Genomic DNA, 69650 nt, shown 5'->3' on the forward strand with positions numbered 1-69650 from the left:
CAGATTCAATCTATTCTAAAACCTGAAAAATAATCAAAACCCATCCATTAACTCACAACAGTTAAAAAAAAAAATAATCTGCAAATTAAGACCACATTAAGTGACATTGCTATGCAACACAAGTATTTTAGAGATAACTTATCTTCTGGAAGTCTAACACTCCATTATGGAAAATGAAATAAGAAGCATGAAAGTTATAATTGAGCAGTAGTCCCTCTGATACACTCACAGAACAGAGTACTAAAAAAAAAATCATATGAATCCAGGGAAATGATATATGGGTCAACTTAAAAAAAAAAAAAAAAAGCACAAAACCAAGCCCAAATCTCACTTTAAATACATATTCAAGCTTTTGCATCAGCAATCCCTTCTTCAGCAGGATAAGCACCCAGCATTTCCCAAACAATAAACACCTCTTTGAAGCCCAGACCCCCTCAAATGTATTCTCCTGCCTCATCTCAACTTCTGTTCCCACTCTTGCCTCCCCCATTATCACCTGCACCACAGAAAGCACAAGAACTCACATAAAATCCCAGGGGAAATGCCAAAGGTCTCTGTAAAGCTGCAAAGTGTCCTCTGCCTCTCCTCTTCAGCTCTTTGTAAGCTTCTGAAACTGATGGGAGAAGAGAGGTCTGGTTACACCATGGAAGGAGGGAAGATGTGAACTGAAATAACCAACCACCACCATCACCAGTGCCCCAAACCAGCCTGAATGGGGCAGCAGGTCACTAACTCCCTACACTGCCTCTCAGTGGCTGCATCAGTGCCTACAATATATCCAGACTGGAGTTTTTTGTTCAATATTCTCATTATCAGTAACAACCAATCACTCCTTGCCTCATTCTGGCTGGTTTAGAATTAAGGAGCATTTTAGAAAAGCCCAAATGTGCTCTGGGATCTGTTTTTGAAGGAATTCCCCACAAGTGTAGACATCCCACTCCAGGTTCAGCGTGACCCTCTTCTACTTCTAGAGTGCCTGTGTTGCCCTGGAGTGCCACATTTGCCCTGTCCTCTCCTCCCTGGGCTCTCCCTAGGTTCAGGCAGACATTAATCTCCCTACCACAGGGTTTGGGACAGCAGGAGAGGCTCTGGGACATCCCAGGACAGCTGAAGCCACCCAGGGCAGTGCTGCTGCTGCCTATAGCTCCACCTGTGTTAAGTTTCTTGATACAGCAGAGCACTGTATCAAAGACAGTCCTACCTGCTTTTAATATAAAAGGGAAAAAATATTATTTAAAATTAGCTCAGTGAATCTTGATTACTATTGTAAAGATTTTTTTAATAACATACACAACGCATTTACCTCCAAATCCTTTCTCCTGCCTATGCTGGATACTTACATTCACCAACCTCTAAGCCATTGCTTAATTATCACTATGAAGCCTTATTAATATGTGTGGATAAAGAGCTCTCTGGCAAGAATGCATTTTAATGAAGCTGCTGAAAGGCAACAAGCAGCCATTTCTAGAAGGTTATGCCAAGACTAACAACAGCAAAACTCGCTAAAGCAGCCCAGGGGCAAGACGAGGTATGAAAGCAGAACAAACACAAATTCATTTAAAGAATAAACTTAATCAGGAAGCATTTAGGCATTTTGGATGAGCAGCTACCACTTGGAATGGCTCTGTTGCAGAGAGGAATGGTGTCACCCAGAATGTCACCTCCAGGTGCTGTCCCACACCACAGGCTGCCGTGAGGACACTGAAAATGAGGCATTTTGGGGCCATCCTGTGTTTAATGGCGAGAGCAGCACCAGGGCGTTCATTTTCGAGGCTGCGGTGGGGTCTGTAACACCCTGCATTACCCCACAGCACCTGATTCCCACATCAAAGCACACATCACCACACCAACTCCTGGGGCAGCAGTTCGCCTCACCCCCTGGGTTATTTTTGTAACGTTTCCTATTCCAAGGCCAAGATCCCACTCGTGCCCTGCTATTCCAAGGACAAGATCCCACAGGGCTGGGCCCCCGGGGAGGGGATGAGGCGACCCAGGGCGGTGAGCGCCAGCACCGAGGGCAACCCAGACCCCTTTGGTACCGACCCGCTGGAGCTGCCCCTTCCCGGACAGAACTCACCCGGGACGGGTTTGCTGGACAGCCGAGTACGGGTGCGGAGCAGGAGGGGAGCAGAGGAGAGGCAGCGGTGCAGCCCGCGGAACTCCCGCTTCCCGCCCGCGGAAAGGCCGCTGAGGGCCCGCCCGGCCCCGCCTCCGCCTCCACCGCCTCCGCTGCTTCCCCGTCCCGCAGGGCCTCGGGGGGCACAGGGCGGGCTGACAGGCGGGACCCACTGAGGGAACGGCCCCGAACCCCGACGGGAACCGGGGGTGTCCCCTCAGCAGCCCGACCCGCGGCGGGAACACGGTTGTTCCCTCAGGACTGAGCTCTCCACAGGAGGAACCGGGTTTTTACCTGAGGAACCGGGTTTTTACCTCAGGACTGAGCTCTCCACAGGAGGAACCGGGTTTTTACCTGAGGAACCGGGTTTTTACCTCAGGACTGAGCTCTCCACAGGAGGAACGGAGCTTTTACCTCAGGAACCGGGTTTTTACCTCAGGAACCGGTTTTTGCCTCAGGAGTGAGTTCTCCCCAGGAGGAACCGGGGTATCCCCTCAGGACTGAGCCCTCTACAAGGACCGGGTTGTTCCCTCACCAGGCTCAGGTCTGCCCTCACGCCCCGTCCTGAGGTGCGGTGCCAGCTTCGCCTCGTCACTGGAGGCAATCAGAAGGGTTAATTTTTTCTTTCTTTTCTTTCTCTTCTTTCTTTTTTTTTTTTTTTTTTTCCTCAGTAAGTGCTGCTCCTTCTCCTCCCCGCCCTCAGGGCCATGGGGAACACGGCGACCCGGAGCTCCCTTGGCAGACTGCGCTCCAGCCCCTCGGCTCTGCCTCTCCGCAGGTTACAAACCTTCAGCCCCTGGTTGGAGGGAAGGTACCGGGGCTGGTGTCGCGGCCAGCGACCCACACACAGCCCGCAGGGACAGGTCAGGACACGCAGCCTCAGTCACCGAGCGAGATCCAGGCGGAGTGCCCGAGCTTTCCCCGTGCTGGATGGATGCATCCCGGCTGTGCACCGAGCCGTGTTTGAGGAGAATGTGAGGAACAGTCAGGATGTTGGTGCCAGGTAACGAAACGCTGCTCTTTGCCAGGTGATGTGGAAGTTACTTATGGGCACGTTTTAGGATTTTATTTTTTTTGTAACGTAAAAATACGAGTTGAAAAGTCCAGAGATGGAAAAACTTTGAAGAAACGTTAGGGTGGTTTTGCTGTTTTGAAGCCTGAACGTGTCTGTGCGCTGCTTTTTCCTCAGGCAGGGTGAATTCTGCAAGGATCAGCACTTAACAAATTTCAGTCCCCAAAAATTGTTGAGTACTCAGCTCTGGTGAGTCCTGTGTCCAGTTCTGGGCCCCTCAGCCCCTCAGGAAGGAGATTGAGGTGCTGGAGCAGGTCCAGAGAAGAGCAAGGAGGCTGTGAAGGGATCCAGCAGAATTGCTGTGAGGAAGGGCTGAGGGAGCTGGGGGTGTTGAGGCTGGAGAAGAGGAGGCTCAGGGGAGACCTCATCACTCTCTGCAACTCCCTGAAAGGAGGTTGGAGCCAGGGGGGGGTCGGGCTCTATCAGTCAGACAAGAGGCCATGGGCTTAAGCTCTGCCAGGGGAGGTTTAGGTTGGATATTGGGAAGAAATTCTTTCCAGAGAGGGTGATCAGGCATTGGAATGGGCTGCCCAGGGAAGTAGTGGATTCTCCATCCCTGGAGATATTTAAAAAGAGCCTGGATGTGGCACTGAGTGCCATGGGCTGGGAACCACAGGGGGAGTGGATCAAGGGTTGGACTTGAGGATCTCAGAGGTCCTTTCCAACCCAAGTGATTCTGTGATTCTGTGAAATGCCTTAGTCAGGCTCAGATTGTATTTAAAACAGTGCCATGTGACATTGCTTTGCATAAATTGCCAAGAAGGATTTTTTTCTAGACCTTCATTTGTTCCATGTTTGATTTTTGAATGCAAAGACATAAATGGTGAATCACACATTTCCAGAGCCCTCCTGACAGTGGGTGACAGTCACTGCAGTTAATTGTGATTCACTGATAAAGGCAGGAAAATGTATTTTGTGTGTTTGTCCTTAAAGATCAGGTGGCAAGAATTCCAAGGCCTTTGTTCAGGGGAATGGTACATGAGCTGGAAGCAGAGCTAACACACTGTGCCCTCCTGTGGTGACATTTACCATGTTATTAAAAATCCTTAGCTTTTTTCTTCTGAGGTTTTTCAGTCCCTGGAGTCTGCAGGAAGCCACAGTAAGATAGCAGAGTTGTGTGCAGAGTGCTGCACATCAAACAGTATTTTTTAGTTATAGGTGATGAATCTTGGTGAAAAAAAAAATATTTGAAATAAATGAAGAACTTGGCTAATTTAAGACCAAAATTACATTTGTTTCCAGTTTATTCAGATCTTCATCTGTATTTGGTCCTGCCCTGACAATAACATTGACAATAACTTCTTGGTGGCTGCAGAGACCCTGCAGTGTTTGATACTTCTAACATACATCCCCAGTGCTGTAGAATGTGCATTTCTTCCAGATTTAGTAGTTCCTTCTGCTCACCAGTTGCTGATTTTTGTCAGATAAACTTGTTGAGGGGAGCTGAGGGAGGAAAACTCTGGCTGGATTCTCCCCTGGAGCAGTTGGAACAAGGAGGTGAATGTCCAGGCTGAATCAGGACGAGCACATTCTGGTTGCCTTATCAATCAATAGCTGCCTGGTTGTAGGCTCAGGGTGTAGGGCAGAGACTCTCCAAGCCAGCCTTTGTCAGAACTCCCCTCAAGGGGTTGCTGACAGATAAGTGTGACCAGATCCTGTGAAATACTGAGTGCTTGGTGTGTAAGGGCAACACCCAGGGGAGGATATGGAATTAGTAATGTTTACTAGCTTGGAATATATAATAAAGATAGTTGGAGTATTTCACTCTTTTTTTTTTGTGGGGGGAGGCAATTTTTGAATAGTGAAAGTAAAATTCTTGCTATAAATAGCCTACCTTTGATTTTTAGTATGCTTTGTAAGAAACAATAATCCAAAAAAAAAAAAAAAAGGCAAATTAATTTCCATTCTCATCTCATATACATGAAAACTGTGCAGTGCCTCGAAGTAATGCGTTCAGTCCCTGAAAGATAACTTGTAAGCCAAGGTGTTCTTTCATTAATTAAAACTTTGTTGGTTTGTGGGGTTTTTTTTCACCTCAGGTATTCTGAGCTGCTAGAGACTGTCAGAAAAGGAGGGGGAGAGAACTCCATCCTGCATCACACCCAGAGGAACAAGAAGCTGTTTGTACGGCAGCGCCTGAGGCTGCTCCTGGATGAGGAGCCTTTTCTTGAGTTCTCCCCCCTGGCTGGCCTCAACCTGCCCTATGGGGATGTCCCTGCTGCTGGCTACCTCACTGGTAATGCCTGGCAGAGCTCGTGGGAGATGGGTTCATTTTCATCCCTCATATCTTTAGGGTTTAGGTGGGGTCTGAAGGTGGGAAAGGGTGGAGCTATGGTGCCCAAGGAAGGAGGGTTGTGAACCAACATGGGCCTTCATGTGATCTGAGAGATGCTGTTTGGGTGCAGTGCTGAGGAACTCTTTGTAGGTGTCCCCACCTGCTGCAGACCTTGCCAGGTAACCAGCCCTGCTCTCTGGAGCTGAGGTGTAAGGAAGAACGCTGCATGAAAAAGGCTTATGGAATATTTTAGTTTCTTAAGAGAAAGCAAAGGCTGCAGGGAGACCTTAGAGCACCTTCCAGTGCCTGAAGGGGCTCCAGAAAAGCTGGGGAGGGACTTGGGACAAGGGCCTGGAGGGATGGGATGAGGGGGAAGGGTTTGGAGCTGCAAGAGAGGAGCTGGGAGGGAGAAATTCTGTGCTGTGAGGGTGCTGAGCCCCTGGGTGCCCAGGTTGCCCCCAGAAGCTGTGGCTGCCCCATCCCTGGCAGTGTTGAAGGTTGGATGGGGCTTGGAGCAGCCTGGGCTGGTGGGAGGTGTCCCTGACCATGGCAGGGGGGGCACTGCAGGAGCCTTAAGGTATTTTTCAACCCAAACCAGTCTGTACTTCTATGATCATCCTTGTCTATTAGCAGCATGAAAGAGTTCAGCTTCTGCTGTGTTATTCTTCTGCAGTTTTTGCTGGGAAATCAGGAATACCACATGTGGTATATTAGGTAGTCTTGATGAGTGTCTGTGGTGCCTCTTGCAGGAGCTGGCAAAATCTGTGGGGTCTGGTGTGTCTTCATGGCAAATGATGCAACTGTGAAAGGAGGATCTCTTTATCCCATTGCATTGAAGAAACAATTAAGAGCTCAAGAAATAGCCCTGCAGAACAGGCTGCTGTCTGTCTTCCTGGTTGACAGTGGGGGAGCATTCCTACCACTGCAGGTAGTATCAGAACCACTTCAGAGGAGAAATCCCTGTGTTTGTCTTAACCATACTGATTTTTAGCAGTAAACCTCAGACTGACATTGGGTTTTCTTGTCTGGCTGCCTTGCATTGCCTGCTGTACTTAAATTGAGTTTTGTCCACCAACCAGCATGCAGAAGGTGGTTTGCAGGTTTGTCAGAGTGGTGATGACTTTGGCTGAGCTTGCATCTCACATCTAATCAAAGTGTAGAAACTTGAATATCAGGGGGGTGACCCAAAGTGCTGAGCAAACACAGGTGTGCTGAAATGCTTCAGTGTCTTTAATAAATTGGTACTTTGTGGTTGCTGTTTTGAACTGCAGAACCTATAAGACTGCTCTCTGTTTTATTGTAAAGTTCATGACAGTAATGCAGTAACCTCCATGGCCTTTAAAACTGTGGTTCTTTGAAATTCTTGCTGTAAAAGGAGAACATGTAGAGGTTGGTTTCCAATATAGAGAGGTCATGTTATCCCAGAGACTACAGCTGTTCCCTCTCCAGACTGAAAGCAAACACATGGGAAAGTTGTTATGTCACTTGAGGAATTGTATAGAAAACTAAGTAAGTGCCCTGGAGTCATTTCACAGATAAAGCCTGAACACGAGCTTCCCCTTCTCCCTGTTCACTGTCTCAGTTTCTGTAGAATAAATTGTTTTCCACAAAAAAATACAACAGCTACCTCTGCTTTTGGAACACGTGGGTATTTTTGCAGCATTGCACAAGGCATAAGGGGATTAAACACTGTAGCAAGTGCTTGAAGTGTTAGCGTTGACCTTCCCAGAGTCAGTCACCATGAGTCTGTGATTGAGTGGAGCAAAGAGCCTTGGCTTTGGTAATTAATATTGCAACTCACTTTGTCTTCTCTCTGTCATGTAGTCAGAGCTGTTTCCTGACAAGCTGCATGGTGGCAGGACGTTCTACAACGAAGCACTCATATCTGCCATGGGCATCCCTCAGGTATGGTGTCACCTGCAGCACGAGGAGGTGTAGCCTGTGGGAGGAGGAGAGCTGGGAAGGAGGTTCTCTTCTGGGAAAAAAAAAGAAAAAGGTTCTAGGAAGAACTCTGAAGCACACAAAGAGATTTCTAAAGCTCTTCTCTTCTATTTGTGGGAAAGGGAGGTGCAAAGAGTACCTCACAGAGTTGTGCAGCCTGAGGTTGGACTAGATGATCTCTGAAGTCCCTTCCAACCCGGCTAATTCTATGATTCTAAGGATATTCAAAGTGTTTGCTGACTGATGGTGATGGGATAGCATCAGATCACTCGGTTGTTTCAGAGTAAACACTCAACTCTCTCCAAAGCATCTTTGTTTTTCATGCTGGTGTTTCCCAAGCTGTGATTTAGTCTCTTGAGCATAACCGTGGTGACTTTGCCTTTCCACCCTCCCCTCCGGTGCCTCTGGGGTTGTTTTGTTCTCTGTGCCCTTCAGGTGGCAGTGGTGTGCGGCCCCTGCGTGGCTGGAGGTGCCTATTTGCCAATGATGGCAGAAGAAATTGTGATGGTAGATAAAATCGGGACACTGTTCCTTGCGGGCCCACCTCTGGTAAAAGCTGCTACAGGAGAATCTGTCTCTGCCGAGGACTTAGGAGGAGCTAAACTTCACTCTGAGTATGTGCAACAAGTCTTACAAATAGGGGAGAATTCCACATGCTTAGCTTTAAAGAAACTGTCGTTTTTTCTTAATGTGACTGGAGCTGCTCCAGTGACAGGGTACAATGTGGTCCTCGGGGACTGAAAAACATGCAGGAAGAGACCCGGTAGAAATGGTATATTAATTAGTCTAAAGTTTGGTGGCATGGAAGTATCTTTGGGCTAGATCTACCTCTCTGAAATGAAAAAGTTACATGGCAGTAATTTCAGCTTTATGTCATCCCACGGGCACTTCCCCTTCCACCCTGACAGAAAGCTGGTGTGGATAGAGGGCTCAGGAGCCAGCCAGCTGCAGAAGAGTGGCACTGGGGTGACAGTCATGTAATGAGTTATTTTAATGTTTATTTCCCTTCATTATGTTGCTTGCAACAACGTTTGAAAATCAGTTCAAAGGTCTGGTTTTAATGTCTGTAAACACAAAGGTCACAGGGAAGAACTCCTTACCCTCAGTTTATTTTGGGGTTGGATTGCACAGATATTCCAGCTGACTTGCTGCTCCCAGCTGCTTTGTGCAAGAACACAAATCCCACAGCATTCCCAAGGAGTCTGGAGACTCAGAGTACAGATTAACATTTTTTCCTTGAGTCTGGATTTTCTCTCAGAATTCAGATTTGATGAACTGCACACTCATCAATGTTGTGCTCTCTCCTAGAGTCAGTGGCTGTACTGACCATTTTGCACCTTCAGAAAAGGAAGCCTACGAGTGTGTCCGGAACATCATCTCAACATTAAACTATGATCCCCTGCCTGAGGAGCTCGGGGAGTTTGAGAGCCCTCTGTTCAGCCAGGATGAGCTCCTGGGACTGGCACCACGGGATTATAGGTGCACTCTCCCTGTGAAGCTGGTATGGTGACAGGAAGGGTATTTCTGCCTCCTTCCAGCCTGCTCTATCTGGTAGCTCCAGATGAAGAGGCAACAGGCTGTTCTCTCTCCTGAAATACCAGAGATACTCTGTGTTATTCCCTCAGCAGTCTGGCAAACTGTCTTGAGTCTGGAACAAAGCAGGATGGCAATAATTCTGTACAATTATAGACAATATTTAAGCTGCAAACCTGCTAGAGAGAAGATAATAACAGACTGTGCCAGCTGATTCCCATCTGTTTGAGATGCTGTTATGTCAGTATGTCTTGTACTGTGTTGGCTCCCTTGAGACTGTCCTGTTTTCCCCTCCCTCTGCCTTTCCCCCCTCCCAGATAATCATGTCTGGATCTTGTAACTTCAGGGCCTAATGAAAATACTGACTGAAAAGACAACACAGCTGAAATTAAACTTATTTGAGGCTGGGAGAGCTGCTGGTACATCAGCAGAGACACACTGAGCTGCCCATGCTCTTTTCATTGTGTTCTTCTAGAAGAGATTCGGTCTCTGAGGATGGGAATCCGGAATCTTTTCCAGGGGGTGGATTCCTGCAGTTCAGGGGATTTACTGCAGAAGTGTAGCTGTGCAGGCTGCTTTTAAACTGTGTAACAAGCACGAGCAATCTGCTGCTGTTTTCTGTGCACATAAACAGTAACTGAGGGTTTTACAGCATTTTGATGCACCTGGACAACTGTGCTCTGTAACACTGGAGTGATTTTAGAGCTGAACGTTGGCTCAGGTTACCTGGTTGGTAATAAAACATAAACACAAATTTGATACTCAGTAAATACTGAGTATTTAGCAGCGTGTGAGACCTAAAGGGGCCTCTGTGTTCATTTAAGCTGACATCTTGCACTCTGCATGTCCCTTTGCTGTTTGAACAGAGCCTGTACTTCAGCAGAACTCTCCTACTTCCACTGAAGTTTCTGTAGTAAAGCCTGTCTATTTCTTTGCAGATTCTGAGCCGTCTGGTGGATGGCAGCAGATTCCAGGAATTCAAAGCTAATTATGGCACAACATTAGTAACAGGATTTGGCCATGTGGAAGGGTAAGGAAATGTATGGACATAGCTGTCTGAGTAGCTTTCAGGTTTTCCAGGATCCCAATAATCAGTGTGTTTGTGAGGTTCTGAGCCAGTCACAAATCAGTCATGAAATACTCCTATAAAACCTCATCTGTCCCTGAGCTCCTCAGGGCTCAGGCCAAGAGCAGCAGAGTGATGACAAACCAAATGGTTCTCATGCCTCTGGGAAATGATTTTTTTTTGTTCTCAAATATTACTAATAGTTTGAATATTGAAGTCTCAGCAGATTCCTTAAGAAATAAGAAACAGCATCTTGAAAAATGTCCCAAACTGAGCTGCAAGCTCTCATCCCTCATAATATCTCATCATCTCATACCTGTACAATAGCACTCTGTGATTCAGACTGTGCAGATATTTTGTTTCCATCCTTCAGAACACCACGAGCTTGACAGTTGCTAGGGCTCAGAAGGGGAGATGTGGGTGTCTGTGTTCTGTAGGTACCTGGTGGGGATTGTGGCCAGCAATGGGGAGCTCTCTCAGGATGCCTCTCTCAAGGGCAGCCACTTCGTGCAGCTCTGCAGCCAGCGCAGCATCCCCATCCTCTTCTTCCAAAATACTGCTCCACCTGCAGCAGAGCCAACAAGCATCTCAAAGGTAGGGCAGTTCAGCTTCAGCATCCTTAACTCAGGTGTTGCCTAATTCTTGCTTTGTTTAAGATTACATTTTGGAAATTATGAATTGTTAGGGAAGTATTTTTTATTTACAGTGCTCTTAATGGTTTAAACAGAGGGGATTTCAATTAATTTGTTCTTAGGTCCTTCCATTCTGGTTTTAAGCAGGTGTCTGTGCCTCTTTAAAATGGTACTGTCCAGCTGGCATGTAAACTTGGGATTTATAGTGCTTTTAACATTGAAATAGAGCCTAGCAATCCTTCTGATCTCAGTGCACTCCAGGGGAAAATAGGTATTTCTCTTCCAGGGAAGTGAAGGCATTAAAGCACGTTTTGTCCTGAGCCAGAGAGAGCCTTGCAGCAAAACCCACATTAGATTCCCTGAGCAGAGACTGTTCCTGCACCCAGTTCCTCCCTGCTATCACCAGCACTTGAGACAAAGCCTGGCATAATTCCCCTGTATCTGAGAGGGCTGTGGCTGCTCAGAGCTGAAGGGTTGTGCAGACTGATGGGAACTCTGTGGCTGAGTTACAGTGCACAAGGGGTCTGCTGGCATGGAAGAAATTATCATACAGAAATGAAATATTTTAGAAACTCAAATTTGGTGGGAGCTGAGGGGATCTAGAAATAAAAATTAAAAGCTTTAAAATCTTCCCATTCCAGGCAAAGGCTGACTCCAACAGGCTGAAAGCCCAGGCCTCCATGATGGCTGCTGTGGCCTGTGCTGCTGTTCCCAAAATCACCATTGTCATCGGGGGCTGCTTTGGGGCTGACAGCTATGCCATGGTAAGGGGGGCACCAATGAGGGGGCTTGGGGACAGACTCTGCACTGGGACAGCATCCCACAGCTCTTCATTTTAAAACACAGTTGGCTGCTCTTACAGACACCTCAGTCTGTTATTTTAGCTACTCTGAAAATAAGAAATGCATCGTGAGATGTGGTGACTGAAACTTGGGTCTGCATCTTAAGAACCTGGAGAAGATTCTAAAACACAGAATATCTGAAAATGTCCTTTCCTGGAGCCCATCCTGCCTTTTCCTCAGCACGTGCTCTCTGGTTTCAGTCATCAGGGAGCACCTCTCCTTTAGTGGTGCTGCTCTGTGTCCTGTTCTCATTGCTAGTCAGGGCACTTGGGCTCTTTTCTTGCTCAGAATTAAATGTGTAGGTGCTTGGAGGAGCAATTAAATTATAAAACAGCAATATTGAAAGCAGTGGGGATTGTTGAAGGCAGTTGTGTCATCCTGCAGCTGTCTTTTTGGGATTAATTTCTGTGCATTTGTATTGTGTGCTTTGTTTTGGTTTTTCTTGTAGTGTGGCAGATCATTCAGTCCAAACTTCCTTTTCTTGTGGCCTAATGCAAGAGTTGCTCTTGTGGATTCAAGACATTTCTGCACAAACCCACAAGCTGGGGACAACAACTGCACAGGAGATGACTGGGAACTGAAACATCTGAGAGATAAGTAAGGACTAAGCTAAATCTAAACCCCTACTCTGGGATTTAATTAGCTAAATTATTCACCCTAGAGATCAGCACATCTCAGACAACTAAAGAAAACCTGAATCTACTGAGAAATATTTCAAATTTCTGTGTCTGCTCATAGGATCTTATGAAGGAAACACAAAGGTTTGACAAAATAACACAAACCACAGCCATAGAGCCCCAAAAGAGGGTATTCTGTGGTGTCTGAAAAGCTGGTGCTGAGTGTGGAGGCTGGGCTGTGCAGAGTGATGGAAATACAGTTGGGTGTTTGCTGGATTCTGATTAATTTCAACAGGAGTGCTGCAGATTCACTGGAGATTGAAATCTTTGCCTTTTTCAGCTGTGACCTGGTGGTTGTTACATTTCTGCGTTTGTTTAATCCTCTGTCTTCTCCAGGCTGGAGGAAGAAAGCAGTGCCTTCTACTCCTCTGCCAGACTCTGGGATGATGGCATCATTCTACCTCAAAATACCAGACAGGTGAGAGGTTTCCTTACCTGTTCCTCACAGCACATTTTGTCCTCAGATCACCAGAGGATCTCACAGCCATTGTGCATGCCTGAGTCAGCAGCTTTTAGCTGGCAGACATCCACTCAGAATGACAGAAAGTTAGATCCAGTAGATCATTTCTGCCAGCTGTGCTCCTCTATTTTTCCTTCCTACATTCTTTTTTAGAAATACTTAAAACATTCTTTGAACTTCTGAAGCTTGTTTACTTAAAAGACCACACATGGAGCCTCCTACCACTTAATCCATCTAAATACAGCACAGATTTATGCTAATGCATAGATATTAAATATTTTCTGTGGTGTTTATGGGAACTTTCATACTAGGAGAGCACTGGGAAGTATTTCCTGGCACTAGAGGCCAGAGGTTGCTCTCTCTCTAGGATCTACACCTGAATGGAAAATAAGTGAGAGTTGAAATGAGTCACTGTCACTTGGGTGCACTCCCCACTCCCTGTTTGCACTCCTGAGTGCACACCTGGTCAGGTTTTTGAAATTTTGTTCCAGAGACTCATTGCTGATCCTGTGTTTTGTTTCCATTAGGTGATTGCCCAGTGCTTGGAGATCACAGAGCAGCAGAAGTACCAGCAGGCCCTGCCTCCCTCACAATATCCTGTCATCAGGATGTGACTGCAGCCACTTTCAAACCATCAGCCTTCTCAAGGTAGCACCATGGACTAGAAATCTTTAATAGCACTGATTTTCTAATTCTTCAATATCAATAAAACTGTCAAAACCATCAGAGACAAACAAGAATCCTGGATTTTAAGTCTGTTAGCAGTAAGTCTGTATTTTGAGCAATAGCCTCCTTACTACATTAGCTGAAAGTGTATTTTGTGAAAAGGATGAAGCTGAGAGCCTGCAGCACACTGAGAAAGCACATTCAGCCCAGGCTCAAACAATTGGTTGGTTTGTTTGTTTGCTTTTCATACTGACATTTAAGTACTTGAACTTTGTCCCAGCAGGAAAGTTTAATTCTGTAAAACAACACCACAATCCCTTCCCAACCTCCCCCAACTTCTGTTGATGTCACTGGAGGGCTCTTCGCACCATCCATCTGGGAACTGCCCAGGGCTGCGTTTGAACAATGCCTGTTACAGTTACATGTTACAAAGAATTAAAGTGATTAAGTAGCCCTAGGAATGAAAAGTGATGCTGAAGGAGGCGAGGGGGTGGGAGAGCTCCTCAGAGGAAACTGCCCCTTCCTTGGTGCTGGGGACAGCAGTCACGCTCTCTTGAAGAGCCCGTGGAAGGTCACAGGGATGATCATCTCCACCTCAGCCCTGGCCACCTCGCTCATGTCTTTGGCATTGAGGATCAGGAGGTAGGCGGGCTTGGGCCCCGCCCCCGGGCTGATCACGATGCTCAGCACAACCCCTGGGAGGAGAAAAGCAAGAGGATTGTCCCCGTGCTGTCCCCTCCATGGGGCCGGGGGGCACCCTGAGGCACTCCCCAAACCCCTACTCGCTGGGCCGGGGAAGCAGGCTCAGGTTCTTCACTGATTTCTCAAGACTGCTTGCAGTTCTTTTTGGGCTCAGCTTGGGCTGATGGGCCAGTAGCTCTATGAAGTTTCTTTTTAAAACTCTTGAGAAGTGTTTTTAGTTGGAAAGGGAACTATGAAAAGTTATCTCAGGGGCCTACGAGAAACATCACATCCCAGAATCTCTAGGAAATCCAGCCATTAATTTTTCAATATTAAATGTTGAATTACTTTAGAATTGACTTTAAAATTCTGCTTCTGAGGTCCAGTGTGACCAGATAAACACCTCCAAGTCCTGGTATCATGGTGTGGACTGTCCCAGCCCCTGGGCTGCTGGGTCATTTCTGTCTCTGTGGGTCAGTGGCTGCAGGAGAGCGTGGGGACAGCCACCCCAAAGGGCTCAGACCCAGCCCTGGGGAGGGTGACAAAAGGGTGAGCACAGGCCTGGGTGGCTTCTGCAGGGGCTTAACTCTCAGGGAGACTTAAACATGTTCCTAAAATGCACAAAGTCTGCTTCAGTTAATGAAAGCTTTTGAGAACAAGGTTAAAATCTTTTCAGTGTGACATAAGCCCCTGCACAGCCCTTTCCTGACCTGGGAACAGGTAGTAGGAAATATTTTTGCTATGAAAGATGAAGCTTTCCCCATAAACCAGTGAAGAGTTTGCTCTTAAATTCATCAGACCCAAGACTTGTCCCAGCTCCACCTATCTCATCATGGGAGATGAGCAGTTTGGGGAATAAATGGGTACAGGGCTGGGGACACGTGGGGAAACGTGTGCAGTGCCTGACAGGAGCACAGCCACACATCCTGGAGTGGCAAAGCCCAAATTCACTCCACTCCCACCCAAGGAAAGTGGGTTAAGAACAGGAAACATGCTTGGGTTAACAGAGATACAGTTCTAACAAAGTTCTACCACCTGGAATTCTTTAAATACTGCAGTTCCTGATGGAAAAAAGGCCAGGAACTGACAACAACAGATTGTTTAAGCCTAAAGGTTTTTTTCCTCCTTTGTTTTCCATCAGTCTTCATGTTCCCACAGACAAACTTCTCCAATCAGGATGCCATTGACCAAAATAAAATACAAATAAAATCAGAATTACCATCATCTTCCTCCAGGGCATCTGGATGGGAAACAAAGATGGGCTCTGATGGATATGAATCTGGCTCCTGCCATACCCAGGTCTCCTTTGTTTTGACATTCAGCTTGCAAAGCTAAAGGGGGAAAAAAAAAATGCACCCACATCTCAGAAATATTCTTGCTTGTCCTTAAACTGCAAGCTCCTGGTTAAGATGTGCCTCACCCAGCACTGATACTGACCCTGTCTGGGACAAAGTGATTCAGCCCCAGCCCGTAGGTGTAGGTGTAAGGTTTCCCACAGTATTTCTTGTAGTTGATTTGTGGAAATTCAAATGCTACAATTAAAAACAAACAGAAATATGTGAAGATAAGTGTAGGGCAGAGTGTGGGGGTGTTGGTGTTGGTGCCTTTGGGAGCCTGCTCTTACCATGGCGTGGCCCTGAGAAGATGACCTCTGGCTCCAGCCAGATGGTCTCATCGCTGCGCAGCGTTGCTGTGGCTGTCGTGTAGGGCAGGGTGACCAAGTTCTTACCTGTGTCAGCCTGGGACAAGAAAAACACCCCAAAGAAAAAAGGAGGAGCAGATTTCTGGTTGGAGAGAGCTGTTGCAAACTGTGTTAAGCAGTGAAGGCCGTGCTGAGCAGCAGAGCCTCCCCAGGCTGCAGGGTTGCAGGAATGCTCAGCAACGGCTGCTCCTTCCCCTTCCTGAGGGGATAAGAGAGCAGCAAGATGCCAAAATTCACCTGCACACACCTTCCCCCTGCTCAGAAACACAGGCACAACCTTTTGCAACATGTGGGAAATAAAATAGAAACCCAGACTGGGTTGGGTTGGAAAGGACCTTAAGGCTCAACCAGTGCCACCCCTGCCATGGTCAGGGACACCTCCCCCAGCCCAGTCTGCTCCAAACCCCATCCAACCTTCAACACTGCCAGGGATGGGGCAGCCACAGCTTCTGGGGGCAACCTGGGCACCCAGGGGCTCAGCACCACACTCACACCAAAGAATTTCTTCCTCATATCCATCCCTCTTCCAGTTTAATTCCAGTTTAGAATAACGCTATTCAATTAAATAAACCCAAAAGTTCCTCCAAAGAGTCGTACTTTCAGTTCCCCTCCTATTAAAAGGTTTTAATCTGAATTAAATGGGGTGAGGCAGAGCACCAGCAATGCTGGGCTGTGTGCCCTGAGGGGAGCAGGGCAAGCACTGTTGTCCCCAAGCCCCACTGGTGGCCATGCTGGTGGCCACACTGGTACCTTGTCAATGTTGAGGGGCAGGACGTATCTGCGGGCTTCGGGCTGTGGGGCTTTCTCTGCCTGGCGCTTCACTTCATCCCAGTTTGCTCTCAGGTTGGCTAAGTAGAGGTAATTGTAAACAAACTCAAACCTGCAGAAAGATGAGGAGCACAGCTGAAGGTGTCATTTGTTTGGAGGGGGTCAAATGCTGTTTTTTTCCCCTAAAATAACAGGCTACTTGGCCAACACAGGGCTGGGCCTCACTCTTCTCTCTGTCTGTGCCAAAAGTAGTGTTCAAACCTCAACCAGATCCTCCTCATCATGGCCCAGAAGCCCAAATAACTTCAGCCCTTGGGCATTATTGGAGACAAAGGCCAGTTAAAGACAAGAATAGTCAAATTTCTCTTGGAAAATGAGTTTCCTACAGGCTCTCTGCACCTCTGTGGGGTCTACAAGTGTGAGTACTTAGATGGGCTGGAAGGAGTTGGTGTGAGTGCCAGAGGTGATTCCCACAGGCAAGGGCAACATGTGCCTGGTGCTGGGGCTCTGCTGTCCCCACCAGCTCATGCCAGGGTTAGGCCAGTGCCACAGGGACCCTTGGCCACCTGTGGGGTGGGCACCACAAGACTCACCCCTTCCAGGTGCAGAGATCAACAATCAGAAATCCATTGTCTTCATAGGTGTTGATGTGATGGAAGAGGTTGAAGGCCGAGGTGCGGTACTTGATGTTGAGGAGCCTTCCTTTCTTCTTCTCTGCCACGTGAAGCCAGACCTGAGAAGACACCAGAGAAATGAAGGTGAACTCAATAAAATGTAACCCCCAAGTCCAGTGCTGGCTGCCCAGTCCAGCCCAGTTTGGCACCAGTGCTGGCTGCTTACCCCCATGGTTTCGTTGGACTCGAAGCAGTCCATGTAGTTGGCTCCCCACAGGCTCCAGGAGGAGAGGAACTTGAGGAGGTTGATTTTCACTGGCTGCTCAACAAACACGATGTAGTTTGCTGTCAGCCCAAAGCTGTTTGGAAAGGAATGGGATCATGTCAAGATTGGACAAAACTCACCTAGGGGTTTGTTATAAGCACTGAATGCAGCTTGACACTTCAGGTGTACAGAACATGAACATCCTGATGGGGGCAAATCCCCTCATTTTAGCTGCTGATTACATGAAAGAACAAGCCCTGCATGCCACTTCTTTAGAACAAGCAGCAATGGCCATGCTGCAACGTGTTCCCCACCTCTGTGGGCTGGCAGGAATGAAAAGGGACTTTGTCCATTGGCCCTCAGAGTGGCCATTTTGGTGGCTGAGGCCTCATCCCTGGAGATGTTCAAGGTGAGGCCTGAGGAGGCTCTGAGCACCCTGATCTGGGTGAGGGTGTCCCTGACACTACAGGGGGTTGGACTGGGTGAGCTTTAGAAGTTCCTCCCAACCCAAATCATTCTCTGATTCAAATCATTCTGATTCTGAGCCATGTTTTGAGGCCACCCAGCCCAGGAGACATCACCTGTGAACGTAGGAGGGCTTGAACCTGTCACTGCAGGGGAACTGCACCACCACCTCCGACTTGTTGATTGGGTCATCCTTGTCTGGAAGGGGCAGAGGGAGGGTTAGGGAGGGGCTCACTCACAATTTTCAGTTTTAAATTGCAAGAGGGAAGATTTAGACTAGCTAATAGGGAGACATTTTTACCATAAGGGTAGTGAGGCCCTGGCCCAGGCTGCCCAGAGAGCTGGGAGGTGCCCCCCATCCCTGGAAACAATCCAGGTCAGGTTGGATGGGGCCCTGAGCAACCCGATCCAGTTGAAGATGTCCCTGCTCACTGCAGGGGTTTGGACTGAATGGAGCTTTGAAGGTCCCTTCCACCCTCAACCATTTGATGATAGATTCTATATTTACTCATATTTGGAACATTAACACAAGGGAAGTTGATATTAATTGCTTTAAAGGTCACGTGGTACCTTAAAGAAGGAAATAAAAATCTAAAGATTTTTGTAGGAAGTAACTCGATGACAAAACTCATTTGAAGGATAAAAAAGGAAGAAGTTATAGGACAATGTTTTCTCAGTTGCCTGAGGTGGGATGAACTGACCTGCCTGAAGTGGAGGAATCCGGATGATGTTATAGGCAAGAGAAAAATTTTTCCCAAAGCAATTGCCAATGTTGTAAACTGTCCCATCGTTTTCAATGTGGGGATGAGCTGTTGCCCCATTGACAGACACATATTTACAGAGATCCACCTGGAGAAGATACAAAAAGTCAGGAGTTTTCTTGGCAGGAGAGGGGAAGCCACCAACTCTGCAGGGCTTTGTTTCTGCATCACCTCCCTGACCAACTCCAACTCTTGCTGTGTTGGAAGAGGCTGTTTTTAAACACTTCCCTTTCAGCTTTAATCCTCCACACATGCAGAAGCACAAAGACTCACCTGCTTAATTGTCTCTAGTGTTTCTGGGTTAATTTTGGTGATGAAGTTGGTCTCAGTACAGGCATAGTAATCTTCACCCACGGGGTAGACATTGACAAGGGCATTATCAGTGACCTCCACACCTTTGAAGTATGAGAAAAACCTGAGCAGAGAAGATGGACAGGGAGTCAGGGGGTTTGTGGAAGTACCACAGGACATCACTGCAACACCTACAAGCCCAAGGTACCTGGAAAAGATGTTCTTGCATGGGTCTGGGTAGGCGTAGGTGCCAAATTCTGTTATCACAATCCTCTTCTCTGTCATGTTCCTCACGTAAGCATCAGTCCTGACAAACCTGGGGAGGGTGAGGAGGCACACTGCAGGTGTAGCCAGGAAAAAAGCAGCAGGCTTTGCAATTAAAAATACAGTGTTTTGTAATCAGTACAAAAAGTTGTGTTTCTGCTGACAAGAAGTTTGCTATTTTCAGCTGGTTTGAGTGATCCCACCATTAGAGCTCTTCCAGTAACTACAGGGATTTGGAATAATGGGCACCTCCCATGTGCTGGGCAGCAGAATCCAGACCCAGGGCTCTCAGTTGCTTTGTTAATTAATTTTCTTTTCTTGGCAGCTTGCCACATACCTTCGGTGATAGGTAACGTGCCCCTCCTTGAAGTCAAACTTGTGGAGAAGTGCTTGGCCATCAAAGAGGTGATAGAAGGGCTCTGAACCCACCTCAAACAAACCAGGACCACATCTTAGGAGGCTTCCTCGTAGCCAGGTGGGAATCCTGCCTGCAGGAGATGTGGAATTGGTTGGTAGGTGCCCAGTCCATGGTCAGTCAGAGTAAGAAATTGTGTCAACAGAAAGAACAAAGCTGCAAACTATTTTTTTTTAAATTATCAGACTTGGGTTTTTAACAGTCATGAGCTCTTTGAATTATCTTTTTTCCTTCACCTACAGACCAACCAGACAGAGATGTGGAGTATTGGTATATCTAAAGGTCTCCCATCCAATCTGTCCCTTCTCTACCCCAAAATACACCACTCCTGTTACATCCTTCACCTCCCAACCTCTACTCCAGCCCTTGAAAAGCCAGCAGGAGCACAGACCAACCTGTGACATGGGCAGTGACAGGAGAGGACAGCTCCTCCACTGTCTCAAAGAGCTTCTTGTATCCTCCAGCTGGATGCTCAACTCTGAAAGGGACAGCAGAGGTGGGGTTAGCCTGGTGCTGGGATCCCTTTGGAACCTTCTCTGAGGGGAGGGGTTTTGTCTCTAGATGGACTGAACTACAACCTGCAAATAACTTGAGAAATCAGGAGGGGAAAGCACCAGCTGCATGGAAGCAAAGGCTCCAAACTGTCCTGAGCAGATGGAACAGGGAATACCAACAGGACAGCCCATATTGACCCTCACCCTGGGGACAAATTCAGGATATCCTGAAACATCAGGAAGCAGCAGGGTGCTGGGCCATCTTGTCTAGATGGTGCTTTTGCCAAGAAAGGATGGACCAGAAGATCTTTGAGGTCACTTCCAACAGGAAGGTCTGTGATGCTATGAAAATCCAAGCTGTATCTCCCAGGGCTTGGATAAGCCTTTTTAGTTTTTTCCTTTCTGTATTCAGGTGAAGTGTACTTGAGCATGAAGCTGAGAACTCTTTGGTAGGCTCCACATTTCCCAGTTCCTCTGTAGCAGAGCCCGTGGAGACACACACAGAGGTGGGCTGTGCAGGCACTGTCCTACCCCTCCATAGGATGGGCCATCCTCTGGTGTGAGCCTGTCCCCCCAGCCCACAACCCTGGCACAGGATGGACCAGCACAGACACCCCCACACACAGATCCCCCCCTGTTCCTCCCCTCTGAGCCTCACCAGCACCTCCTGGACTCCCCTGTATCACGATGGCCCCCAGCAGATTCCCCCAGGAATACTCACTGGCTGTACATCTTCTCCCTGGTGAAAGAGCTGAGCTTCTGGCAGCTGAGCCCCTGGCCAGAGCTGTGCACGGGGTATTTATGGGGCACTGAGCCCTGCTGGGGGGAGCCCCACACTGATCCCTCCCTGTCAGTGAGCCCACCCTGGGAACAGAACAGGCTTTCACCACCAAAATCCTCCCTGGGCTCTGGGAGGTTTTGTCTCACCCTTTGCACAAAAAAGAGCTTTGAATGTTTTTCTGAGACCTAAATTCTTCCCAAACAGAAGTGATTATGAAGGGAAAAAAACCAAAACTAACCAACAAGGACAGGGAGGAGGGAAACGGAGCGTGCTGGGTGCTTGGCATGGCCACTCAGCCCTTCACTGGTGGCCACCATGCTGCAGGCAGACCTGGCCTGCTCCCACACCCACCCAGGGCAGGGAGAAACTGTTGTGACCTGGCTGAGGCACTGAGAAACTTCTACCGGCCAAGAAAGCAGCAAGAAATGAAACTGCTCCATCCTGCACCAGCACCAGTCCTGCACCTGGAAACCTGAGGGTATCAGAGACAGCAGGAGCCAAGGGGATGTTGGTGTTGGGTATCAGCATTCACAGCCACCAGGTTCCCCCCCAACCCTCATTTTGGTCCTGTCTTTGGAAGCTCCAGCCCCTTGGAACAAGCCCAGCAGGGTTAGGGTTAGGACAAAGCCCCTGGGAGCAGCATCACCCCTGATGGCTGTGTCCATCCTGTCCCCTCCCCTCCCCTTGCTCCTGTGTCCATATGGGGGCACGTGCCAGCCCCTGCAGAAAGCTGGATAATGCAGAATTTCTGGGGTCTCACACCCATAAAGCAGGATTTTTACAGAGCATTAACACTCTGCACAGCAGACATCAAACTGCATCTCCAGCAGAGCAGAGAGGACCCGAGGATGGCTGTGAAAACCCAGCTCCAGCACCAGCAGCTGTTTCTGAAAACAATGGTGCTGTAAGGAGCCCTTTCCATGATTAATGAGATTAGGAAGATTACTGCTCTCCCCCTCCTGGGAGCCCAGGCTGCAGGATGAAAACATTTCGTAATGCCCATCCCCTGGGGCACTCTTCCTGTGCAAAGAGAGGGATCAGAACAGTGGGAAAGGAGAAAACTCAATCATGACTGCACCTGAAGAGGCCACGTGCCAAGCAAACAGCTTCTTGTTTGCCCAGGACAGTGTCTGAGGAGCTGGCAATTACACCTCTGATAAGCATGTCCAGTTTAAGTGTTTTCTAAAAATTATTTTTATTAAAAAAAACCCCAAACAGTCTGGGCAGTTTATATGAGCTTGATTTTTCTAACTAAAGGTCAAACAGCCAGTGTGTTTGCATGCACTTGCAGTGTCAGTTTTCAGAACAAAACCATAGAGGCAATTGGAAAACCACTCCCTGCACACAACTCCTTCTTGCAAAATGAAAAAAACGAGGAAAGCCTCCAGTGAAACCATTTCACTAAAGAGAAAATTATAGTTCAGAGAAAGGTTGAGATTAAATTTGTATCTGCCATTTGTTTGCAATGTTTTAATTGTCCCATAACTGCCACTTTGTCTATTTATTCACATTTTTGTTAAGTTCTGTCAGAACCTTAGACAGAAACATTAAATAACATGGATCAAGAACTCTGAATGAGGGCAGTCTTTTGAAAGCTAAATCCTAAGAAATGTGAGCTCCTTGCCTAATAAGTTGCTTAACTGGAGCACATAAATAAATAAAGCATTTACTCAACATGGAATAGGTTGAGAAAAATTAGAAGCAAGTTTAGGCAGGAGCTGGAGGTTTCAGAGCAGGTGATGACAGGCGTTGGCATCCAGGTGTCTACAGGACAGGAAAAAGCAGCAGTGCTCTGGCTCAGACTGGGCTACTCTTGGCCCCTCCTTTCCCCAGCCTGCCTCCTCAGAGGGAAAAGAGCAAAGTGATAACATTGCAAAAGAAGTGTTGTGCCACAGACACTCCTCTTATTAACAAGAAAAAGCCAGCACCACCCTGCAAAGCAGACCTCAGAGTAATGTGGTGTGTATGAGTGTGTAATTACCAGATGCAGAACGCAAAGGTGGTTTTGCCTCACTTTGCCAGAAAGAAAACAACCTGGGAGCACAAGAGCTCACACAAAGAGTAACACCCATCTCCCTAAAACACCAGATCCCATAAAGCCTCTAACAAAACAAACCTTACAGTGGAAAAAAGAAAAGTTGGGAGTTTAAATGTACCTTCTCCTGCAGTCCCAGGCTGCAGTGCATCCCTTCCATGCTGCATGCAGAAGCTGATGGACCCATCCAGGAGCAGCACTGGCACTGAAGTGGGACACTGCCACCAGCTCCTTCCCCAGTTCTAACACAGCTCCAAGTGCAGGATGGATCCAGTGACTGACAGCCAGGGCATCCCAGGAACTGGAGAGGCTCAAGCACAAACACACAAACAGTCAACATTTGTCAGCCTGGACTGCAGGGATGTGGCTGAGGAAAGTCAGGGCAGGTAACACACATAGAGGAGATGAATGTTGCTCCTTCCTTGGAAGGAACAGTTATATAACATAGAAGCTTTTGATATCCATTTATATCAAATATATAATGACATATTAAAAGCCTACGTGAAGTTCACAGATGAGATGAACACGTGTTATATGGAGTCAGAGATTTTATTTATGGCGAATTTCTGGCTCCCTTGGAAACAACAGAACAACTTTTAAATTAGTTCCAACATAGAGAAAATAGTCGTGTTTTAAGACAAATATTTGATAACAGAAAGAAGGCACTTGTTTGCAACACACAGACACTTCAACACGACACAAAACTACGATAAATGGCACAAATTCCTGAACAGACAGTAACAAGTTCCAATATGCATATCAGTTTCTCATATAAAACCATCTATAAATTTTTGGTTACTAATAGCTTTATGCTTATTTCACATTTATTTTACTGAGCACAACATACTGTAATAATTTGTAAACAGATAAATACTTATTTCTCTCTTGGCAGTCACCCAAGAGTTATTTGCACACAAAAAGAGTTACTTTGGCACCTTTCAGCAGTGTCCATGTAAACATTGCTTCCTTGTACACACACACAGAGCCACCACCAAGTTTCTGTAGCAAGAGCCCTTTGGTAAATCATTCACACACCCATCCATCAAACAAATAATGTGGTGGGGTTAGTATCTTAAGCTACGAAATCTTGGTTTCCTTAAGCTGAGCATTGGTTGCTTAATGGTGGGTTTGTTGTCCAGTAGCATTGCTTCATTTTCTGTCCTTGGAAATCTGTTCTGGTAGATTAGAGGGTATTCCTTCTGGAACTGGAAAACACAAAAAGCACAATTTAAAAGAAAATACAGATCAGGCTCCACAAAAGCCCCATCCCTGCAGGACTGGAGCATGAATCACCTTGTAAGGATGGGCACCAGCAGGAGGGGTGAGCAGGGCTATCAGCAACTACAGCAGCTGCTCAAAGCTATAGCCCTTTGATCCCAGCTGATAAACAATGAGTCCAGCAGAAATGATGAAATGAGCAAAGCTTCTCATCTCAGTGTTGCCAAGAATTTGTAGCTGATGTGAAAAACTGTTCCCACTTTCTGCATCAGTGTTCTCTGACCAGCACAGCCAGCTCTCTGACAGCTCCTCCTCTTGAAGCTGGCTTTCAAGAACAGCAATAAATGAGTTTTACCCCCATGGAAGTTCAGATACAGCAGATTTGGAAGGCATTCTCTCAGGAGAGCTTACTGCCTAACCAAGGGAGTTATTTTTCAGTTTCTCCAGACATACAACCAAAAAATATATCTGAGTTCAGATATTTCTTCAATATTTTGTCTGTTCCTCATGCAAGGCCTTGGGAAGGAATGACTAAAGGTAAAAACATCTCTGCCTCACTCAGAGCTCTCTGCTGATGGATTCAGCCTAGGGAAACAGCATTCTGTAACTCTGAGTGTTGGTTCTAATCTTTTAGTTACTGCCATGGGCTTTCCCCAATTCAAAGGATCCAAACTGAATCACTGCTCCAAAAACTTGTGGTTTATCCCAGCCCAAATGACAAAGCTCCTACAGAATTCCCATGTATTTGTTACAAACTTTGCTCATCTGTGGCTCTTGCAGTACAAGCTCCTTCTGCACTCTGGTAGGATCCTGTCAAAAATTTAAGTGTCTACTTGAAGTTTTACTATTCCCCCTCCCCACTTCACCTGCTTTAAGTTAAGTGTTGCTGTGTATCACTTCCTACTGCTTCCTTCAAGTTTTCATGGAGTGTAATTAACTGCTCTTCACATGCAGGAAGTTTTAATGAACTTGAACAAAAAGCCCAGCTTCCCTTTTTCCAGAACCAGAAAGTTTTCACAGCCCAGAGGAGTGACAGTGTTGCAGAAGCTGGAGGAGGGGCACCAAGCAGAAAGAAATGTGCTTGCTTTGAAAAGCTGCTTTCTCCAATTTGAGTCACAAGACTTGCTTAGGAGATTCCAGGACAAGCACAATACTATTCAATTAGTCAGAAATATTTGCCAAAGGTTTTCTGAAAAAGAAAAAACCCCCAGCCTGACAGAACTGCTGTACTCTAGCATTAGGCAGCATGTTTGAAGACCATGGGAGTGACAAATAATCTTGAGTGATGTTCATGTTACACACCACAAAGCTAGGCCCACAGCAAAGTGTTTCAGTATTGTGAACAGACAGAGCTTGAACTCTTAGAGGGGAAAAAAAAATAAATCCCTTTTTATTGACTTTAAGCCCATCCACAGCATTTTAAGTTTAAACTTGTCCAGGCAGTGCTGACAGGAAACCCTACTCTCTTTCTGCTGCATGTCAAGTAATGGAGAGTAGTCTCAGAAGCAGATGAAATGCTGACCAAGTTTCTTACCTGTTTTAACTTCTTCTTTTTGTCTTTCACAGACAAGTTTTTATCTTTGATAATGTTCTCCAAGAGCTCTGCCACTGCAGCCTGAGAGGTAGAAACCTTTTGTTCTTCAAACTCCTGAGGAGTTATTTGCTTGCAGTAGGAGTATGTTGGCAATATGGCACACATTTCTTCCCTTGGCAGTTTGCACTGAAACAGAAGTTGCAGAAGGATCTGCATGTAGTCAAATGATTACAGATTATTTTAAACAAGCATCCAGGCACACTAACTCACAGGGACACCACAAGTTGCAATACTTTATCACAAAGCTAATACCTAGTATTGCAACAAGAGTTTGATACAAGTTTACACTCAAAGTAGAGAGGTTTTATTTGCAGTTTTCCCACCCTACCTTCAGAAGGAACAAATATTCTGCAACTCACAAAGGAACATGAACTCCCCTCATGCCACCAACCTCAGCCATCTTCATGTACTCGATGTGATCTTGCACTGCAACCTGCAGGTAAGTTGGCACCTTAAATATCTCTTGTTGATGGTCCATCAGAAATGAGACCAGTCGTGTAGAGAGCAGCTCATCCAGATCTACTTCTTCTGAGCAGCAAAGCACACAGCGGGAGAAAGTCTGGATCATCTGCAAGTGTTGAGCAGATCATTAGCACAGGCAGGTGAGGGATCTGCTTCTTTCCCATCTACACAATGAGCTCTTCAATTCTTCTATTGCAATCTCTCTTGCCTGCCCCAAGAGGTCAAGAGGAGGAAACCTGACTATTTCCAACGAGGATGAAGTTATAAAGTCACTTCTTATAAGGTTAGACTTGTAGTTTCTAAAATTGAACAGTACTCTCAAGAAATACACATTTTAATGAGATAAAAAGAAGTGTTTCCTTGTAGGAAGGTGTTCATATTCACTTGACCACCTGAGATGCTAAAAAACCCCACAGAGCCAGATCTAATGCACACCAAGATCCAGTCTCAAATGGCTTTAAAAGCAATGTCACAGGTTTCACATTTCCAGCTGCAGTAGGCTTACTTTTTATTACCATGTGCAGGTGCTTTATTGTTTTATCTCAGCTTGTTTGACAACAATCTTGAATCATTCCAGTGAAAGCTTAAATTCTAATCTTTAAACTCAAAAAAGCAGGAAATTGACTTCTTTCAAACTGTTTTTGTTTCACATACAGAAACACTTAGCCCAAGAAAGGTTTCCTACAGACATTTTGCCAACACCTTTTATGTTAAAGGGCAGTGTGGTGAGAAATCAGACTAAACAATCTTTAAAGAAATGACTTCCCCAAGGAAACAAAAGAAACATCAATATTTGAAGTGTATTAGGATGGAGACAAGGAAGTGCTGGGTTCAAGCCAGATTTCTGTACGTATTATGGAGATAAGTAAAAAGCTGCCTTTTAATCAGCATTTAGCTGCCAGGAGAGAAGTACTCAGGACTGCTCCCATTCTCAGCACTGCTCCAGCCGTGCTGTGGAGGGTCCGAGCCTGGTGCAGGGGGGGATGGATGCTGGATTCTGTCTCACCAGAGCCCGTGTGCCCATGGCATCGTGCAGCCGGGGGATGGCGGTGTTGGCGCCGAGCCGAGCGCCCATGCGCATCAGGAGCTGCAGCTTCCGCCGGTTGGGTGGAGGGAGCAGCAAGCAGCAGATCTGCAGAGCTTCCACAGCAAGTCTCTCTAAATGAGGCTGAAGGAGATCTACAAGTTAATTGGAAAGATGGCTGTCAGCAAAGTTTGAACCAACTTTCAGGGTATTTTTATCTCGGTACATTTCTTTTTTATCGGTACATTTCTGTTACCCTGATGTATAGAAAGACAATGCTACATAATCTTTCTTTGGTGGGGTCATATTTAACTTGCTTTGTTATGAGAAACTGCTGGTACAGTTAAGACCATAATACTTAAGATAGAAGGACATTAAGTACTTTGATTTTAGACCATAATAATTAAGAAATTACACTTACGTTCTTCCCAGAAGTATTTCCAGACACTGTGTCTCAAAGATCAGAAAAAGGCATCTCCACCAGGCAGGTTCCCTGCCTCACTTTTAGTGTCCAGGTCAGAGTTACTGAGCACTTACCTGAACAGAAAGGTGAAATACTTGCACATCAAGCTGAAAGCCCCAGCAATGCTCCATGCTACTCTTTGCTAGCAGAGGTATGAGAGCCTGCCTCTAGACAGGGCAACCTACCAACCAGAAATCCTGTCCTTTAAACCCCAGGTTGTGTTATATGCATATCAAAACCCCAAGCAATGGTGCCAAGGATGAAGGAAGCAGAGATTAGTTAGACAACACAACATGCTCCAGAAAGCCATCTTACTTTGCATGCCAGTCAGCACATGAGAGTGAGTGAGAGAGGGTTCTGAGAGCTCTGTGGTGCTTTTGCAGAGTCTCTTATTGACAGTGATACCAGAAGCCTCAGTCCTGCAGTCCCCAGAAGCAGCCACCCCACAGGGATGTGCCGTTTGTCCTTGCCCACAAAGCTGATAACTTGGCTTTACTGTGATTTCAGCAACTGGCATATTAATGCTAACACAGCTTCTGGAGTTCCTCTTGCCAAGTAAACTCTGAGACCTGGTTATGTGCTTTGACCTGGGATTTTCACCAGCCAGTGCTTCACCCTGAGGAGTTGAGGCAGAGAGTCTCCTGATAGCACAGGTTTGTTTCTGACACAAGTTATTAGACCCAAGCTGCAATACAGGATGAGCTTTATGCTCACACACTGGTGACTGCTTCCCATTTCTTCTGCTCTGGATGGTGTCCACATCACTTTGCCTCAGGGAATCAGATTCTCCCTCCTGACATCTGTTTGAAGTGGTGCCTCCAATTCCCTCCAAAGAGTAACATCTGGGCCTGAACATTCGAGGGGGATCTTCTTCATCCCTGAAACCTGAAAGATTTTGACAACTTCCTCCTGTTAGATTATCAGCACCACCTTGTTTACAGGCCAGGTGATATTGCTGCAGCTTCTTTGTACACAGTTTTTGAATAGTAACCTCTCCTGAAGACAACTTCTTCCGGGAACCTTCGTGCTCTTTCTTGGTTTTGTCAGGCTCTTTGTGAAGCAGGCTTAAAAGAAGACACTCAGTTGACTTGAAAGAGTTCAAATGAAGAGTTTTTGAAGGTTGTGGGTCACATTTCTCATCTTGGACAGAACGTTTTCCACTGCATATAACTGGAATTGTGATGTAGCCACACATAACTATCAGAAAATGAAATATAAATTAAGATGCAAGTGGTATGAAAATGAACAAGTTCAGAAAGAAAGCTGCTAACTGAACAGAGAAGACAACAAACACAAGACACCAATTTATAGTCAACCCTGTTAGTAAAATATAAGAACAACACAGTTCAGTCCAAAGCAATCAAGATAACTGCAACCAACATGCAAGAATAAAGCAAGTCAACACACTGCAGTAGAGAGGAAGAGACAGGAGGGAGCACATGTTTTTAACTTATGGTTATTGTGCATGTAGGATGTTAGCTCAGACAGTGCTTTGTCCAGGATACTGTGAGACAGAACTGGATTTCAGCTAACTGTGCTACAGAGGGGGGGCACTGATGATCTTCCTCAGATTCAAGATGCCGTACAGATCAGGGGGTCAAGCTCTGCTTTGAATTACAGCTTTGTGCCCAAAGTTCTATCTACTTACAGCTTGCACTGATAGCTTCTGAATTCATACATACCTAAAATGTTTACAAAAAGTTCATAGTATTCAAAAGTAAGCAGTGGTTCAGGGAGGCTGAGAAAGTAATCAGCAACTGTTCTGAACACATCCCGTTCAAACCCACTGTATGTTGGTTGGCTTGTGTCATTATTTCTGGGCCCTAAAAAGAGGGGAAGAAAGAACATTCACAGAAGTATTCACTCTCACAGTGCTGCTATTAAAGTATTTTTTTAAAAGCAAGAGCAGCTTGGTTCTTGTAGGAGTGACTACTTCACAAGAAACACATCATGTCAGCACCATACAACTACTTTACTTCAGCACTGTGCCACTTGTAAGCAAAAATAACATAAAATATTCTAAATAGCCACTGAGGAGCTGCTCTTGGCTACTGAAATAACATCCTTAGCATGTGTTCCCTCTTTTAGGTTCCATTTCTGTGCCATAATTTGCTGTGTATTGCTTTTGTTCTCAACATATCAATGCACTCAGAGGATCTGAATTTCCAAAACATCACAATTAATCTTAACCTGCAAGTATATTTCACTTTCCAGCCAGTTTCCTTGAACTTTGAAGACTTACAGTATGCCAGGCATTTCATAGCTGACAGCACCCAGTGGGGGAGGTCCTCTGAAATAAACAAACAAGGACATTATTTATACATCACCCAAACTATGAAATTTAAAACTCATGTAGTTACATGTTTGTAATTTAAAAGTGAATGCAATACACCTATAAAACCTTCCAGACAGATATACAGAACTGTACTGTGGTTTGGGACAGAAGTGTAAAAGACCATGAAGCACATGACTTTATTTATTATTTACTGTTTCTTGCAATTAAACATCACAGAATCTTTAAACAAAATGAGAAAAAAAAAATCTTACCTGATTTGTTCTGCAGAATTACAACCCCATGTTTGCTTGTGTTGGTCATGTTGTATATGACATACTCAGGAACTATCTGTGCTGGCTGCAAAATTTCCTCTAAAGATGGGAGACCTAAAATGGTTTGCAGACTGTGGGAGGAAAAGAGCAGACACTGCTTCAAAGATTTGTTAGTAATTAATGGAAACAAGCCCTTTCCATTCAAACACCAGTTACCTGGAAAGCTTGTTTGCTGGTTAATTAATTCTCACTTTCATGAGGAAAATCTGAATACACAATTTTTCTGACAAACACCAAAAACTAGTAAAAAAGATACATTAGAAAGCATATGTAAACAAAAGGTTAAATAAAAATATTTAACTTAAACCATAATTATAAACATTTCAAAAAAACTTTGCAAGCCAGAAACTTGATCAGGCCATTACAGACCCAGAGCACACCCCCAAGAAGGTACTTGTATTACTTACTGTATTACAATTATATTTCTCCAAGTTTCTTTCACATATTCCTGGCTTATTTCCTTCCCATGCAGTGTGTCTTCCTTTTTTTCTACTGATACATCTGGGTTTGTTTTTTCCAAGTTTTCCTGAAAATGAGTGGTTTATATCACAAGGTAAAGAAGCCTTTTTTTAAATAATGCAAAATTAAGCAACGATTGCTCTGAAAACATAGGACATGCTTCAGAACAGTAAATTCCAAAACATGACTGATGAAGTAACCCCAACAGCCTGAGCACTGAAACGTGTGAATAACCAACCAAAAAGTAAAAAAGGACACAATGAAGAAGACACCTACTTACCTCAGACCTTTCCTCCTGCTTGGGTAACACATTTGCATAAATAACACTTCACCCACCCCCATTTCCCTTCCCAAGAAACCTACTGCCAGTAGGAAGTTGATAAAACAGATTCTTACAGGTTTAAGAGCAAAATTAATTTCTTCTGTTGAATGCATAATCCCTTCCACTTGCTGACAGCATTGTAAAAAATGCTGTGTTACAGTTTAGTTTGAACATTTATGGACTAGTTAATAAAATTCCTTTTTGTCTCTGCAAGAAGAGAAACAGCACACCTCACCAGAAACCTTGGTTATAAAATACAGCTTTGTCTTCTTATTACACCTATCCAAATACTTTTCACTATCTAGGAGAAACTTAGCAACTCAGTTTTTCAGCTAGACAACAGAACATTGTCACTAGAAGAAGATTGTTTCTAGGCATGTGGTTTTTTTAAGAATAAAGGAGTTACATAGCAACTACAATCATGTAAGAAATGTAAGTTATTACCAGAGACTGCAGTAGCTCATGTTTTTTCAAAGTTCTTTTGGATAAATGTGGCAGCTTAAACAGTCTGTCTTTGTCCCTAGAGAAATTTTCCAAGTTCTCTTTTGGTGGACATGAGCCTGGTAGAGGTTTAACTGGAGATGTTGAAGGAAACCTACATGGAATAGGAGATATGTTATATACCTTTACAAGAGATAAAAACCAGAAGAACTCACACCAAAACTATACCCTACCAATGAGATTCCATAAGATTGTGAAAGGATTCAGGAAAGTAAGAAGAAAAATGTTGAAATTTTGTCTCTAGAATCTACTTCCTATTATCATGCTGTAAAATTGCTTTGGACTACTTGATTGCAAAGTGAGGGTCATGAATACCTTTAATTTAGGAACTCAGGAGGACTGTTTCCCACTTAGACAAAAGCACTTGAGGGGAGCACACACAGCAGGGAAAAATTCTGCTAGACAAAAATCAGGGCACAGGATGTATGGTCTGTACTGCAAGTCAGAGGAGGTACAACACTGAGTGGACTGAAACTGTGCTAATTATTAATTCTTGGCCAACTGCTCTACCCAGAACAAGGTATTTTTGAGGACCTGACCATTAAGAATGTTAAGCAACGTTCTCAACTTGAAGAGCTCTGTGAACTGGTCTTCATTTCAGTACCTGTACAGCACACCGTTGTCTTCTAAACTTTCAGATCCCCATCTCCCTTTTACATCCTCAATTACGTGGTTCTTGAGAAACTTTCTCAGTAACTGAACCGTCTGCTGCCTGGTGACTTCAGGGCCAAAGTTACTGTTACTCCTTAGCACTTCATGAAGCCAGTCCACAGCTTCTGATGCAGTAAAGCAGCTCCCGTGTTTCTTGAAGCGCTGCCTGTGTTTCCTCAGTGGCATGCCTGCTCGGAAATACTTTGTAATTTCATTCCACTGCATGGGAAACAAAACACCAAAGAATGTTAAGACTAAAGGCTGGACTTGGCCACTGTAAGCATTAATTAAAGCAATACTATATTGGTAAGCACATAAATGAAACACAACATTACTGCTAACAAATATTGAGTTATCACTACATACTGTATTATTGGTAGTTACTACTATTCATACTAAGTAACTTAGAAACATGAAAGTAGCTCTTCAAAAATACATAAACCTTTAATTTACGTTTTCACCTCATTCGTCTAGAGCTGAAAATAAAGTTAAAGTTTTACAAAGTTTTATTAACCCGACCCGTACCCGCCCGGCATTTACATCAGACGAGTGTCCTGAGGCACTGTCAAACGAGCCACAGCCTTCCCGCCTGGGGAGGAGAGAAGGCCAGCTGTCAGCGGACACAAACTCCACTTTTAAAGCCCTCTTCTCCTTTCCTCTTTTCCTCGCACAAAGTCGGAGGACACTGCCCTGGGCGGCCCCGCAGCCTGCAAGGAGCGGAGCGGTGCCACGGGGCCCAGCAGGGGAGAGTCACGGCAAAGGGGAACCCTGGGCTGAGAGAGGGGGAGTCCGGGCGGAGTGAGGGGGAGTCTGGACTGAGTGAGGGGGAGCCCCGGGCTGAGAGAAGGGGTGCGTGTGTGTGTGTGAGATGTCTGAGGAGGGGCGCAGGCTGCCACCTTTCCTCCTCCCACAGCCCAAACCCGCCCCCGGCCGGCTCAGCACCCTCGGCCCGCCGTCCTCACCAGCTTGGTGGCTCGGTAGGGCCCCGGGGCGGCGGTGCGGCAGTCGTTGTGGTGGCAGTGCCGGCTGTCCATGGCGCAGGGCAGAGCCCTTCTCCCCTGACAGGGCCGCCCCTCAGCCCAACGGTCGCTGCCTTCTCCCGGCGGTTTGAATCCGCGGCGCGAGCCGCCGGCCGAAGCGGATTGGTCGAGGCGGGGGTCACGCGCCGCCCGCGGGCGCCAGGCGGGCTCCTGAGGGGCCGTGAGGGGAGAGCGGGCTGCGGGGCAGGCAGGGTGCGGGCGGCTCGGTGGATGGCTTGCCCTCTGTCAACTGCGGGATTAGCGTCCCCCCCGAGCAGCCGCAGAGCTCTAGAGGCACCGTCGGAGCCAGACGGAGTTTTAAGTTTACTGCTTTCTCCCAGCGGCACGAACGGCGGTAAGCCATCCCTTGGCCTTGCCTGAGGGAGGCGGTGGTGCAGCTGAGGTGATGGCTACGTCCCTTCCCTGGGCTGGGATAGCTCCCTTCCCTCCGGGCAGCGGTGCGGTGGAACCCGCGTTCAAGCTCGTACAACAGCCCCAGGTCAGTCCTGAGCAGAGGTTTGAAAGCTTGCATCTTCCCCTTGGTTATTTGTTAATGTAAGGGAAAAACAGCTCCCTTGTGCTTCATGACCTGAACTTGGTTTGTAGAGCAAGAAACACCTCAAGAGGCAGGAGTAACACATAAATTGCTGAGGTGCTGTGAGAGCAGCACATAGCTCACACACAACTTCTTTAACACATACACTAACTCGTTTTGGAAGAAAATACATTCTTTCAACTCCCCTATGGATTTCCTGCAGGTACAAGGTGTACTAGAGACCACCCTCCTGAAAAACCAAAGGAACCAAAGCCAACACTAACATAGCTTTCACAGTTTGTTGGCTTTTTTTGTTTCTTTCTTTTTTTTTTTAATGTTCTCTTCCTGTAGACCAATAATAAGCTGGGAGCTATAAATACCCCATGAGTGTTTTATCTCATCTTGACATAACCATTCGTTGCTCAGAAATTTCAGGCTCTCCAACTTTTATAGTCAATAAAAGCACGCAAATACCTCAGATACTTTTATAAGAAGGGATAAAAGCAACTGTGCTCCGAGAAAACCAGTGTGACAAATAGATTTAAGCCTTGAGAACGAGAGCTGCAGCCAAGGAAAAGCAGCAGAAATAAAAAAACTAAAACATGCAGCACCCTGGATGGTGACTGCCCACATACCAGGTCTAGAGCAGCCCTGAGGAATCCAGGTGCTCAGCTACATACCCTGCAAAGGCAGAGAAGGCTTTGGGGTACTTAAGAAAGAAGTTGCAGGAGGCAGTCAGAGCTGGATCCGAATGAATCCCTCAGATCTGTAGCACCCCCGCTGGTGAGCCAGGAGTTGTTGGCTTAGGAGTCAGTATTGTAAGCGACTCAACATCCAGTGAAGCTGTGCTGTGTTGCTTACATTTTGCATCTGATTAGAAGAAGAAAGACTTGGAACCTCTCACTGGATTCAGAAACTTCTGAGATGCTCTTCATCACTTCTGTATTTCAACAACTCGCCTCCCATTTTCCTCTGCAGCAAGATTGCCTGCTGGTGAGGGGCTGCCAAGCTAGAAAGTAGTATTGATTTTTCCAGTGCCCCAGGCTCTAAACCTGTTCAAGTGTATAAATCAATTTGCTGATTGTTTTAGGAATATCTCCATGAGTAAAACCTGCAGAAAGTGATGACCACAGCTGCTTCATTATGGATTACTTCCTGGACTCCCTCTCTCAGATCATTTAAAAAATATAATGCTTGATGAGTTTGCATTCAACCTACTGCCTACAGGTGATCTAATACAGTTTGTAAAACTTCATATTAGATCAAGAAAATGGTTTTTAGGGACATACATGACAATTACAGGAAAGCTGATAATTGGAATAGTGTGGGAAACTTTGCAGTCCATCTTCTTCATACTAGTTTAAGCAGTGTTATACTGTTGTGGCCTCAAGTGTTTTAATTAATTTCCAAGGAGAACAAAACTAAAGTTCTTTCTGGTTTTACCATTAAATGTCAAATCTTCTCTTTCTTTTAGGTTTCCCTACTTAAGAAAAAATATGACAATGCAGAGGCAGGTGTTCTGTGTATTTATCACCACACAGTTGTGAATAGATGCAATCAACTGGAAATCTAAACAGGTTTTTTTGAAATTATGATTGGAGAGTACCTTCAGGCCACTATAATTATTCTTAGAGCCAATTTTATGGCTTTGTAGTAAGATTTATTTGACTTCCAATGCTTTTCTTTCCTTTGTTCTTATGAGAGAGCACATATACCTAGTGCAGCCCTGTACCAATAGAAACCCAGCTTAGCTATAGGGGGGATCAGGGGCATTCTTTACATAGAATTCTGCAAAACATGGGAGGGAAAGTGATGGGAAAAGTAAAGCATTATTTTCTGATCACCAACTGATGTTGGTGTCTGCTACGAGTAACAGCAGAAGGTAAAACAAATAGAGATTAACGGAGTTCAGGTGAAATATCAAGGTTCTGGCTGTCCCCCTGGGTTGTTTTTCACTGTGTGTTAAGAAACAACAGAGATGTGCACTGTGTGCTGTGGGTCTTTCTCTTGCTGATTTCAGAGGCAGGAATAAAGCTAATTGGAAGTACTTAATATTGATCTGCTGATGTTTAATGCAGCTGAATTAACATTCTTGCCCCCAAGTTCAAACAGAAAGTGATTTTAAAACATAAGGAAATAGACTGTGGAGACTGCTGGCAATACCCAACCTTTCTGAATTTGTCATTAGGGACATGAAGCCCTGCATGGGCTGCACAATGTTTGTTAAGTGCTGTGAGGACCTCAGAAGCATGCCTTGCTAATGTGCTGCTGCTTTTCTTTCATGCACATCTCTTTAAATGTTGATTTTATGGAGATAGCTTCTATACTTAACAGTAGCTGAAACAAATTGCCTGATACTCAGTGAAATGAAACAAGAAGCATAAAAATGTGAAACAGCTGAGAGATGTGAGTCCTTAATGCAAAGTCCTCATTGTGTCAGTGAGATAACAAGACCTCAAACATTTACATTTCCAGATGAAACATTTAAGCAGGTTTCCCCCCCCTAAAAACATTATGCATCATTTTTTGATGATACTAAACAGCAAGAGATTTTTTTTAATGTAATACAGACTTCGCAAGAGCAAGATTTTGTAGACAAAGAATCCAATCCAAGCAGGATGTGCCTGAGGGAAAAACCCACACTGAAGACAAAGTGCAACAATTACCCTAATTTCATTATAAATTTTTTCCTTAGGAAAGCAATTCTGTGGAATTTACCAGCTTTCATTTAACATTTCAGCTGATTTGCTGCTCTCTGGAGATGGAATGACTGTACTTTTGTAGTGACAGTGCAGACAATTTTCAGGAGGATTGGTGTGGGAAGAATAGAAGAGAATGCCTGTGAAAGTTATCATGAAAATGTGGGTGAGAACTTGAGAGAAAAGAATATCAGTTTGGAGTTATATTTTTCTACTCCTGGAGGAGCTGCACAGCAGATAGGGTCAGTAGCTTGGGCAAAAAGCCTCTTGGAGGGGAAGACTTCTGCAGTAGTGTGGAAACCCCCAAACCAACAAGTAGGATAAAGACTGCTGCTGTCTGCGCTTGAATGATTACCTGAGATCCCTTGTTCTACCCATCCAGAGCTTAGCAACATCAAACACTTTCCTCTCTCCCACAAATGGTGAGGAGTTCTTTGTACCATCACTCCAAAACTTAACCTTAGCCCTGTGTTATTTTCTTTCCCTTCAATGACAAGGGGGTAGCACACTGGTCTGCCTGCACCTTACTGATACTGAGAAACGCCCTATCCCTTTTCTCACCACGTTTTCACATCACCCAACATACTCACCTGGTCTCCTGCCTCTTCCCTTCTTCATCAGTTAAAAAGAGCCTCCTGAGCTACCTGGGACTCTGCCTTTTATCCCCATCCTCTGCTAAATACAATCTGGATCCCCTCTGCTGAGAGGTGGGATCACTCCCCCACTCATCTGTATGTTATCAGAGGTAATGCAGAGCCTATAAAGCCCACACCGACTGCCCCCAGGCCTGGCTCTGGGACTTCCTGGCAGAGTTCTCCTGAGGGGTTGTCTGAGAGGGAGCTCCGAGGTTACAAGCTGTCCTGATACCTGGTAGGAAAATGTTACTCCCTTCCCTCCTTGGTTGTAGTAGCTCTTTTGTAGAGGTTTGGGAAAACGTGCTTGTGTTTTGTAGGAGTCATAAAAAAAAGGCTCAAGTCTTTAATGATACCACTTTTTAATAGATATGTAGTCCCTTGACCTTGTAGGAGTTTAGTTTGAGCTCTTATTTCACTTTTTACTTTTACTTTATTTTTACTTTAAGACTGTAAATGCCTCTTAGGAGTTTTGAGTTGAAGAGAAAAATTAAGAAGGCATGTTTGCAACATTTGGTGTAGAAATAATAACTGTTAACCAGCCATTTGGTATTATTGGTTATTAAAAAGAAACAACTACCAAGTGGATGAGAGAATTGTGCAGAATAGTGCAAGTATTTATAGCAGGAGTAGTTGTAAGGTGTTCTTTACACCCCCACAGGGTGATATGCACAAAGAGCCTTTTTGCAAGGAAGAAGTCATAGTGTTAAACTTGTGCAAATAATTAAAATGTGTATGAGGCTGTGTGATCTCTCAATTTTCATGGATATGGAGCTTGGAGCTCAGTTTACTTGGGTTAGTTTCAAGTACAGTTTCAAAGTCTTGCAGAAGGGTTTAATCTATAATTAACAACTAGTGCTTGCAACCATTTCAGATGAAGGCTGTGGCTTTAATGAAAGCCTGTTTAATTTTTAATAGGAGTGAAAGATGTTCCATACAAAATGCCATAGCAGTATCCATTTTAGCTGCTCTACCTGAGGGTGTCAAGTATTGATAGTGTATCTGAAGCCCTAGCTGTATATAAAGGCTTTTCCTGTATGGACATTTCCTGGCTTCAAATGTGCTTAGCTAACACTGATAATGTGAGGCTGAGGTATTTATGAACCAGTCATAAATTAGAGCCCTTTTGCTTTGGCTTTCATATGTTATTTATTATCCTGTGAAAGGTGCCTTTTTTTTATATACTGCATCATAATATGTTAACTAACTTGTGCCTTTTCTTCCCCAGTTATTTGGCTTAAGATTTAATTAAATAGTGATGTTAAATCTGGTTTAGTAGAGGGATTCAGCTGAGTTTGCTGGCTCAGGTGTGCAGGATGAGGACTGGAGTAGTTCGGTGAATCCAGTGCTGGTAGGTGTGGGATCCAACCCATTCTATCACACAGCTCTGAATGGAATCTTCTCTCCAAACACGAGGGAATAGATAAGGATAAAACCCTTGGGTTTTATCTTCTCTTTGAAAAGCATTTCTTAAATAATTCTGGTTACATCTATAATAATAATTAACCCACCCCCTCCTTCCTTTTATTTGAATGTTTTATGGAAAAGTCAAGTGCCTTTTGCTGTTCTTGGTCAGGCTGATCTATGGGCTTTTGGAGAATGTGATGAAATGGAAACCTGACAGTGCCTCAGATTATCTAACAGTCTCATCCAGGAAGGCTGGACATCCTTTAACTTTCTGAGTAAAAGAAATGGATGCAAATAAGAGAAGAGCTGCATGGGGTTGTAATCAGGTTGTGGGTTTTTCTCTGGGTGGGTAGAGAGTAGAGTTACGGCTCACTCTAAAGGAAGGAAACAGCTATGTGCAAATCTTGCAACTTCTGCACTGGGTGACATCCACTCTTGAGGTGATTTCTAGTGGGCAAGGTGGGGCTTCCTTTTTAGTATAACAGCACATGAAAGTTTGTCCTGGTAATTTAATAGCTGTATTTGTATACTAAAAATTTTGATCTCTGGTGTTTCTGGTGTTGTTTCTCTGAAGACAAATTCTGCATTTTTTCCAATCTTATTTGTTCACATGCTTCTTACTAAATTCAACTGAAGTACTCCTGTAGTTTAAAAGAAAACTGATTTTCTGACTCTGTTCCAGGCCTTTAAGTAAGTTACTTCAGATATAGGCATTTTCTCCCCATTTCTCTTGTCCACCAAACTATTTAATTTAAAAAAAAAAAGCAAAACCAAAACCAACTACATGCAGTGTTAGTGAGGTTGCTCTGAAAAACAACCCTTTTATTCAGTTGCTTACAATTTGTTGCTTTTCATTTGTGATCTGCCTCACAGCTGTTCCTGGTTTTCCTCACAAATTAGTTCATCAGATCTATTATTCTACAAACGTGTAGCAGCTGTTGCTCAAATCCAGCCTGATTGCACATGCCCTCTGCAGTTTCACTCAGTGGGTTTACTCCAAACATTTTGTTACTGAATCATTCGTTTGGTCATAACCATCCTTCCAAAGCATACATTAAAATGCTCCAGAGTGTGGCACTTTGGAAGGCAGTTGCTCAGAAGACCAAAGGATGAGGTCACATATGGATTATGGTCTTCTTACCATATGGATTGCCAGCTCCTGGCTGCTGGTAAAGGGCAGGTACCTGTATCAGAAGGGGGAGGGTGCTCAGGGTAAAGTGTTTGTTGTCATGGTGTTTGGAGGCCCTGGGGAAACAGGAATCTTGTGCGTGTGTTCAACTTGACGATTCTTGGTGCTTCACTCCCTCTCTGCAAGCCTCTGAAATACAGATGTTCTTGGAGTGGAAAGTGGCTGTCAGGCATGTTAAACAACAGTTGGGAAAGGGGGATGTTGGCAGGAGCAGAGGAAGAAACCCTTTTGATGACTAGGAAACATAACTAAATATTTACAAAGCTTTTCTTTCAGAATTTTCCTAGATCTTCTGTAGTGTCTGAAGAGCTCCAGCATAACCCAGGTAGCTTTTGGGTGCACACAGCATTGAGGTCATTACTGCTGGTGTTGGCTGTGTTGCTTCTGTAATTTGAGGCTGCATTCTTTTAATTAAACTATCGAAGTGCTGTGATGTAATCTAGAAAATCAGAGCAGACAAGTAATCCCCAGGGAGAAAAAAGCCAGAAGTCAAGTGAATTCAGGAACCTACTGTAGGATGTCTGACTTGTTAAAAAGAGAACAGGAGGAGACCTCTCTTTCCTGGCTGCTAGCCCCGCCTTGCCTTCGCTCTTTCTGCTGAAGGGATGGATTTCTGTCACACGGTGGCGGTGGTGCTTTTTTTCCCCGAATCCTGAGAAGTCGTTTCTAAGACCAGCTGGAGCAATGCAAGCTGCTTTACTTGCTGAGTGCGACTTAATGATAACGTGTTGATTTTAGTGAATGTTCAGGCAATTTTCATATTGCTTTTGCAGCCAGGGTGTAATAGCACGATGCCATCAATACACAGCAGATCTGTTGAACAAGGCTGTTGCTGCCAGCTTCCCCCTTTTGCATCTGAGATTTTCACTGCTTTTGGTGATCTGTTGCTACTATGTCCCCAGAGGGAAAAAGAGGTGAAGCCCTTTTGTTCAAGGAGAACTTACAAACACTTTGAATCATTAGGCATCAGTTTATAAAACTGAAGTTTTTGGTTATCAAAAGGTGGTTTAAGCATTGTGTGATGTCAGTTGGTACAGACTGAAATCTGTAAAGGTATCTGGCTTCGTAGCCTGGCCTGGTAGCTGTCTTGCTCAGAGAGAATGATTCATGCAGTGATGCTCAGTTGCAGCAGAGGTGGTAGGAGCTGCTGCATGTGATCCCTGAGCTCCTGAAGTAGCCTGATATGGTCCAGATATCTTTGGCCATACACCCTGCAGGCCCCATAAGGATATGAAACCTTTCCTGAGAGTCTGGGAAGCTGCCAGAGAAGACTATGAGAGAAAGAGGTAATTGAAAAGTCCTTGATATCAAGCAGTCCTTAGCTGGCTATGTTAACAGCAGGAGCTCTAGTAGGAATTAAAATTTGAAAACCCTTTTATTCCAGTCAGTGGAAAAAAAGTCTGCAAGTGCCATGGTGTGTGCTCCTCCACCTCTTGTTAGTCTTGCTCTGAAAGTCTCTTGTGCTGCAGCTTAGTGGGGTGGGCAGGTGCCACTTCTATTTGGATTTCTCATTAGCACTGTTAAACTTGACCTTGAAAGAGTCCTCAGATTTTATCCTACTTGGAAACAGAGTTCCTCCTTGGACACAAGGAGGAAGCCCTTGCCCTGCTTCTGTCCCTTCCATGGCTATGGAGCCTTCTGGCAAGGAGAAGGAGCAGCCAGGCAGGTCGAGACCATGTGGAGGGAGTCCCAGAGCATCTGTGTGAGGAGCTGCCTGGGTGAGCAGTGCTGGCAGGAGATGGGGACAACATGAAGAGTTTGTTGTCTAGCAGCCAGCTCTGGACATCTCCTCCTGTGATTTTAGCATTTAGTATTACTATATTTCTTTCTGATCCTTTGATCTGTATGTGAAAAAGTTTCTAGAAGATGGACCTTATTCAGGCAAGTATTTTTCTTGGAGGGCCAGTGTAGGAAAAGGTTGCCTTTCTAAATAGAAAGGAAAGCACTTGAAAATCACTATGATTTGATTAGAAACAACAGACTCTTAGAAAAAACCTGGAGGGAAGACAGAAGGAACAAATTGGCCATGTGAAACAAGGATGGAATTAATACACTGAGGAGGTGGGAGGCTTGATAAATAAATATTCCTGAGCTGAAGGTGGTAGTACCCCTGCTGCTGGCAGGAGAGGCCAGGGCAGCTGTTGAGGTTTTTTCTACCTCCTCTCCCTTGCCCCATTACCCCAAGGAAGCCATTCCCTTGTGCTTTAATTACACTGCCTAATGACCCTGATCTTCATAGCCTATGTGCTAGTTCTTGTAAAGCTTAAATAAAGCACTGTGCAGTTGATGATACTGCTTCTCATGAGCACTCGGTCACATTAACATGAAAGTTCATTTCCAGACATGTTTAAAAGAAGGCATTTCTGTAACTGCTCACTGCTTCAGGTCAGGGACAGCATTATCCTCTCTCTGCAGGCTCCAGCACTGACAGTACTTTTCCATGAGCATTCAGTCCATGCAGCTCTTGCATACTTACCACCAACTCATAGCAACCACAGTGTAAATTATTATGAGTAGGGTTTGTAGCATGGAATGAAACTTTTTCAGATTTTTTTTTTGAGCTTGTGTGCTATGGGCAAAAATGTCAGCCTTTGGAATTTTTTTCTAGGTCGCTGTACACTATTATCAGCTGATATCCTTTATGTCAGATTACAACTATTCAGTTTCTAGCCAACAATATTTAAAAATAAATATTCAGTGACTCAAAAAGAGGAGATGCTATTCTAAAATTGTTAGAGATGTTGTTAAAAATGACCTTCATGCAATAGTAGGTTATTTTGCTTACATAGAAGGCTAAATATAAGTACTTCATTTCAGCAGAGCAGATTGTGTTAGACCAAAAGAATTGCTCAACAATTAACTGAGCCTGAGAACAAAAAGCAATTCTAGGACTGCTCCAGGTTCAGTGCCAGCTGTTGGGGCAGCTGAAAAGAGGAGGCAAGGGACTTGCCCTGTCTGGATGAGAAATTGGGTTAGGGGGAATCTTGTGAATAACCAGAGATCTCAGGAAAGATGGGTTAGAGAGATGGTTAGATCAGGGACTTGCTCCAGAGGACATCAGGGAACTTTTATCAGTCTCATGTTGGACCCTATTTGGTGGTGTCTCCTAAGAAATGACAGCCTTTGTGTCCATCTCTCACAGCTGGTTCTGCTCACCTTGGGGATGTGCCTCAAGTGCAGCTTTACTTCAGAATTCTGTTGTTCTAGTCAGTTTGTTCAGCCAGTCTGAGCTATTCATGCCCTGGCTTCTCTTCAGCTTCTTTTTCTGGCCTGGTGAATATTGATGAGCAATAAAACATGAAGGACTTGGAGCCATCCTGTCCAGAAGAGTTAGTAGCACAGACTGGGGTAGATGGAGGTCATGCCCTTGCTCAACCCAGGAGCTCTCATCTCTGGTAAGAGTGCCTGAACTCTGAGTTAAATGCTGTTTTGGGAAAGTGAGGTTTCCCCCTTCAGGCTTGTATTTAGAAGTTATAGGCCATCTCTTTTCTACCTGAAGTAGAATGGGAACAGGAATGAAAAAGCAAACGCTTTCTGGTGAGAACTCTCTCTTACAAAGACCCCATCTGCAGTGCTGAGCAATCTCAGGACCAGACAACGCAGCAGGCCCCATCCATAATTAGCTTGGTATCCACTCTTTTCAGCAACATTTCTGTATGCAAATCTATGTACATGTATGCCAGAAGTGGTGTAGTAATATGCTGAACATTTATTTGATTTAAACTTGCATTATGCTGGTGGAAATGTTCCAAACTACCCACATTCATGTAGCTGAAGAGCAATCTGAAGGAGTCGTGCTTTTGCATTGCCTGCTACTTGTATTTTCAGCTTTGTGTGTGCAGATCAAATGTCTGTGTACCTGACAACTTGTTGTGGATGCCCACAGGCTAGCTGCTGCACTGAGCTCTGGTTTTCACCCAAAAGATTCTATTTCTCCATTTGGGCAAGGATTTCTGTAGCTCGTGTTAATTTTATTGCTTGCAAGGCATCAGTGTTGCTGTTAAAGGGGGGTTGTGCATGGCAGGTGACAGAAATGCTGCTGAAATCTGTAAGCTGAAGTCAGGCTGGAGAGAAGCTCCATGGAGTGTTACCCATTTCCTACTGGAGATCAGACAAAGCCATGTGGTATTTACATGAATCTTGCACTTCCAAAGCATGCCTGAGGTTCTAGCTTCACAGTTACTCTTGATTTCAGTGCATGTTAAACACTCTGCAACCCTTTGAATGTTCCCTCTAAAAAGTGTCAGATTTGGGCAGCTCTGTCAGATCTGAAGCATTTAGATCATGATTCTTCCATCTTGATGAAACTTTAAGAAATTGGGAAAATTGTCCTAGGAAGGCTTCCCCCACAGGAGAGTGACAATTTGGGAATAGGTGTTCACCTCCAGTCTTGTAAACACAGGAGAAATTGCTGCAGTTCAATGACAGAACTTGATTGTTTGGCTGACTAAAAGCTTTTTCTTCTTGGGCCATAATTCTTCTGGAGAATCAAACTCTCCATGCAGCAGATGAGCATTTTAAAGGTAGTTTACAATGTTTTAAAATAGTGTGGAACTGTCCTGGGGAACTAGCTGTGTCCTCAGCCTTCCAGCACCCTGTGAAGTTGGTTTGTTCCACTGCAAGTGCTAGCAGTAGGTGCCATCTGAAAGGGATGGTTGCTGTGCCTAGCCTGGGTACTCTGTCTCATCTCCCTTGCCTTTTGTTTGTGCTGCTAGGGCTACTGACCACCATTTCTTGCCTATCAACCATCCCCCAGCTTTGGGGAGCAAAGGTACAGAGGGTACTTGAGCAATACCCTGTGATGCAGAGGTGTGGGTGTGAGAAACTGAGATGGGCAGATAAAATATTTTGTGAAGATGTAATATGCATCCTGAACAGTTGCAGTAGGGTGAATCATGCAGCACAAACTATGCTGAAAAAAAAAACCTCTGCAAAAGTGCTTAATTATATAATAATGCTCGGTGATTTCTAGGGCTCTGCCCTACAAGATACTGAACAATTCTAACCTGAGAGATACAAAAAAGTTGATTTATTGCCAGCTCCCTGTACTTGCTGGCAGTAGTTTTGAATAATTCCTTAATGCTGTTTTCTTGACATGTCTAGAACCAAAGGGTTGTTATTTAGAGAATTAGCCTTACCATAAAAATATGAATTAAAAAGAAAATAAACACTTCATTATTTCTTTGATCACTCAAGAGATTTTTATTTTCTTAACTGGAATTCTCCCATAAGTTTAAGGAGTTCACCTCTGTGTGAGTTGTGGCAATCACATAGTACCTGTCGCACCAATACATCATCTACTGGTGTTAAAGCTTTTGGAGGGTCTCATGGACAAGGACAGATGTTGCCAGGTTTAAAAATAAAATTAAAACAACAGAGTGCAGCAGCTCATCCAAATTCAGCAGCAATTGGGGCTTAATTCCATGGTACTGTACTGTTATCTGTCAACCATTCATGCAATTAAGAGAAAATCTCTCCCAACGTTTCCATGGTGCTAAAGCACTCCAGGAGAGCAGCCAGCCCACACAGGGCCCGGGAGCAATAAATTATTAATTCAGAACAAGCACATGTTTGATAATCTCAACATTTAATACAGGCTATAGTAATTCAGTCCTAACAAATTATTCAGTTAAACGGAGCAGAGCCAGATAGTATACTACTTGGCTATGACTTTATTTAAAAAAAAAATAAATTACTGTGGGATTAGGACTGTAGTTATGAAAGAGGGGCTTCTGTGTTAGTGATGCAGATCCTGGGGATGATGTGTGCTGGCCCAGCCTGAATGGCCCTGGCTGAGCATGAAAAGCTTTTTTCCAGGTGTGCATCCATTTACCAGAGGAAATCCAGAAGAAAAGGGAGTTTAAGTGCACCATAAGCATCTGTACACCTGCCCCTTCTCCAGCTCTGGCTCCCCACCTGCCTTTGCTGTTTGCTTTCTGCAGGCAGTGCAAGGTGCAGGTGTAGCTGGGATGAATTTGATTAGCTGGAGTTAGTTACACCAGGCTTGCTATCTTCTTGCTTGAAAAGAAAACCTGTCCTGACAAACTTTCTCAGAAGAAAATTTTCCCTAAAAAGTTTAAAGTGGGCTGCAACATCTTCCAAACCCAAGGTACCAGCAGGTCTCTGCTGCTGCCCTTGCTGACAGCACAGAGCTGCTCTGGGCTTTAGTTGCTTCAGGAGGAGTCAAATATTTACAGATCCTTTTTGGAGAGGTGAAGATGTAAGGGCCACTGCAGCCCCTCAGTTTTCCTTTCATCTGTTCTGTACATCATGCTTGTGTTCTTTTGTTCACACTGTTGCAGGGACAGGAAGCTGGAAGTTGATAAGGGGAAGTCCCACAATGAATTTTTTTAGAATATAATTGTACAGTTAGCTAAACGTATCAGTTGCCTTGTGCTAAAAAGGACAGGCTCACAGCCTGCATGGAAATACTGCCAGTTCAAGGTCATTTATTTCTAGAGCTGATAATTTCCAACAGGAGCAAAGTGCTGAAAGAATTGGTGTTTGTAATGACAAACCATAGTAAAATTGAGAATTATATTCTCTTGCATATTTAATTTATAAATGCCTCAAAAAATAGGGTTCTGTCAGCTCCCTTAAGTTAGACTATCTAATGAATTAGACATTGGTACCTGGATCAAGGCTTCAAGGGGGTGTTTATTTTAAACTACTTAGGTGTATAGCCTACAAAAACCTGAGAAAATGTGTAGATAAAATGTCAAGAGGAAGAGAAAACTCTGTGTAAAAGGGAAAGGTTGAGAGGGAGATACTGAGAGTTTGCTTTTTTCTTAATTTTTCCACTTCAGAGACTAATTAATGTTTCAGAGACAGGAAGGCTTTGCTAGAAATCTAGCATCTCTCTTTAAGGCTTGGCCTAAAATTATCTCCTCGGGATCTGCAGGAATTGGGTAGGAAAACAGGCTAATATTGGCATTCCTAGTATTTTAAGGATGAAATAAGGAACAAATCCATCAAAGCCTTTCTAGACAGACTTTCAAACACACATAAAGAAACAATTTCAGGCAAAATAGTGCTTTTAAAATACTTGGCAGCTCATATCTAATATTAATTCCAGTACTCTTATTTTTCTAATGATGCATCCTGGGCATTCAGTCCGTTCTGATATTTCTGCACTGACTTCCTCTTTGCTGTTCAGCCAAGTTAATATGCACAGCAGTGGCAGCTAAAATGAGGTAATATTTTTAATACAGCAACTCAATCCCTCTCTCAACTAATTGCAGTTTGTTCCCTCTGAAACCCCAGCTTGTCCCCCTGGCAGGGAGCTGGGGGAGCAGTGCACAAGGTGCATGTCTGGAAGCAGAAGCAGCAATTGAAGGTGTTGGGCTTAGAGCAGAACTTGGGCCTTGAGTCTGGAAATGTCTCAGGACAACCTCCCCTTTCACAGGGTAAAAAAATAATAAATCCAGCTTTGTGTTGCCTGGACCCAGCATGACACAGACTGGTGGGACAGTCCAGTGGATGGACAAATCCATGGGAAACCAGAACACACTCAAAATCTCAATTTTGTGTTTTAACACCTGCAGTTCCTGCTCTGTCCAGCCCGGGTCACTGATCCTGCTGCTCCTCCAGCCATCCCCCGGGGCATCGGTGGTTTCTGCCTGGCACAGACTCTTCAGGAGGGTTTGTTGCACTGCTGAGTTCTGATAGCTGCACCCCATACCTGTGGGTGGGAGAAGGAAGTACAGAAAATCTTTTCTTCTTTTCAGTAGAAAATTCAGCTTTTTGTTGTCCAGATTCTTTTGCTTGATTTTATTGTAAGCAAGTTTTTATTAGAGAATTTATCAGTTTTTGTTTATATCCCTCCACTATGACACAGAAATAGAAGCATTATTATTAACATTAATAACTAAAGACATTGTCTTGAACAGGATTAACTCACATGATGTTCCCATTTTCCCTGCTTTGGTGTGAGCACTTTTTGTTAGTGTGGAAAATGAAATCCTAGGAAGAGTTATTTCTACCATTAAGTCTCGCTGCTAAAACAAAACAAATCTCAAATGAAAATGCTTCCAAAAGATAAATATAATATTCATTGACATGCTCTGATGTGAGACTGTCAGCACTGCTGAAAAATTACAACTTTAAGCTTATTTATGTGAAACTTCTCAGAAACCATTTATTACCAGTTATCTGCAGAATATTTTTCTTGTGCAGCTAATAAGATATTTCACCCTTAAGACCTTTAAGCCTTCTGTCATATGTTAATATGGCAGCTGGCTGTAAACTTCTAACATGAAACTAAATTAATTTTGCTTATGGCAGCACAGGGATCCTGTATTTCCAGCATTCTGTATTTCCATCTTCTGAACTCACTTTCCTTTACAACACTTTGTCCTTTTGCTTCATCCTCCCCAGGGAACACAAACCTGACTCCAAATTCCCTCTTGTGATCCTTGGTGTGCCCATAGTGTGTAACTGCCCAGACTGGAGCAGAGCCTGCCAGTTTCTGCTGTGGCCCTACTAGTGTATCTCCTGATTTTTTATTTTTTAATTTTTTTTCCAGATAGGGTCTAGAAACCATTTTGCTGATGAAACAAAACGGATTTTTGCTTGGCTTGAAGGGCAGAAATTGTCATTGTGCTGGGATGTGACAGTGATCTGAATGCTAGGGTTTTGCATGGTGTTTTTCTCTTAGCATCATCTGTGCTGTGCAGTTTCCTGGTTGCTCCAAGTCAAAACATGAGGTCTACTAATTTTTTTGGTCCTCTTTCCTCCCAGCATTCTTTATGGACCCTTTATTTTGCCAGCTTTTTCTGCCAAGGATAAACTTTTTTTTTCTTTTTTTTCCTTTGGTTCCTGCTGTATCTCAGTGCTGCTTGGCCAGAGCTTCAGGGTTCACAGAGGAAAACTTGGCTTTTGAGGGGGCTGCTGCCTTTGGCCAAGTTCCTGGAGGGCATGGCAGAGCTGGGAGGCCATATAGCTGAGGATTACTGCAAATACAGTTGCTGTGCTAAAGTCACTGATTCAGGAAGGACCTGAAATGTAAAACTGTGTGCTGGCTTGGCCATAGGAACTGATGGGTCTTTATTTTGTTTTCTCCAACTAATCCACTCCTAAGGTCAAAGCAGAATCAGGTGTTGTTGGCTCTTTCTAGAGTTTGACTCCACTACTGAAGGCAGTGCTGAGTCCAGGAGCTCACTCTTGATGTGCAGACCTCATTTAACCCAAATACTCTCTGGATTTCAACCATTCAGCCCTCTTCATGCTATTTTTTTCTGCTTTGCTTTTGTTCCCTTGCTCTATCCATCTCCATTTTCTGCCTCATCAGAGAGAAGCTATGGGTCACAACCAAAGGCCACCTACCTACTGAAGCTCTGCTTGGTGGGCTCTCTTTTTGCCTTCAGCTTCTGCAAAGGTTTCAGTTCAGGGGCCCTGAGAATGGACCTGCAATTCCCTGCTGGAATTGCCATGCTCTTGGGTGAGCTTTCCAAGCCATTAATATCAAACAGCATCACTTGTCTTACAACACAGTCTGGGAAGAGGTCTTGGAGCTGCTTTGGATGTCTGTACTTGCAGGAAAGCAAGATTTTGCTCCTCTTTCACTCACTGCTCCTATTTGGGACTGGTGCTAATTTATTAGGGAATATCAGTACTGCTGGAGTTTATCTGAGATAATAGATTTTTTTTTTTTTTAATCCTTCTGGCCAAGCCAGCTATTCCCAGCACTCATTGCAGCACAGGGAAGTCACAAGTATGTGACACAATGTATGAGACTGCCATTATTTAGCTAGAGCTCTTGTCCTGTCTGCAGCCAGAAAGTGTGGGGGAGAGGGGACAATATTGTGTTCAGTAGGGGTGTAGGTGGCACGGGGTAACCACCTGATAGCTGCTGAGATGCTGCTCCTTCCCACACAGCTGCCTCCTTTCCTCATGTCCTCCTGGCCCTTCCTGCTGGCTCCTCAGTGCTATCAGGAACTGACTGGTGATCACCAGGGTGTGAGCAAGGGTGCCAGGGTTTAATATTGACACATAATTTGTCTCCTGAGCATCTCCTGCTCATTGTAGTGAAGGCTGAGAGCACAGGGCCCTTGTGTGCTGGGGGTTGGGAGCCTGAAGCATCTCTGTGCCTTTGTACTGACCAGAACTCATCTGTTCCACCTGTCTGATAGCCTCCCCAGCAGGTTTTAGCAGAGACTTGCTGCTGCCTTCTGTAAATAAATAGTTCTGATGCATTGTGCTAATGCTCCCTGGGATGGGGTTTTGGTGCAGAGTAGAGGCTGGCAGTGCCCACCAGCCCTCCCCAGGGGCTGCTGCTCTCTGGCATCTTTCCTTGGGTAGCAGTGGGTTTTCTTCCCTCTCTGCTTCTAAGGCATGGTGTGGGGCTGGGTCTCTTGGTTATGAAGTCTTCCAGCTCTTATTCATCATGAGACTTCTGGGATAGTTTTTATGGCTGTCTTGGAGTATGCTGATGAATCTGAAAGGCTGTTTGCAATATGTTGAAGCAAGTGGTGTAAAAGCTCCCTCATGTTCCTTAATGCTGTTCCCTGGCAATCATGACCTGTGAGACTCTTCCTAGCCCACAGGTGCCTTCACTGGATTCCTGTGGTGCTGAAGTGAACAGACAGATCCTGTGTCCTTTTTCCATCCCTGTCCTGTCTCTTTTCCATCTTGTATTTCTCTGGTTTTATCTTCACTGCTTCCATTTGTGCCCAAGCTCATCCATAAACATACCATCCTGGCCCTTAATTAGGTGTATTCTATATTTATAGGTCATTTGAGTCTTACTTGGATGTTTAAGATCACTTCATAATAATTAACAGAATTTTAATGCTGAAAATGGGTTTAAAGGCTGCGTATTTCTCTTTCCTGCTGCTTAGGGTTTATTTTTGGTTGCCCATGCAGGCCATGGTTTCCCTGATCTCTTTTGTATTCTATGCAATATTATGTTGCAGTCTGAAACAGTGTATATTAGAGTCATATTTTATGGAGTAAAGATGATGTAGGTGATGTTTTATTAAATGTTAATTTATACTATAATGTTTTATAACTTTAAATGGAAAAGAGACTGGTCATTGGAATCCTACTAGCTTAGGGGCCAGCACATCTCACTGATTTGAGGAAAAAAAATTTAATTGCACTTTCAGTGGAAGTTTTGTGTGTCTATTTCCATTCCTCCCTCTTCTCCTCTTGCCCTTCCCTGTTTGGACCCAACTGTTGTGTGTTCTGTGGCTCTGGAGTTAGGCCTCCATCTCCTGGGAGCACTTGTTTGGGGTGTTCCTGCCCCAATCCCTGCATCCACACCACCAGTCCCCCTGGCAAACCAGCCCTGGAGTCCATCCCTGCCTCCTCTCCCACAAAGAATAAACTCTTTGATCATCCACTTGAGCAAACCCAACCTTTGCAGCCCACATCAGCTTAACCTCTGCAGTGCCTTCCAGCAGGGACTTGGCAGAGTGACCCAGCTGGGTGACATCCTGCTGAGGGCAGAGCCCCACCACAGCCCCCTGCTCTCTGCCCACCTCTCTTCAGCTGCCCCAGGTTTCCTCTCCTGTGCTTCATGTGAAGGAAAGCATTCTGCAGGCTCTGCATGGCCAGAGGGAGCTGATGATGGGACCTCATTAGGTGTCTCCTAAAGACAGACTCCTTGGGCTTGAGCTCAGACTGTAACCCTGTGACAGGAGGCACAGCTCACACAGCCTCAGTTCTGAGCATGGCTCTCAGCTCCTGAATAAGGGATGGGTGCATGGCTTCAGTAGGAATCACCCATCCCTGATCTACTGCTTTCAGTTCTTGTCTGAAAAGCCCAGAAAGTGTGAGCAAACAAACCAAACTGGTATTTGAGTTCCCCAGTTTCACTGGCAGAATATCAGGGTTGTATTTTACACAGCATCCATGCAGCTAAGGTTCTGAGATCTCCCTGCCTAGCAGCTCTCTGATGCTCTTGGTTTTGTAAGTCTATAATATGTGATAGGAAAAGGCCTCCTTGCTGATGAGAAAAACCACAGCAGGAAACAACGATTGTGTTTACTGGCCAGCTTTGTGTCTAAAGCTCTTTCGTACTTGGATTTAAAAAAAAAAAAAAAGATGCTTTTAGTGTTTTTGTGATTGATATATTTATTTCTTCTCCCCTTCAGCTTGTCTGGAAACAGTGTATTAGTCAGCTGTATGGGCAGTGAATGCCCCATGCTGTTAGACTCTGTTGTTAATTAAAAATACATGCTTTGGACATATTGGGCATCCATTAAAAGCCCCCATCCTTTGTCTGGAGAGGCACTGTATGTTGCACTTTGTAAAGGGGATGAGCTGACAAGGCAGGAGGGTCAGCTTCCAGGGAGCAGGACTGGGGGGATTAAATATAAAGAATGGAAATAGTGCTTTGGATTATGTGTTTGCTTTTGCTTATCTCCCAAGGAATAAATCTCAAGGGTTTAGCTGGCTAGCTGGGTGAGATCTAGCAGGTGAAGTACTCCCATTTTTTGACTGTCTGGTAAAATGGTTGTTCTGGTGTGATCTGGGCAGTGCAGCAGGCTGACTGTTGGTTAGCATAACCTGAGCTGGAGGTTCTCAGGGGGATGAGAAATTGTAATTTTTAAACTTCATGTCCCACGTTGCCACTACGAGCAATATTTATTTTCCCAGAGGCATTTGAATGGAGATTTGCAGTGCTGTACTATTTCCTTAAAACTGAAAGTTAGGTTTCATTTATTTAACAGGTGTGAGGCATACCTTGATTCATGTAAATCTGTCAAGCTGTTATTCCCTAACACCAAAAGAGAAGTGATAATGATGTTGTTGGCCTTGGCTCAGGACCACAGTGTGGGGCTGAAAGCCTGGCTGGGATGTGGTGAGCACTGCCTGTAGTGCAGGTTTATTTACTTATTCCTCAGGAAAACAGTGAAGTGAAAGGAAATCTCAAGCAAAGAGAGGCAGCTTGAATTGTGATGATGCAGGAAAAGGGTTGTCTTGTTCTCCAGCAAGCAAACTCCAGCACAAATGAAAGGAGGTTCTGTATCCCAAGCAGCCATGCCAAGGCAAATGGTAAAGCTGTAAAAGCAAGAGTGCTGCTAACAGGCTGGTGCTCTGCTGTACCACTGCTTTTTCCTGGGATTGCTATGGGCAGGCATAGATTTCTTTAATTTGGAAACAATAGAAACAGCAAAAAACCTCCCAATAATGAATGTGGATAACTATGTGCTGTGGTGTTTCAGTTTTAGTGGGTAACCACTGAGCCCTGGGTCCCTTTTTTCAGCCCATGAGGTGCACATGGAGCTCTCCATTGGTATGCAGGAAGGAGCTGCAGGTCTGCAGTCGTGACAGTCTATTTAAAACCTGCAAGAGAAGGAGCCTCCTGAAACAAGGTTATGCTCTTCATTTGCCATTTGAGTACTGAGAAATTGGATCTGCCATCTCCAAAGAGGAGACAGAAGCTCTACCTCATTTTGAGTTTGCTCAGGAGGACTCTGAACAAAATCTATTGTTTAGTTTTGATTTTGAAATTAAATTGAGTTAATAAAATATGAAGTCTTATCATGTGTAACTGATTTAATTAAGAAGACTATGATTATATACTAAAACTGTGCAATATTATATAGATATGGTCATTATGGATGATACTTAGTGTACCCAGAGTGAATTTTGGGAAGAAATACTTTTTGAATTGCAAGACCTTGCCTTACTTGAATGGGCATACTTGTATGTGGGAGCTCTGGAAATGTAGTTGCACCTCATTAAATACAGTGGAGTTAGATGGAAGTTTTGTGGTTTTGAAGACAGTTAATATTGTCCCTGTTGAGTGATACTGGCAGTGGTGGGTTGGCTGTGGCATGCTGGATGTGAGGGTGCTTTAGGTATCATATCATAGTCCCAGATTTCAGACAGTTCTCAAAAATAGCATTAAAGTAGGGCAGCTCGTTGCCATCTCCTTTGCTGCACTCTCCTGCTCCTTCCAACTTTCCTTCCAGCCCTGAGCTCCATGGAGGGATGCTCCAGTGGCCCAGGATGCTGAGAGCAGGTAAAGCAAAGTCCTGTCTTCTCACTGCCTCAAACTAGATCAGGAAAACTCTTGTTTCTAGAGAGCTTTCTAGAACTTTCAGTAACATCCACTGCTTTCACTGACTCCTCTTGCCTGAGGGATCCCTAGAACAGCAGTCTGTTAAACTGTCCTGTGCAGGGAATCTTTTCTTGCTGGTTGTGAAGGAACATGAGGTTCTCCTGTAGCATTTCAGATTTCTCTGCATTTTTAGAGGTGCAGATTCCTTGCAGCTCCAAGTCATTTACTTAAGTGTCTCTCTGGAAAGATTTGGGTGGTTGGAGCCTGAAGTCTTGGATCTCAAGCAACTTCATCTGACTCCGGGTGTCTCAAAGCTGACCAGGTGCTGAAGCCAGAGCTGCTGACCCTTTCCCCGCCCATTGCTGCAGGAACCATTGCCTGGAGTGTTTGTGCAGCAAGGCTGAGCAGAGAAGTCCCGTGGGGTTGCTGTGCCATGCTTCACCTTGTGGCTGGTGTGATCAGGTCCCTCTTGCTGCATGAAATGCACAAAAGTGTAGATGATGTGAACCAAGGTGGTCTCTGAAGCCTGTGTAGAAGGGCCAGGGGTGAAAGTCTGGTAGTACAAATACCACAGATCCTGAATGAAAAGGGGAACTAGAATGATGTGACACTTGCATTAGAATTTAAGAAAGGGAATGGGAACAACATTAAAGTTATCAATGCTCTGGGAGAATCAGTCCAAGACATTTGTCTGGGGTGTTGGACAGCAGTGAGTGTCAGCAGTGCCTGATAAGGCAGATAGCTCTGAAGTGCAATTCCAGCCTGAAAAATTGCCTGCTGATGGTGGAGTGAGGCTGGAGGTGGTGTCTGCGGGTTTCAGCAAAACTTCATCTACCTGCCATCCCTGGAAATGCAGCCTGAGCTGAGTTTTCCTGCTCAAGCCATTAGTAAAACCTGTGACACCTGAATGTCATGAGCAGTGGCTTCGTGGTGACCTCTGAGGCAGAGCAAACCTCTGAGTCTCAGCTATGTGAAAACCACAGTTTGTGGGAACAGCTCAGTACAGACTTTTTAGTCACTGTTGCCAGCAGGTAGTGCTTTGGATGTGTGCAGGGAGCAGAGCTGCTGAGTCAGGTAGAGCCTCTTTACAAATCACTTCTCAGAGGCAAATGCATTTTAAGAAGATGTGGGAACTCTGTGAAGATCCCAACTTCAGTCTGTGATTCAACCAGAAGAAGTTCTGCAGTAAAAAGAAGATGGATCAATAGGAAATATAATGAGACTCCCAGCATGATGGGAGGCAGAAACCCAAAAGCCAGAAGGATCCTGGCAGCTTGTTTCTGCAGGCAGGGGTGAGCTGCAACTCCACAAATGGCTGCATTCATTGGGAAAAGCCCCTTCTGTGTGTGTGAGGTGAGGAGGTGCACACTGGTACAACTCCTGGTGGCACCTCTTTTTTCTGTGGTTGCATTTGGAGTACGAGGAGTGAGACACTGCTCAGGAAATGTGGGGTGTTGGAAGTTTGCAGCCCCACACCCCAGCATGGTGAAGTGAAGCTGTGAAGCTTTGGGGTGAGTGGGCTGTGGGGTCAAGGGCTGAAATGGACTGGGTTCAGGTTCTGAATACTTTTGGAACGGAGACAAAGGCAAAGGGGAGTGGTAGTAAAGGGGTCCCCAAATCGAATATCTGCAGCATCCCAAGGAGGCAGCACAGGAGTGCAGAGGGAATTCAGGTGCCAGCTCTCGCAGCATCAGTGTGGCTGTGCTGCCAGGCCAGGTTGCTTAGCAATGAGACAAGGCCCACGTAGAGCAGCAGAATAAATCATGTTCTCATAGTGACAACCTTAAAAACTTCCCTTCTTTCAGATCCTTTTGCTTCATCTGGAGTTAGCATCTTGCTCTGGAAATTTGAGGGCCATCCTGAAGGATTCCAGCTCTGCTGAAGGTGGCAGAGCACCCCCAGGGGACCCTGCAGGCAGCACCTTCCCAAACACCCCCGAGCTCACTCCCATTGCAGGGCTGCTTTCTGAAGGGAGCTTCTCTTGAGGAGCCAGCAGGCACCCCAGCTCTGCTGCAATTGCATGTTTCCATCTCTTTCATGTTCCTGGTATTTCTGCTGCTTTGGTGGCTGCAGCTTGATTTCAGCTCTTCTCCCTGACTGTCTCAGAAGTCAGCAGACCCCTTTGGAGTGTTCTTTATGTCTGTGTGATGAAAAGCCATTGCCTGGATGCTCATACACTCTGGCATTTCCAAGGAGGTTTGGAGCATCTGAAACTGGGGCAAGTGAAGAATTCCTGCAGCCCTTCTGGCTTACCTGCCATTTATCAGTGTATCAGACAGGCTGTGTGAATGGGGTTTGGCTGAGCTGCTGCTTTGTAAGCTGCTCTGTTTATCTTATTCAGATGTAGTAAGTGTGGAACTGCAAGCTTTGTTTGCTTGCAGAGGAGCAGAGATTGTAATGGTCCCCCAGCACCCTCTGAGCTGCGGAAGATCTAATTAAAGGAAAACTACTTCTCTGAGCTCTCACAGATACACAGTGGAACAGCTTGTTGTCTTTGTTTGGCTTTTTCTTTCCAGATGTTCTGCACAGCCTGTGCCCTGTTGGGACACTGTTTGGCCCCTGTCCTGGGGGCTAAGGCAGGGGTACAGCCTCCCCAGGCAGGGTGGTCTGCAGGAGCTGCTGCTCTTTCCTTACCTAATCCCAATAAACTTCCTTAAGAGTGTGGGTTGTTTTGTGCTGTAGCACAGTATTTGGGAAGATGTAATGAAAAAGCTCATCTCAACTTAGTGTGTTTTCCAGTCTTGCCTTCTCCTGGAGATGATCAGGGGTTATCTGCTGCTGCCCAGGTTCCTGGGGGGGGGTATCACTCGTGATGGTTTAATCACTTGGCCTCAGCAACAAACAGCCCTGATGCTGTCTGGAAAACCAGATTATGGCAAAACAGCTGGGCTTTCCCTGGTAAGTGCATGGAACTGGAAAAGGGGAAAAAATAATCACCTAGAACTCTGAAATCTGGATGTTTTGAAAAAGTCAAATGGAAAGCTGGTGGAGCAGGGGATGAGAAGCAGCCAGGGGAAGAGTTTTTGGCTGAGTGTGGGCAGAGCCTGTGGAGATGTTCACATGGAGGCAGAGCACCAGCAAGCAGGGTGGGTTTGGCACGAACCAAGCACGTCTGTATCTCTTGGCACTCCAGGAAGACAGAAAAGATGGACCTCTAATTGAAAAATTAAATGGCTTGGAAGGACCTCATTGTGCAGACTGAGCTGTGCTCCTGCACAATCTGAGGCTCTTTTGTTTTATTTAGCTGGATGAAGTGTTAAATCTTGCTCTTTTTAAATTTTTTTTTCATGAGAATGTCCCTAACATTTTCCCTTTATCCAAGGTAGCTAAAAAAAAAAAAAAGAATGTATTAAGTTTGAATTTGTGGTTTAAACAGCAAGAGATGGATTCCATGGCTAATTAGATTATCACTGATAAATTGACAATGTAGAAACATAACCTTAGATTGAGGAAGAGCAGTGTGTGTTTGTGTAGCTGAGGCTGCTGCTGGGGTAGCTGATGACTGCAGCTCAGCTGGTAACTGAGCTCCTGGTGCCCAGAGCAGTGCCATGGCACTGCAGTACCTGTCATATCACCACCTGATGCAGCCACCAGATGTGCAGAGGAGTTCAAGCCATGGGCAGTGCTTTGCCTGTAGCTTGTTGTGAAGTGTCTGCAGAGAGAGCCTCAGATGCCTTGTTGGGAAGCATGTACTCCAGGTGTGACAACCAAAGGTTATGGCTTGGGAAGTCTCTTGATCTGACTGGATCTGTACCCATGGAACCAGAGCTGGATCGCTTGGGAAGTTCATCTGAGGCTCTCTTCCCAGGAAGCAGCAGTTTGGGAGAGCCTTCCTCCTGTCCCCTGGGGCTGGGGACATGGCCACCCTCACCCCAGCAGCAACCCAGGCACTTGGGACTTGCTGGGGGTTTTGGTGCAAGTAAAACACATATGGGGGGGAACCATAGGGAAACAAAGAGCCAGAGTGAGGTTGACTCTGGGAAGAGCTTTTCTACATGCAGGGTTTTAAAATGAGCTAAATTTAAGAATGAAGTGTGAAGCTAAACTTGTGCTCGTGTGGTGCTTTGAAGATATGTTAAGCCCTGAGTAGTACTATGTCTCTGGAAAATGGATTTGGATATTTCCTTTCTGCAAGCAGAATACTCTCTGCAATTCAGTTTTCTGCTCCATAGTATTTATCCCTAATTCCTTTCAAGATGACACTATTTTTAAATGAGGCTTTTATTTCCCTAATTAACCATGTAATCATTGCTTTTCTGTTTCTCAGTTTTGTTGATATGTTTGAAGGCATCTCATTCAAGTTTTGTTTCAGCCCTGGCTTTCCCACAGCTTCCAGAATTCCAGCCAATGTTTCACAGTCACTGTGGAGTTTCATGGCTGAAGACTGCTCCTCCTTAAAATCAGTCAAAAATCACCTGGCTGGCAGTGGTGTGAAGGGCAGCTGGCATGGCTCATGGCTTCAGAGCAGCACTAGGGCTGCCTGATCAGCAGGATTATCTTTGGAATAAAAGGAGTTTTCTTAAGTTCTCCTTTTCTCTTTCTGCTGGGCCACAGGCCCCCTGGAGACCTTTCCATGCTAGCCATGGGTTTGCTGCAGCCAAACAGCAGCTCTTCTCTTGACTTACTCTCTCTGTTTGCTGAGGTGTTGTCCCAGGTCTCAGGCAACATCCTCTCAGCACCAGTATCACTTGCCACTAGCCCATGCCTTAGCATCAACACTACTCACAGCAAGTAGCCCTCAAGTCTTCTCTGATTTTTCTTAAATTCTGTTTTTTTTCTGTTCAGGAAAAGGACCCAGACAGGGGGAGAGCTTCTATGGGTGTTGAGAGGCTGCTGTGAGGAAAGAGATTTTGCATATTAAGGAGGCTGCCTGAGGGAGAGCTGATTCTCCTTTGAGAAAACTGAAAGCTTTTTTTCTTTTTTTGTACTGGGGTTTGGTATTAACTTCTAACAACAGTAGAGTGCTCTGCAAAAATGGTTTTGAGAAATTTGGCTGCACTCTTGACCCATCTGTTCTGCTGCTTCATCTTGATGCCATTTGTGAATAATGGATGTGATCAAAGCTGTTAAAATAAGCAGGGAGTTTATTCATAAGTTTCATAACTTTGCTGGGAGCAATATTTTTCTTCCTAACTGAAATCATCCCTTGCCTGATCATCCCTGACTTGGTGTTGGTAACAACACCACTACTTGCCCAGTTATTTCAGGCAGTGCTCCAGAGCTGGGTGCTGGCTGGGGGGCACCAGCTTTGGGAGATGGCACTGGAGAGACCCCCTCTCCTCCCTCAGCCTTGCCTTGAGGAACAGCCCTCTGATGGATGGACAGAGCAGTTTGAAGAGATGCTCACTGCACCTCTGCCTGCAAGATAAATACCTTCAGAAAGCAGCTGTGCCCTGGCTGTGTGCTCAGAAATGACTGGAAATGTCTGGTCCCTCCCCAGGAAAAGCAGTGTTTGAAACAGAACCCTACATCTGGAGCTGTGGGAACTGCTGCAGGTCATGGGCAGCAGCTCCCAGAGGCTACAAAACCCTGTCTGCTTCCTATGTGTGTGTGCATACTGTGAAAAATATCAAGTGTAGTGGCTGCTTCTGCTTTGGAAATGTGAAGTGAGCTGGACTGACACTACACATGGGATAACGTGTCTGTCTGGGGGAGGCCTTCCTTGCCCAGTTTACTGTGTGAAGGGACCATTTTCTCTTTCCTTTCTGACATCCTTGGTGGTTTATTTGAGAAGAAACTGCAGTTTGGGCTTTCCCTTGGGCAGGAATGGATGTGCATCTGCAGAAGTCTGAAAGCTGCTGTATTTTGAATTTCAAGCCCCAAACACAAGGGCTTGCAGACACCATGAGGAGGCTGTCCAGGAGTGGTGCAATCAGCCCCTGCACGAGGGCCATGCACAAGGACCCAGGTCTGGGGCAATTGTCCCCCAAAAGTACAGGTGTGTGGCAGCTGCTCCCTGTGCTGTGACACCAGGGATAAAACCTGTGACACAGACTGAACAAAGTGTTCACCAGGATCTGGTGCTCGGTGTGGTTTGTCACCACTGCTTGGCAGCACATGGAGGAGGAGCTTGGAGGACTAAAAGCAGTGTGAATTTGGGAGGAGGGGTGATAAAGCCCAGAGCAGCTGGGTGACACAAAGCACACAGTCCGTGCTAGGCTTCAGCCCCAACCACCTTCCTGAGCCACACTGAAATCCTGGAGGCAGTTAATCCTAAACCCACCAGGGATCCTGAGCAAAATGGCAGCACGAGGCAGACACAGCAGTGTGGGAGCATCTGTTGCCATGCCAACCCCTTAATTTAAAGCTATGGCAGAGCAGATGCTGTGGCATCACAAATAGAGGTTTACCTTGGTGTAACCATGCTGTTCTAGACAGTCAGCTTGCTCCTGTGTGGGAATGCTTGGGACCTGAAGTGGGCAGGATAAATCCAGGTTCTGTGATTACTTGTATTTATCTTCCATGGAAGAAGAGTAATGCTTCCTTGGACTTCCTGCTTTGTGGGAGAAATCCTGAATTTCAGGGCTATTTCTCAAACAAACTTGTGCATCTTGCTCACTGGGGTGCACCCATGGTCTGTACCACCCATCTCCCCTGTCCATCACCCCGACATTGAGCTCCCTGGTAGCATCAATTGTGGAGTTTTCTTTTTTCTTTTGTTTGAAAGAGTATTTTTTTTTCTGTAAGTCAAGCTGGCAGGCTGTGCATGATGTGAATTTGCAAGTCAGAGCTGCAAATAGACACCTGATGGTGGGAGAGGTAGAGTGTGGGAAAAGGCTCAGAGCTCCTCCTGGCAGAGGTTTGGAGAGCTCCAGACACGGTCTGGAAAATAGGTGCTTATTACTCAGACTTCAGTTTTATTCTTTGTGTCATCCTGAGGTGACATTTTGGATGTGAAAAGACTTAGGGACACATTTTAGATTTTAAAAATATTCTGTCTTGAGAGGAATAGCAGTGAGTGGAAGGTCAGTGAAGGACAGGAGTTAATTCAAGGTTGGATCTGTGGCTGAAGCTCTGATACAAGGTTGGTCCTGCTGAGGAGCTGCTCAGATAAGAGCATCTGGCAAATGTGCAGGCTGCAGGCTGGCAGCTGGAAGCTTGCTAGCTGGGTTAGTTGATCTCCACAGGTTCCTTGCCTCCTTCCTTAGCCCTGCCCCAGTCACCATGTCCTCCAGTCACACCCCAGTCAGCTGGGGATTTATTTCATTTATTCAGAACTGCCCTGCCCTCCTCTGCCTTGTTGTGAAAAGACAGCCATCAGCCCAACACCTCCCTCATCAGAGCTCCTTCTAGGAGGTTTGTAGAGGTATGGACTTAGAACATGTCCTTGCTGATGCAGTTTAACTTATCTTATTCCCAGGATATGTTTATTTTATTAAAAAAATACCAGTTTTACTCTGGTATTCTCAAGTAATTTTTTTCCTGTTCTGTGTCCAAAGATTTAGGATTCTGTGTGGGTCCTGGTTGCACTCAATGTCCTGCCTTTTCTGCTCTTTTTCATCCTTGCAATGAAGTGAGATCTCAGCCTCTCTGGGCAGAGGCTTTCCACCCCAGGAATGGAGGTGCTGCTGCTCTTCCCAGGTGGCACACAGGAATTTCTTTGTAAAAAAAAAAACAAAACTGTCTTAGACTGAGCAAGAAGAGTTCAATTAGATTTTTTTTTTTTTCCTGAGGAGGACCAAGCAGAGGTGCAGAGAAAACTCATGCCCTGAAGGCAGGCTGGTGCTCCTAGCTTCTGCAGCATGACTGATGGAGAGAGGGCTGCTGAGTGCATCAGCTGTACCTGAGCTGAGGCAGAACTGGGATGGGTGTGTTTGTGCAGAGGTTACATACAGGAGGCACTCTGGGGTGAATAAAAGTCTTGCTGTGCCTGAAACAATTTGAAGGATGGATGTCTCCTGCTGGGAGCACTGTTTTCACCTGGATCCCACTTGTAACTAGGAAAACATTTTTCAGCTTCACTGTGCTTGTGGTAGAATGAGTGCTCAAGCAATTAGTTGCCTGAAGTGAGAAATACAGAGAGGCTTCACCCTAAAATTGAGGCTGTGTAACACACACTGGTGTCTCGCCCATGTTTCTTCCTCAGCAGCAGAGCCATGGCCACTGAGAGCTCCTGCTTTCCTTGCCTCCCTCAAGTGGGGTTTTCTGGTGAATTTTTCTGCCAGTGAAGCCAACATCACGACTGTTAATGGAAGGTGAACAAGTTTAAATTAGTGAGTACTGTAACTCATCTCAATTTATTCCTCTTTATTTCCCTTTTGTGAGGAATATGAGCATCAGTGAGCCCAGTTAGTTGAAAATTAGTCCTTAAATTCCCTCTTCTAAGTTTTAGTTGGAGTTGGTAGCCTTGTGTTCCCAGAAATCCCAGTCTGGTTGGTCTGTATGAGTGTTTGCAAGTTGCTGTTAATCCCCCACATAAACGTGGTATTCTCCGTCGGGTTGCTTTGGCAGTCCACAGGTGGAATGATGCATAAAAATGGTGTGGAAATCATTGTCCAACTGCAAAAAATATTTGCCAGGAGGTCTAAAAGGTCTTACTTAGGACAAACTAAGGGAAGTGTCACTTTGAAGCATACCCAGTGTGTGAGCAGTGGTACAGAATAGGGGAAGGGGTGCATGGTGTGGCTCTGCTCTCAGACTGCTTTGTCACCATCCAGGCCTGCTTCAAGTTCCTTATTAGTAATTGTTGATCAGTCTGCAAACCAAATACACTCTGGAAGCCCAGAACCCTCTGGGTTCTTTCTCAGTGGTGGGTGTAGGAAACCATTCATTTTAGCCAGAAATGTGCTGTTTTGTTTTGTCAGGAGACATCTTGTCCCTCATTACAAGATGTTACAGATTTTGGGGTTGCTGGTATTTAACAGCTGAGTTTTTTAAAAATACATGGACTAAAGTACCACAAGGTGTTAAGGAATGGCAAGTTGTCTGTTATCCTTACCTTCCTCTAGCTTCAGCCTGGCATCTGTCTGTGTTACTGCTTCCACATTTTCATCCCCCACAATTTCCCTTTGCTACTTTATTTTGGGCTTTTAAAGTGATTTGTCTGCTAACCCCCCTCTAAGTCTGAGGAAATAATTTGTTTGCAAATACCACTGGCTATATCCAGGCAAGTCCACTGGGGTTCAGCTCTGACTCAATGGACATCTATGTAAAAGTGTGAAATAAATCCTAAAATAGGAAGGACAAGAGCAGAAAGAACACAGTAACTCCTTTTGAGATGGATTTCTCCTTTTTCTTGGTTTGTACAAGGGATATTTTTCCCTTTTGAAGGGTTTTGCAGCTTTTAACAGCTGCCCCCTTTGCTGTTGTTTGCTGGAGCACCCATCCTTGGAGGCTGCTGGTCCTGGCACAGGTGGTGAAGCTGCTGAAGCTCTGGGAGGCAGCAGCTCCTCACCCCACCTCCCAGGTGTCTTCCAGCAGCTGAACTTTAATGAAGGCCCTGGTGGAGCAGGGCTGAGGAGTGAGGGATGTGCAGCTGCTCAGCAGGCACCAGCCATGATCTCACTGCTTTTCCCAGGGCCTTCATCTCCACCTTCCCCACAAACTCCACAGGCAGAGGAGCTGGGAACTCAGTGGGAGCCTGACTGTGGCTCCTCAAGCCCATCCCTCTGTTTCCCTTGTACCTCTGCAGGCCTGGCTGCTTCAGTGTTTGGGAGCAAAGCAGGGTGCTGCTTGTCACCCATGTGGGGACATGCTGAGGGAAGGGGACACTGCCACTGCTCACCCAGCATGCTGTCCCACCAAGAGCTCTGCTGGGCTGGCTCAGCCTCTGCTGACCAGGAATTAAAATCTTCCTCCTGCTGCACTGTTACACAGGCAACTTCCCTGTCACCTTGGGGTGCCAGCTCATGTCAAGCAGCAGATCCAGCCACTCCTCTTCAGCCAGGAACACACTGACTGTGGTGTTTCTAACACCATTGCAAATGTATATATTATGCTGTCACAATTAATTTTGCCAGCTGTTTTTAAAAATGCATGATTTAAACATCTGTGCAGGTAGCATAGGTAGGGGACAGGAGGGAGTGTTTAAAAATTCAGCTCATTTTGAGTAATTTTTAACCTCTCTCCCTAATTAGTTAATCACTGAAAGAGCAGTGAGGATGTGCCATAAATAATGCTGCCTTTCTCTGTTTCCCCTCAGCTAGCTGCTTTCTTCTTGGCCGAGGCAGCATACAGCAAGGCAGAGCTCCTTCATCTTTTATTCTGATTGATCTGAATCCACATTACCCAGTAACACCAAAACAGTCAAAGGAAACCAGAGGAAACTTCATATTTTCACTTGCTTTACAAATAGTATTTAAGTCATGTACATGTGGGCTTCCACCTTGTGTGCACACACACAAGCTCCCAGGCACACTTGGGGTGCCCTTGGTGGTGGCACTGTCACCTCAGTCCAGGTTGTGCTCTGCAGCACTCCTGGTACAAATGAAGGGAAGAATTTGTCAGTGAAACCAAACGAGGCAGCACCACACCAGGGTGTGCAGTGTGTGAGAGGGAAAGGTGCTGTTTGTTTAGCAGGCACGTGGGTGCTTGCATGCAAGATGCTTCCTTCCTTACAGCACCTTCTAGCCACAAAGGGCTTCCAGTGTTTTCTCCATTCCTCCCAACACCTTTGGAAGAGGATGAGCCCCTGTGTCTGCCCCTTCCATGCTAAGCAAAATGCTGCTTCCACCCAGCACCTCCCAAGACCCCAGCTGCTGGCTGTGGGGAAGGGCTGCAGTGTGCCTATCACTGGCTATTACCTGTTCCCATGGCCACCTCCAGGTGCAGGTAAGGCCCCACAGGGCCAGCCAGTGTTGCACACTCGTGTGTGAAGCCATAAATAAACCATCAAATTATTTTCTTTCTCCTGGTGCTCCCTGAGGTTCTTTAACAGCCAAGTATTTGCTTTCTAGGAATGCAGTTTAATCCACAGGAAGGCAAGTGTGCCAGATTAATGGGAAGAGCATGTGGCACAGAGCCAGTCTTCTTTTAGATATCTTCACATAGCTTCTTTTAGATATATGTATGTGTGTATATAGATAGATATAGGCATATATAGATATATATGAGCCATAATTCCCATATAAAATGCAGTGGCCATCCAGAGTGAAGGATGCACACCTGTGTTGTCACTTGAGGCTGTGGTGTATTCTGACATGTATATGGGGGATTTATGCCCTATCTCAGATCTCTCTGGAGATCAGGCTCTCCCAGGGGAAAAGGAAAAGGCCACAGTGAGGAAATGCCCTGTCAAAGAGGGAGACTTTTTCCTTGATTAAGCATTTCTTCCTGGAAATCAGTTAGCTTGCAGAGACAGCCCAGCAGGTCTCTTGGTAGCTATGGAGACAGACTAAGAGCCAGGGAAGAAAAGTACAGTTTATTCATGAAAAGTCCAAATTTTGTGTTCTGGTATTTTTAACCTTTGGGAAACAATTAGAAACAATTTTAATTAGAAATGTTTATTACCTGCGTTAAAACAGTGCTGGCTGCTGGACTGAAGGAGCTGTACCTACATTTCTCACCCTCCTGCTTTGGTGCAAACCAGGCTGGGATTTATGTATGAAATGTGCTGACTACTCTCCCTTCCTACTGAAATAACAATTTGCACTGGAAGCCAACTGAGAAAAGCTGAGTTAAGCATGGAGTATGGAGGCTCATGTTGTGTTTCATGAGGCTGCCTTGCAGCCCTCCTCTCCTACTCCAGGGTGTTTGCTGCCTGTAACCCCCTGGCCTGCAAGGTAACCAATCCTTTCCATTTCCCTGGGCTGGGATGGAAAGCTCTGCAGAGGCTCAAACCCACTTTCTAGAAAACAAGCCAAAAAAACCCCCACCATAATTCTCTGTCCAAACTTGGCTGTTTGTGGTGCCACTCAGTGCTTGACCCAACTGTGGCAGAGCTTTGCCTGGCTGCCCTCCCAGCCCTGGTGCTTCCCTTCTCTTCCCTGGCTGAAATCTGGATGCTGCAGCCACGGTGGGGAAGGTGGGAAGAGATTTACTGAGCTTTGAATTGCAAAATCAAAGGAGGGAATGATTCTCTGTAAACAAACAGAAAATATTTATGATGGTTTTGCATTTGGAAGGTATGGTGGTGATTTGGATTAGCACTCTTGGCTTCCTCTCAGTGCTGGGGGCCAGAAATAGTCCTGTTTCATTGGCAGAAGAAAGAGCATATAAACCAGCTTTGTATGATTGTGGAGAGAATCCTCTGAAAATCAATTGCATGTGCCCAGAGAGGATGAGCCATTGGAAAGGGTTGCTCTGGAGCACCTTGTGCTCTCACACTCCTGTGCTATTAAGTGAGCTGTTAAAATCTTCCTGCAGCATTTGAGGCATCGTGGATGGGGTCCAATTCCTGCCTCTGAGCTGTATTTTGGTGTGAGGAGTCCCCACACCCCCAGCTGGGATCCCTCCCTGCCTGCAGCCCTTGGGAACTGGAGTGACCCCAGGGGAGCTGTGCACTTTGTGACACGAAGGTGGCCTTAAAAATGAGACTTGCTTAAAAAATAAATGGGCATCCCAGGCACACACACAGTTCCCAGCCTTGCCTGCCAGGTCAGGGGGTTTGTACCTCCAGGAGAAGAATTTAGGTTACTGAGCTGGCTGTAAAACTGGGCTCAGGTGGAGCAGCAGAGCAGAGGCAGGGATTGCTGCCTTTGGTGCTGTCAGGTTCTGGCTGTAATCCCAATGTTCACTTTTTCCTCCCCTGGCCGTGCAGGAGGCAGGAGGGGTTGGCTGAGCCCAGCGTGCCCCATCCAGCTGGGCCACAGTGTTTTCCCTGTGTGATTGCCCAGGGCCAGGAGGGGTTGGGGGGCTCGGACTCCCCCTTTGCTCCAGGAGGTGCAGGGCTGTGGGAGCTGGGAAGTGGGCAGGCTCACATGCACTGTATTTTGCTCAGCCTTCTGCAGAGAGGAGAAATTCAATTATTTCAATGAATCAAGTGGACATCACTCTGCTTCCTCAGCACACTGGTGGATGGTAGTGTTATAAATTAATGAATACGACTTTAGCAGCAGCCACTCACAAAGCTTTCCTCTGTAGCAGTCTGGAGTTTGGGTAGATAACATAACATGCTTCCCTCTCCCAAGAGGACACAGCCTTTCTCCCGTGAGAAACAAGAGGGAAATGAACCTGGAAAGTACTTGGGGACTGAAGCTGTTGGTGAGCAGTGCTGGTGCCAGCCAGGGACCCCAGCTCCCTGATAACCTGTGCAAGGGGCTGTGCAGGAGATGCTAACAGTCTCAGCACCACCAGCTGCCAGGGGCTTGTGTCCAGGAGCTGGGAGAGCCCCTGGGGGTGGACACTTGTGCACAGCAGGTGAGGGGCAGGATATGGCTCACCTGGCACAAAACACCACCCTGCTGTGCTTGGAGAGTGCTCAGTGCCAGAATAAAAGGCAGTTCCTACAACTTTAGTCAGCTGGTGGAGGATCAGTTGCAGTGGGACACCAGTCCTGTAAATCTGGGCTACACAGGGACACTGTAACTGGAGTTTCAGTTCAACAGAAATACCTCTAGAAAGAAGCAATCTTGTTTAGTTCAACAGTAGCACGCCAGTGTCTAATTAAAATCATTCTCATTACTTTCTAAATAGATGTGATGACTTGGTTAATCTAAAGTGATGAAGCAGCTCTGTCTTTGTCAGCATATTAAGTAGTACAGCCCATGCTCTGGAGGTGATGCAGAAGGATGGATGGCAGCTGCAGGGCATGGCCAGAGCCCCAAGCCCCTCAATGTGGTCCAACTTCCCCAAAATACTTGGAGTGGAGGTTGGTGTGATTGTCTCTTTCCTTGCATGTCCCCTGGCAGAGAGCAGGTGCTAAGGAAATCCTGGAGGAGAAAAGTGTAGTGTGTAATTAAATGCCTTTTCCTATAGGATTAGTCTCTGAAAGCTGGAAGAGCCACTACATCTTGATCCATCATCCCACAGATCCTTCCCCAGTCTGGTAAATAAACCACAGTGGGGTAATCACAGCCTTGAGAAGGGAGGAAAAAAAGAGAAAAAACCCTAAACTTCTCAGGTGTAATTACTCTGCTAAAAACATTTCCACACTGAATCTGTCCCAGAAAACCAAATTCCTGTGGGATAAATGCTTCCCACTCCAGTCTGACTCCACATCACAGCCCTGTTGTGCAGCTCTGCACCTGCTGCCCCACCCAGCTCTGTCCTGATGAAATGCACATCCTGCAGGAGTATGGTTCTTGTCTGAAAGAAGGGTGGACTGGAAGCATCTTCTTCCCTTTGTAGAGAACAGGGTTTGCTATAGAGCCATCAGGTGTTGGACCATGATTTCACTCACTTCTGTATGAGGCTTCAGTTATTTTTTGGGAGAGCAGGAGCTCTGGCCATTGTGGCCCACTTTCTATCTTTAATCTCCTTTTTTTACCTTCTACCCTGCATAGAATTTCACTTTTCTCTGGCTGTGTCCTAATGTTTCCTCTCAGTGCTGTCTTTTTACTATCTTTGTAGCAAGCTGTTTTTTCTATGGAAAAATTGTTGATATCTCCTTGCCAGGAGAGGGAGGGAACTCTTTTGCCTTTTTGATAAAATATTCCTTTTTATGATTGGAAAAGTGGTTTGAATTGAAGAACTCCACGTGTAAGTGTTAAACATCTGAAAGGTTTTTATCCTGGTGTCCCCTCTGAGTGTGCTGTAGATCTGGCCCCTGCTGTGGGGTACAATTCTGTAGCTGATTTGTAGCTCATTGTTACATGACACAAAGCTTTTACCTGGCTCTGGATATAGGAGATGGGCAGAAAAAAAGCTGAAGATGCTGTTTATGTTCCCTAAGTTGTAGATAAATATCAAAGTCAGAGCATGTGGCATCCTCACGCAGGGTCTGTGTCTGTAGTTTCCCCTTTGCAGAACTGCTCCTTCTATCCCAAGTCCTGTTCTTCCTGTGTGTCTTAGCACCAATCTTTAACTTCAGCTCCTTTTCAGGAGTTTTCTTCCCTCTGTTATTTCATATCGCTCTGAATTTCATCTAATGTTTCATTATTAACAGTCTGGAAACAAGAGACTGCAAGCAAGATGCCTGTAAAATGCAGCTCCTGCTCCCAAGGTGCTTGCCCAGCTCTCTCAGTGCCAGCCTCTGATCTCTGCAGGAGTCATTCCTCTTCCCCTTCTGCTCCATGGCTGTCCTGCCAGCCCAGCTCCCTGTCCCACCACAGGCAGCTCCTCTCAGCTTTGGGGTTTTTCACTTTTATGTAGATAGAAGTATTAATTGTACTGCCATGAGGTAATCACCCCCCTTCCCCAGCCCTGCCACGTGTGGCATCTGCACCTGGCAGCTGGAGGAGGTGGCTCTCAGGGAATGGGCTCCAGTCACAAGCTTTGGGGATGTCAAAATTGCTCCCCATGGTCAGTGCAATAGTTCTTGTGTCATGACTGAATTCTGACATCTGGTTTTTGGGAAGGGCAGGGAAAAGGATGTGGAAATAAGCCAGGTAATGGTTTGATTATCTCCCTCCAGAGATGATGCTCAGGCTGCAGAGCTCCTCAGAGCTGCCTGCATGGGGAGGTCCCTGCAAACACTGCTCAGCAGCCTTAGAGCAAAGAGAAGTGTCCCCTGTGTTTCTTCCAGTTGTGTGAAAGCTTTCATTTCCCCCACAGCTTTATAAAAATAAAAACGTGGGCTTCTGTCTCGCTGGCAGCAATTATCCACGCCTGGTCTTTTTTCTCTCTTGTTTTTCCCTCCCAGGAGATGAGGTTTGATGGATGCAAAGCACATCTGTGTGCACAGGCTTGTTTCACTTGAATGTGCAAATTCTGTCATCTCTGTTTGCCTTTAATACCTCAAGTTGAAGTAATTCTGAGCACAGATTTCAGATCTAGCTCCGACCTTAGGAAATGCAGCTCTTAGACTACCCTGAGCTGTTTTATTTGCTGGCTTCCACCTGTTGTTAGTGTTCAGAATAGCGTTTAAGGAGAAATATCTGTAATCTCTGTACTTCACTGCTAAGGGAGATAAAACCAGAAGCAGTGAGAGTGACACTGCTGATGGCTTTGCCAGGCTGCTGAGCAGCTCACAGCTCCACTGAGATGCAGTGCTGTGTTCTGGGT

The 69650-nt window shown here is 45.4% G+C and overlaps 3 protein-coding genes across 3 annotated transcripts; 1 reads left to right on the top strand and 2 right to left on the bottom strand.

Annotated features, from left to right (window-relative positions):
• Positions 1 to 2503: 2503 nt before the first annotated feature.
• LOC103535023 (methylcrotonoyl-CoA carboxylase beta chain, mitochondrial) lies at positions 2504 to 17155 on the top strand. The gene is made up of 14 exons (XM_008501042.2): positions 2504 to 2660; positions 2788 to 3119; positions 5228 to 5424; positions 6213 to 6391; positions 7288 to 7368; positions 7840 to 8018; positions 8713 to 8905; positions 9876 to 9967; positions 10441 to 10597; positions 11277 to 11399; positions 11926 to 12074; positions 12491 to 12572; positions 13142 to 13262; positions 17073 to 17155. The coding sequence occupies exons 2-13, from the start codon at positions 2824 to 2826 to the stop codon at positions 13226 to 13228; spliced, it is 1815 nt and encodes a 604-aa protein (XP_008499264.1). The 5' UTR covers positions 2504 to 2660; positions 2788 to 2823; the 3' UTR covers positions 13229 to 13262; positions 17073 to 17155.
• On the bottom strand, positions 13804 to 20732 carry RPE65 (retinoid isomerohydrolase RPE65). The gene is made up of 14 exons (XM_008500711.2): positions 20722 to 20732; positions 19902 to 19984; positions 19429 to 19579; positions 19036 to 19143; positions 18810 to 18951; positions 18477 to 18624; positions 17892 to 17973; positions 17272 to 17404; positions 17025 to 17164; positions 16414 to 16543; positions 15586 to 15700; positions 15399 to 15493; positions 15181 to 15292; positions 13804 to 13975 (listed from the first exon to the last, which is right to left on the bottom strand). The coding sequence occupies exons 1-14, from the start codon at positions 20730 to 20732 to the stop codon at positions 13824 to 13826; spliced, it is 1602 nt and encodes a 533-aa protein (XP_008498933.2). The 3' UTR covers positions 13804 to 13823.
• A 3148-nt stretch (positions 20733 to 23880) lies between these two features.
• DEPDC1 (DEP domain containing 1) lies at positions 23881 to 33178 on the bottom strand. Its single transcript, XM_030455375.1, has 11 exons — positions 33080 to 33178; positions 32071 to 32336; positions 31410 to 31560; positions 30592 to 30710; positions 30125 to 30255; positions 29820 to 29867; positions 29260 to 29400; positions 27097 to 27269; positions 26020 to 26196; positions 25569 to 25754; positions 23881 to 24021 (listed from the first exon to the last, which is right to left on the bottom strand). The coding sequence occupies exons 1-11, from the start codon at positions 33149 to 33151 to the stop codon at positions 23881 to 23883; spliced, it is 1605 nt and encodes a 534-aa protein (XP_030311235.1). The 5' UTR covers positions 33152 to 33178.
• Between the last annotated feature and the right edge of the window lie 36472 nt (positions 33179 to 69650).

This window comes from Calypte anna, chromosome 8 (genome assembly GCF_003957555.1).
Source record: "Calypte anna isolate BGI_N300 chromosome 8, bCalAnn1_v1.p, whole genome shotgun sequence".
NCBI lineage: Eukaryota > Metazoa > Chordata > Aves > Apodiformes > Trochilidae > Calypte > Calypte anna.

Bases quoted from the DNA above. Each gene is read 5' to 3' on its own strand.
- RPE65 (XM_008500711.2), bottom strand. The intron at 15,701-16,413 runs GTACCAGTGTGG...TTCTTGTCCCAG, and splicing joins TGCCCCTCAACATTGACAAG to GCTGACACAGGTAAGAACTT. The intron at 15,494-15,585 runs GTAAGAGCAGGC...TTTTAATTGTAG, and splicing joins CTTCTCAGGGCCACGCCATG to CATTTGAATTTCCACAAATC.
- DEPDC1 (XM_030455375.1), bottom strand. From the start codon at position 33,151: ATGGACAGCCGGCACTGCCACCACAACGACTGCCGCACCGCCGCCCCG. The intron at 29,868-30,124 runs GTAAGATTTTTT...TGTTTATTTCAG, and splicing joins AATTCTGCAGAACAAATCAG to AGGACCTCCCCCACTGGGTG. The intron at 24,022-25,568 runs GTAAGAAACTTG...TGTGTTTTCCAG, and splicing joins AAAAGAAGAAGTTAAAACAG to TTCCAGAAGGAATACCCTCT.
- LOC103535023 (XM_008501042.2), top strand. From the start codon at position 2,824: ATGGGGAACACGGCGACCCGGAGCTCCCTTGGCAGACTGCGCTCCAGC. The intron at 8,019-8,712 runs GTATGTGCAACA...GCTCTCTCCTAG, and splicing joins GGAGCTAAACTTCACTCTGA to AGTCAGTGGCTGTACTGACC. The intron at 12,573-13,141 runs GTGAGAGGTTTC...TGTTTCCATTAG, and splicing joins TACCTCAAAATACCAGACAG to GTGATTGCCCAGTGCTTGGA.